The sequence below is a fragment of the Manacus vitellinus genome, unplaced genomic scaffold (genome assembly GCF_001715985.3).
Source record: "Manacus vitellinus isolate BGI_N305 unplaced genomic scaffold, ASM171598v3 scaffold_49_pilon, whole genome shotgun sequence".
Lineage (NCBI taxonomy): Eukaryota > Metazoa > Chordata > Aves > Passeriformes > Pipridae > Manacus > Manacus vitellinus.
Window position 1 is genome coordinate 4640361 of NW_021940603.1, and position 72089 is coordinate 4712449.

At 41.0% G+C, this 72089-nt stretch overlaps 2 protein-coding genes across 3 annotated transcripts; one reads left to right on the plus strand and one right to left on the minus strand.

Annotated features, from left to right (window-relative positions):
* Positions 1-1700: 1700 nt before the first annotated feature.
* On the minus strand, positions 1701-36690 carry FARSB (phenylalanyl-tRNA synthetase subunit beta; the record flags this gene model as incomplete). Its single annotated transcript, XM_029962654.1, has 17 exons — positions 1701-1972; positions 15692-15844; positions 21109-21226; positions 22458-22550; positions 24946-25026; positions 25451-25658; positions 26061-26122; positions 27667-27718; positions 27800-27861; positions 29181-29251; positions 31480-31588; positions 32780-32930; positions 33374-33489; positions 33961-34033; positions 34544-34698; positions 35630-35685; positions 36642-36690. Coding segments are annotated over 17 exons (1761 nt in total), but the record flags the coding sequence as incomplete, so codon positions are not given.
* Positions 36691-37964: 1274 nt separating this feature from the next.
* On the plus strand, positions 37965-59143 carry MOGAT1 (monoacylglycerol O-acyltransferase 1). 2 transcript variants are annotated; one of them, XM_008931216.2, is made up of 6 exons: positions 37965-38085; positions 48096-48274; positions 48689-48890; positions 51466-51640; positions 54886-55085; positions 58130-59143. In XM_008931216.2, exons 1-6 carry the CDS (start codon positions 37992-37994, stop codon positions 58282-58284), a joined length of 1005 nt encoding a protein of 334 aa, XP_008929464.1. In that variant the 5' UTR covers positions 37965-37991; the 3' UTR covers positions 58285-59143. The 2 variants fall into 2 exon arrangements, with proteins under 2 accessions (XP_008929464.1, XP_017935482.1); XM_018079993.1 differs by having other exon boundaries at positions 37975-38085; positions 48689-48788.
* Positions 59144-72089: the final 12946 nt, after the last annotated feature.

The following is a 72089-nucleotide window of genomic DNA, read 5'->3' on the forward strand; positions in this document are numbered from 1 at the left end:
TAATCCCCGTGCATGACACACCAATAAACAGGGGGGGTTAATACTTACCATCTGCGTTACAGATTGCTTCCCACACTGCGAGCTTGCTTGGTTACAGTTGTGTAGGCACCACGGAGAGATATATCCTGCAAACGGCAAGCTGGCTAATCCCTTGGGAGAGTTAAAATGTGAGCTGCAGTTTTCTCACTCTCCGTGGGCACTGGAGCCAGTCGTGCAACGTATGGCAATAGCTATATTCTCATTTCACGTCTGTCATGCAGAGATAATTAAAATCTACACTTCCATCTGAGGGGGAACCGTAGGGTTTCCAGATGAGTAACTGTAGTGCATTTTTCATACTGGATTAGCACTCATACCAAAAAGCCTTGCCTGTTGCCCTCCCACCTGTTAAGATTATTGACGGGGCTGCCATTGAAAAGCCCTCGTGGGTCTAGTGATATGGGTGTGTGCAGGCATGCAGCTCGTAAAACTGTGAGCTTACCTCACCATTGCATATCCCTCTGCTCAGTGAGGCAGTCATTGTAACACCCTTCTCCAGCATCTCCCAGATGCCCACTTTTGGACAGTCCCCTCCTGGGATCAGGGGCTATCTGGCTCTCTCAGTGGAAAAGAGCCACAGTGTACAGACCTAACATAAAATACTGGCTATTGTTAGCCTGCAACCATTAGCAATGGTTATAACATTGCATAGGAGGGACAGCCAACTTCACAAGCCAGAGAGTAAAGAGTTGCCTCAACATACTGAGCTGACCACCCACTTAGTGACATTCCCACAGAAAGGCTGGATTGGGCATCGGTGCTGGATGGAGCTTCTCATTTTCCCAGAGAGCCGAGGCACAATGCGCCAGGCTGCGGCATAACTGCTGCCAGAAAGCCACCTAGAAGGAAAAGCCTGACCCATGAGAGGTTCTCATGTATTGGCAGGGGCAAAACTTCAAGGGAAGTAATCCTATCCCAAAGCTGCGTGGTCCCCGTGCAGCTGGGGGCCAGAAAGCCACCGGCGGGGTGTGAGTGCAGCGGGCCCACGCTGACTTCTGCAGACAAACATGCCAGCCCCAGAAGGACAAAGGCTTTGATAGTGCTCTGCTCCTCATGCAAAAGATCACGGGCATATGCTCTTAAATGCACTTCCCCAGTTTGGTTTGGCGCTTCAAAAATCGCTCGGCTTACATCAACCATGAAAAAATTTAATTCCACCCCCTCTCCTTTCTGAATTTAGAATGATAAAGGATCAACAGTTATGTCTGGAGTAGGGGAGCAGATATTACACACATCTTGCTTACAAAATAGCTCTGGTTTTCATGAAACAAGTTTATTTTCCTCCCCCAGCCATTGATGAGCACATGACAACCGTACAGAATAAAAGCTCAACTCCTTAGTTCTGCTCACATTCACTCAACATTTGCTCTAATCAATTATCTTATTTCATGCAATAAGAAAAGAATGAGATTCCTGTTATGCAGCCATAATCAGTTACAGTATGAAGCTGTGTCTGTGGAACATTTCTGATTTTGAAAACTAATCATGTGCTCTGCCATTACATTTCTCTTGAAAAACACTGGGCTTTGACCCAACTTGTTTCTTCCCCCCTGCCCTTTAAAAACATTGATGGCACAGCCTAGTCCGAGATGCCACATTCTTTCCCTGCAGAAGCCAGCCAGATTGACTGTAAGGAACACATTTACTCAGGGAGACAGGGGCTGTTTTTCTAGTTTATTGGAACATAAAAGCACCAGCCGATGTCCCCCGGGGGGGAGACAAAAGACCAGAGGGTGCTGCATGTGACAGTGGACAGCTGTCGGAGGATAAAAGTCATATCTTCACACGAAGGGCTCAATATTGATCTCCAGGGCAGAGCATGGCATGGTGAGCTCAAACTTGGTGATAACATCAGGGTGTAGAACTCCAAGTTTCCCAATGCTTTGACCTTTGGCAAAGACCTCAGCACAGCGACCAGGAAAGAAAGCAGAGCCTGTAAAGAAAGTGAGAGAAAAATCAATGTTTCTTTGGGCCAGAGAAGTCAATAGGCATTTAACGTGCAGAACAAAGCTCTCAGTATTAAACTGTTCTCTGTGCCGAGATGCTAAGAAGGGGCTCTCACTTTCTTGCATTAACAGTTGTCATGATTGATAGAGAATGAGAAAACACTGAGTTAAAAATAAAATGTGAAGCCCAAAGCGTGGGCATTTTTCACACTCCAGTTGTTTTGACTAAGTTGCTCCTGCAACAGAAATTAGCACAGTTAAGTCAAGTCAGAGGGTTACTGAAATAAGGAACTTTTGCAGCCTTTGGGCTATTTAACACCTGAATGTTTCCCACCTTAGTCTGTTTAAGGAAATAAAGCTTGCTGTCATTTAAAGGGTAAGTAGGCATGTCATCCTTGATTATATGTCACATAATTAGAAACAACCTACATTCCTCATCTGGAGAAGAGCTTTTAGGCAGTTTCCTATACACTGTAAAACTGTGAAACAATGAACAACTCCAAGGAAGTCAAAGATCACCTTCCTCTTACCTCAACCCAAGTCCCAGGTTTTCAGTGTTAGTTAGAAGTTTTAAAAAAATAGTAGTTGAATTTGCCATGAAGAACTTGGAGGAGCTGTGCAGACTTTTTCATGGAAAGCCTTCCCACATGGGAACTTCCCTCTGCGTGGTGCCTATACCAGCAACGTGTTCAAGCTTGTCTAGAGCAGCTACACTTGCATTTTTGGTCTGAGCTGAGAGGCATTTTCACCTGATAGCCCTTCAAAAGACAAACCCAAACCAAACCAGCAAGTTGCTCCTTCTGAAACGACCTCTTCCAGAACAAGTGTGTGGAAGCAAGGCACAGGGTGTGAGATATCCAGTGAGTAGTGCTGCAGCTGATGCTGTGATCTCAAAGGAGGAAAGGAGAGAGGATGAAACAAGGCCACTGCATCCTACAGATCCTCCTCAGAAAGCTGCCTCCACCATGTTTTTAATGCTGCTGCCCTTGCAGAGAGGAAGGCCTCTTTACTGGATTTCCACTCAGAAGTTAAACAAGTCAGCAGGGTCAGCACTGGGGACCAGTCAGCTTCCCTGCCCCCACCCTGTGCTCTGCACCTTTAGCTAAAACCCAACAAAGCATCTTCTACCAGAAGGAGACAGTTATTGGGGGTGTGTGGGGTTGCATCAGTGGGGATGCTGTACTTGCTTCTGTGCCAGTGTGAAGACAAGAACTGAGGAGCTGCTCCCACTCCTGCTCCCTGCCCTTCAGCATCCTCTACCTCCTGAAAAAAGGTCACAAGAACTTCCTAACAGCAACTTACTCTCTGGTTGTTCCAAATACTACTTAAGGTTCAGGATAAGCCCAGGACACTTTACTATGTGAAAAAGGAGATAATTAAAAGGCAATAAAGGTCCAAATGAATCTCAAACCTCAGGAACACTTCTGTGACACTCTGATCACTAGTGGTCAAGTCTAGAGATATATTCTTCGTTAGCTCTCCAATGGAAATAATTCATTTAAGAAGTATCTCCTGTGAGGTTTGTAGTTGTAACCTGCAGCTACAAGAACAGCAATTGGGTCTTTTTCTTGCCCAAGCTGCTGCAAGAGCAAATTAACTTAAATATCTTACGTCAGTTTTGGCTACCTTGTGAAATCTGATGGCAGTAGCAAATGACCACAGTAACATTACTTAAAGGCTGTTTTAAAAAATATTCATCTTTTAAATGATCCAATTCCAGTCTTAGCTACAAGCAATACCTACTACCTACACTGGACATACAACAGTGAAATTATCTCACCCTGGATGTTACTGGCACATGACTCCAGCCAAACAGACACTTGAACTGCCAAACTGCACTATTCAAAACAAGTGTTAAAATAAAACTTGATGAAACAAATTTAGAAAAGAGACAAATGCCATACAGATCACTCTGCAGATTGTGGGTGAAAACACAACCTAAAAATAAAGTCCCCTTTTAGTCAGTGGCAAAGGCTTTCCTATTTGTGAATAAAGCCAGTATTGTCCCAAAGATGTGAGCAGCATACAGTGACATTCTTTTAGAAACTGGACTGTAAGATTAAACTCGTACAAGAGCAAGAACCAAGCACAAGTTAATAAGGTTGGCATGGTACCCCACTATAAATTTATAGGAAAAAAGATCTCTGACAGTATGGTCAGTTAAAAAGCTATGAGTCTGACTTGTCTGTTCTTCTGAGCTGCCTTGTCTGTAGTCTTGGGAAAGTTATTTTATCTTCTTGCACATCTAGACCCAACTATATCATGAGACTCAACTGTTTTTAAACTTATAGACATCTGATGGGGTCTCAAATAATACTGCACTCAGTCAATCTGTCAAGGGCAGTTTCCCAGATCTGTAGCACTTCCCATTGTGTGAAACGCTGTCAAGTTTTCAGGCACAAGAAATGCTCTGCTATCCAGGCATCACCAGTTGTTGGTCTCCCAGTCAGAAGTCAGGCAGTAGCTGAACAAGTGGTGGGGGGACTTGAAGCCTTATCCAACCCTCACATCCACCACTACTGACCTTCCCTAGAATGTTAACTTCAGGAGAAGTTTCCTTGCATTTAACTAAATAACATGCATTTGTGATAAATTTTGAAACCTGAAAGCAATTCATGCCATTGCACCAAAAACTATGAAATGGCTTAGTGATTATGGCATAAAGTGAAGACTATGTTAGCTGGAATCTCAACACTGATAAAATTTATCCCTTCTCCCCATGAGCTTACAGCACAGCTCCGTGGCACAAGGGACCTGAATCACTACTGCCAGAAGGAGGTGGTGACTGGCTCCACACCTGGAGGGGGAAGGAGTGTGGGACAAGCTGTTGATTTGGCTGAAGGCCTTTGCTGTGAAACCAAACATTCAGTGTGCTCCAAACACGGTGCTCCAGGCTACAGGTTAGACATTCAGCAGTATTTTTCCATCTCATGCAGCAACTTATGCTGGACCATGATGTTACTTTTCTTTGCACTTCCTTGCAGTGAAGAGGGAAATAGATAGTTAATATGAAGGGGGAACATTTTGGTCCCCAAAGAGCAGGCAACAGGACCTTCAAACTACCTTTCCATTTCTGGTTAAGCTAACCCTGAAATGTTGGCTACTTCACAGGGCAGTCACCATTGTGCCTGATGCTTTGCAGACATGGCAGTTGCAGGGCATAATTCTGTGACTGGAAAAGATCAGACAATAAGCAAATAAAAATGAAAGAACCTGTTAAAAGCTTTAGAGCCCCCATCTGCCCAGCTAACACTTGGCTTTTGCACCAAAGAAACATGAGCTGAGGAACAGGTTTACAGAGAGTTTATGAACTCTGGTTAATAATGGAACTATTATTATGATAATTGGCTGCACTACAGAATGCTTCAAAGTATATTCCTGCCTGCCAAAAGGACCTCCAGACTGCATCCCACATGGGGGAATCTAAAGCCTTCCTCATCTTAGGAACTCTTCCTTTGACCACACAGGTGGAGAGAGAAGGAGGTTGTCTCAGGCACTGGACTGGGTAATGTTGGTTGCCAAGGCACCGGAATTTGGAGCAAATGTAAATTTCAGATTAAAAAATTCAGACAGTGAAAGGGATGCACATAAAGAAGGAAAAAATCTCAGAAGAAACAGGAAACACCTGAGCAAAAAGCAGGGGGGGAAAAAGGAACAATCATTTTGCAGCTGGGGGGGGAGGGCTTTGATTGAGGGACCAACCACTACCACAAAAGGAGACCTGAGCTGGAGGAACCTGTGCTGAGGACAGGCTGCAGGAGGGCTTGAACAACCCATGGAGCAGGGCAGCAAACCTGAGGGTACATCAAAATAACCAGGAAACAAAGGTAAGGATGTTTTTTATCCTAATTTGTGTGTTTCTTGTGTTATCAAGTAAATAGCAATGGTGGTTTAGATTTCTAGCAAAGCTTGTGTTTTGTACTAGACAGTGTTATGTGACTTCAACTTCTGAAGTAAACTAAAAACTTTATAGAGTGAGAGTCCAGGCTGTGTGAAAGACAGGTGCTGATGCTACTTGCATATATGGGGAGTCCATAAAAAAATGCAGTGTTACCTTGTTTGAATAAATCACACCATAAGGTGAAGCCCAGTGCTCTAAGGCTTCAATAAAGCATTGATGCCAAAAGGAGCCTTCCCAGAATCATTAGCAGCTGTGACCTGCAGCTTTTGAGCAGGAGTTCATCATAGAGTTTGTCTTATCTGTCTAGGCAGTGCCATCAAGAACAGTATGGTTGTGAAGAGTATGGTCTTCCTGAAGGAAGCTTTCATTAGTCAGGTAGCCACTAAAGCACTCCTGGAGGCCCCACTCTTGGTAGGTGTGCAAGGAAGGCACTGTGTTTGCTGCTAGTGCAGTCATACTGAAAGGCTGCTCTTGTAGGTCTGTCTGGTTGTTTGTGGAGAGTCAAAATTAATTTAAAAATTGTAGTTTGTTATACCTTCTGTTTTGAGGATAACAGATTTATCATTCTTGATATGTAAATCCTTTCTGCTCTGCACAGTAGTAGTACTTCATAAACTTCACCTTGAAATTTAGTCAGATTGTATTGTCCTTGCTGACTGAGACCTAGACAATGCCAGAGGAAGCCTGAAGGTCTAGCAATGGAAATCCACCTCTTAATATGTCGGGTCTATAATTGGTAGTTAGGAGAAGGGGTGGGGTGAAATACAATATGTGTTCCTAAAGAAGAGATGCCAAAGCCAGCCGTGTCTTATGCTGACATACTACACGCCAGTAAAAGACAAAAGCTACTTCTCATGGCTGCAAGTAAGAATTTAATTTCCAATGTTCAGTGATGTAGAAATAATACCTTTAATTAAAGCTTCTGTAGCATGTCCTCAAAATCCGTAATTGCCTTTCTGTATTCAGGCAACAGGGCCACTTTGATTGCTCTGGGGTAATTCTTTGGCCAATAATCCAACAGAGCATGTAGTCTTTAGCACATTTTCTGGCTAATTGACCCTCAAAGAGCTCTGAGTTCCCTGCACTCTCTGTTGTCAAACACCTTGCACAGTTTCTTTTCTCTACCTTACTCTCCCTTCCTTTCAAAAAGAAATAGATTAAAGTAGTATTATAGGCCTACAGTTGCACTAAGCCTTCAGACCCACTTGTTTGTTCCTGTAATTTGAAGGAACACTGGAAGCTGAAGCTTAAGAAGGTAACAGAGCAGAGCTCATCTGGCCTCAGTAGTCTTTCATCTTAATTCTCTTCCCCTTTAGTTGTCCAGCTGCCCTTTCACTACCTCATCCTGACTCACCTGGTGAAGTATTTTGCCTGTGCTGGACTGGGTGGAATTTAGTTTTGTGAGGTTAGATGTTGGGTTTAGGATCAGGTTCTTCACACTTTCGACCAATTCTTTCTTTTGGCAGATAATACAAATCAAATGCAGAGTCAGAGGACACTATCAGACTGGGCAGTGTTTTAAAAGGCACCTTTTCTTGCCCATGCACACAGTGCAGCCAAGCTCCCAGAACCTTATGCAAAACAGCAACCTAAAAATCATATCTCTGTGGGATAATTTACCTTCAGCTAATTTTTTAAAATCACAGACATCTCAAATCTGGCATGATTTTTGGAACACATTGAGACCAATTGTTCTTTTAAGTTGCACACTGTCTGCAGTTCTTCCCCCTTATATCCTCATGCCCAGAAAAACCATACTTTGGGAACAGTGGAATATTTATTACTTTAGTCCCTTGGTTTGTAAATCCTGACTACAGCTGTGCCACAACAACTGCCACTCCCCAGATCACACCTAACTGTAATGACATATCAGGAAATTCAAATTAGTACAATCAAATTTCAGGTATGTGCCTTAATTCTCCCCCTCAGGAAAATAATTAACACCTGACAAAAATGACAGAAGAAATATCTTTATGATGGGAATGAATATGTCCTTGTCTAAAGGACATTTTTCATTCTGACAATCTCCTTTTTCAAAAGCCTCCTCATACAGGGCATAACAGAAGAGGGTAAAGTGACAGTCAATTATTTACCTGGACTGGTACACTGGATATCCAAAAATAGAGCTGAATATTAGAGTCCTTGTGCAGACAATGAGACTAGGGAACATGGAGAATCATCCACAAATCTGCAGTGGTCAGTCAATTAATCATCATCTCGTATTACAACTAAGTCAATGGCTGTGTTTTTATTAATTTGTATCTCAGGGAGGATGTGAGAAAAATTAACTCTTCTATCTCATACTACAACCCTATAAGCCTGACTTATTTTTCATTATTGCTCTAGAAACAGAGGGTGTTTGGTGTTGCTGGATGTCAGGAAGTGGTTTAAGAATGCAATAGGTTTGGAGAACCTCTTTATCTGCCCATGTTATCCTCAGGATTACAGCAGTCTCAGATACTTAAGCTGTATCACTGTGTTCCTGCCTTTCCTAATGGAGAGTAATACTTGGGTGGATGCTGAGGCTAAAGGAACACAGACATTTTGGGTCACTGATTTGGGTAACAGTGTTTCTCTTATTCAGTGCTGGAGTCCCAGTGTGGTTGTTCAAATACTGCGTACAGGAAAAACTACAGCAGGAAACCTAGAAAGAAATCTGTCAAATTCCATGTGTTTTTCTAGAAATCAGTGTTTGTGTCTAAAGCTCAAAAACTTTGCATTTGTGGGGCAGTTGTGAGAAACAGCAGTTCTACACTGGAGTTTAGTTGCACTGCACAGTTACCATTACACAGCTAATCTCTGCTTTTAGGCCTGTTTTATCTGATTTATCCAGATTTATCTGAAATATTATACCTTGTCTTTTCTAAAAGTCACAAATCTAAGCTGGTATTGTGTCACAGCTATTGTATTGCTAAAAATAGGGAATTCCTAATCCCAGATAAAGCTCACTCTTCTTTTTTCTTTTTTTTTTTTTTAGATGTCTTGCTATTTCACTTGAGTCAGAGAACACAAAGCTTTCAGTATTAAAAAACTTAATTTCTTTCTGTTCCATGACTGTTTTTTATCTCTCTTTGCATATCTAAAGGAATAATTCATCCTTGCAAACATCACAGTCTGTCAGAAACTAGGAAACAATAAACCATATTCCTTATGGTAGGGGGTAGAACTTTATGTACTCGCAGTAAGGCAGCAGTTTTAGCTTTTAGGCTCTGCTTTCACACAAGCATTAGAGAATAACGAGAACCAGCACTAAGTCAGTCTGCAAGTCTACTTTAGTATGTCATACTTAGTTTGTATGTTGTTTAATCACCTCATGTCTCAGATGGAGCTGCCCTCCCCTCCCAGTGACCTGACATCACTTGCTGAGATAACTAACAGCCACCTGATGTTGGCTTTCACAGCTACCACATTTCATGCCCTTCAGGAAATGACTTGACAAACTAGCATGGAATAATACATAATGAAAAGATGAACTCCAGCAGTCAGTGGAACTGTTAATCACTCAAGTTTTAGCAGATAGGGTTTCTGTTGCAAACCAAGGCCTCGTGGCTGGAGCACCACGGCTGCTCCACCAGGAACAGAAACACCTGAACTGGCTGAGTGTGAGCTCACCCAAGACCAGGGCCTGACACAAATATGGCTGTTCTGCTTCAGGTCCCAAACCAGGAGGGTCTGTGCCCAGCACAGGTACTGGGCTCAGCCTGACCTAGCTCAGCATTTCTTTGTTTATCTACTGTTTTCTAACATATAAACCATGAGCCACGATAAAGTCAGTTCCTCCACCACGGGCAAGAGAAGTCTTTGGAACCTGAATTTGCATTGATCTAAAACTTTGAGCCAATATCTTGCAAATTCTTGTTTAAAATGTAATTGCAGACACTAAAAAAAAAAAAAAAGTAAGATTAAATTTGAAGCACTGCCCCTCTGCTCCCATATCACAGTTGAAAAATCCCACCAGACTGGAGAAACTGCTTAACTATAAAGCATAAAATTGACATGTTCACATTTGCTAGCATTAATATTAATATAGTAGTGAAAATGAAAGCATATGCACACTTAGTTTGCCTCTAGCTATAGCAGGTGTGCAGGTGAAAATGGAATTGAAGGATCAAACACCCTGACCCTCAGTGCTTAGATCACTGCCCCTGTTCACTGAGAAAGGAGATGTGCTATTGCTGCTATTTCTGCTACTGGCTTGGATGAATCATTTCTTTTCTAGAGAAGGCTTTGCAACATGAAAAATATAGTTTATGATTAAGAAGTAATTTTCTATTTAAAAATGTAAGGAAACAGACAGAAAACATGGAAATGACCTAAATCTACAATTATATAAAGTAAAGCTGTGCCAGACATTTAAAACTCTTGATGCAAGAAATATTTTTATCTGTTAGACTTGTTATGATGTTTTCATTTGCTAACAAGACTGGTTTAACTTTTCATGAGATAGAAATGTATTAGGTTTTTAATAAATATTTCTTTTCACCAGGCAGGGGGGGAAAGGTATTCTTGAATATGAAAAAAAAAATTAAGAATATGTCTGGTTACATCTACCAGGATTAGGATGTTTCTGAGACACTAGGAGTCTTAGGTGTCAGAATTATGGTACAGTTCTCAAAGCAAATATCCTGCCTGCTGCTGTTAACTTACAGTAACAATACTGGGAATTCAGTAGTACTAGAAAAACATTAATGTAGTGCCAATATTCCAAGGTGGATGATCTAGATTGATCCTGGGTGACAAAAAAATAAATCTTAGGAATTGGCAAATGTGAAATGAAGAGGACTTGAATATATTGAATTACCAGCTGATATGTTTTTGTTGAGAACAGATGTTTTCAAAGAAACCTGATTATCTACCAAACTTGTAATCTGAAATACTATAAATACAATTACAAGGATGCAATAGCACCTATAAAGTATCTATTTCTGAATGCCAGTTAAATGAATTAAGAATTGTTTGGCATCTCCTAGTATGTCAGAAATGATATCTGGAGGCTTCATAGTAAAATTGGCTTATGTCCTTTAGTTATCTGTGAGTAAATAGACAATTGTTGACATCTGTGAGCAATGCAGTGGCTGCCAAGACAGGCAGCTGAAAGGCCAGGATTGCCATTAAAAGCCATCAAGCTACGATTTCTTAAAATAAACCAGGCATCAATAATGCCAAGTTCAACATGGGCATTAAACATCTGTACAGATTGTAGTCTCCCAGTTTAAACTGATCACTAGAGATAGATGCTGTGGTTCCATTCTATCCACCTAACTTGGAATTAGTCCCAGATTTCCCTCCTCTTGTCTTGTGAATTGAGGTTCACGGTCTAAATCTTCTTTTAAAGTTGTTTATTGTATAATTATTATTATAAAAGCAAATGTTTACTGATGTTCTTAGTTATGGAGACAACTATTACACCTCTAATTTCACAGCTAAACCTTACTAAATGAGAAGCTATTACTATGATTTACTGTGGAATTAAAATTTTCTACACTTTACCACACCTTTCATTTAATTAAATAAGGGCAATAAAAAGAAGGGAGTGCAGTTTCTCTTTTTTTTTTTTAAAAGACAATTGTCAGTTACTGAATGAAGCAAGAGTTAGTATGCATTTATTATGCACATGTTTATGCTGAACACAAACAGACTGACCTCCCAGCTTTGCTAAGCTGATGATTACCCTAAAAGAATGAATGGCATGAACATTTAGTTAAAAAAAATATTAATAAATCCAAGAGTTAGCTGAGATCCATAAGAATCAATCATGTACAAAAAAGTAGCTCATGTCACAAGCTGACACTATTCAGGGATTGCTTGTTTTCACATGAATGAATGCTACTTCAGTTTTACCATGGAAGGCAGTGGGGGAGACAGTGAAGCAGTATCCATGCATATATATATATAGGTTTTTTCTTTATATATAGATTTTTCACTTTTTGTGAACCTGTCAAATTGCTTCTTTTTTATAAAACAGGGATACTGTTTTCCCTTTTAAAACAGTTTGTGCCCAATTACATTCCATTTGCAAAGTAGGGAGGCGCTTCAAAGGTACTGTAAAACGAGGGGCTTCTTCTTAAATAAGGGACAGTCGTTCTAAATGTTACATTAAGAGTGAGGATAATTACACCTTAGACTTCACACCACTCCTTTGAAGGCTGTGATATATAATCTGCTGTCAGTATTTACTAAGCCCTTCTTTATTCTTCTTAGCCTAAGTGAGACTTTACTATGGACCCAAATCCCATGATTAACAGCACCTCCTGTGATCATTGTCCTGAATTCTGGAAGAAAATAGTCATCTCAGATGGTCATCCAGAAGCACAGGATCACTAAAATGTTGCAGAAAACATACTCATTCCTGAAGAGATTAAAACTTGAAATTAGGAATACCTTCCAATACAATAATCAGAATGCCTCCAGTTTTCAATTCAAGGGAACTGAAACCCATGAAAGTGAACTAAAAATTTAATGATGTTATGAAATTACCTGACAACATATGACCATATTTGTTGTCTTTTTCTACCCATATTTTTATATTTTAAAAAGTTTGATTCTATTTGTTTACCTCCTAATCATACACATTCACACTGATCTTTACATTTTATTAATGGTATGGAACTGGCTAAAATCTCAAAAGTTTTATGCAAAAATTTTTTATTATGGAGCACAAACAAATTTGAGGATTGATTCAATGATTGTACTCTTTTCAATCTATGTTTGATTATGGGTGCCTATGCCATAAAACAAAGAGAAAAACCAAAATGCTTTTCTTGGCCAGTAGGATTCACTACCACATCAAAAAGTTAATTCTGTGCATTTTAAAACAATGGGTAGTATTTCAGAATTCTGCCTTTAAAACTTTAATTTTGTGTGTTTAGAGGCAATAAGAAAAAAACCCAAAAGGTTTCATTAGTAGCTTTTAAGAAACTGAAAGGCACTGAGTGCCAAATGTATGTTGAAATCCTTGAATTCAGTCACTCAAAACCCTCTGTTCCTTAAGGCTGCTCTAAACAGCTCTTCTCCATTTATCACCTAGCTCAGATTACACGAAACCCTAGTGCAAAGGCCAGGGGAACATCACAATTTCACCCATATTTTCTAGCATCTGTACTTTTTTCACAGGTGTTGCTACGAAGGCAAAAAGACTCTGACCTTAAGGTCAAATCACAGGGCACTTAGGTGTTGGTGGAACAGAAGGAGCTTAAATAACCATGATTTGCACATATGGACCAAACAGGACTACAGTACAGGCATTTCATTTTTCAAAGTGAATTTGGGAAAAGTGACAAACATGTCCCCAATATATCTCTGTCTATTCTCAGTTGTTCCCCAAATCTTTGTTCATGAAGCCTAGCCATGATTCTCAGTTGTTCGTTCAGAGTAATATTTTATTCCCTGTAATGTTTTTCAATAATCACTGGAACTATTTTAATCAGTTACACAAGGAATAAAAACAACTGGACTAAAACTCTACTTTTACACTCTGTTGCTCGCTAGTCTCAAGTTTTGCTTAAAATTACATACAGAGAAAGTACCTCTAAATCTCTCTAAATCAGGGAATAAACCAGTCACAGGATAAACCCATTTCTCACTGTATAAATTTTAAATTTGGCACAGGCAATAAAAAAGCAGGCTCCATAGAGATGCATCTAAAAATCCCTGCCATGTGTAATGTCCTGATTTTAAAACCTCTGAAGTAACTTGCAGTGTTCTCATGAATTATTTCAGTATCCTGCAGTCTCTTAAGATGTTAAAGGATATCTTTTTTTTTCATTCAGCAATTGACCTTACTCTATCATCTGCTGACATTTTCACTCTGGCACATGCTCAATTGACAGATTGTGAAGCAAGTTTAAAAGAACCCAAAAATAATCAACAAACGAACAACAAAAAGCCCCACACAAAATTCCCCAACTACTTTGACTTCCAACCATCTCTGCAGTGAAGGTCTTTGAAGATAAGTTGGTGCAGTGACACTGCATTTGCTATGGCATTGGAGTATCAGCCATCTGCATTGTTACCAAGGTTAAATTCCAATGTCAGGAGAACTGCAAGGAATCTATGTGCCATCCCACGAGAGTTTCTGAATCACTGATGAAACAGAAAGTAGTAGACACTTTTTTCTGGCTATAGCCAACAGCCACAAACTGCTTGTAATATATTGCACATGACAAGGCATAATCCACCCTTTACACTAAATGCATTGTGGAGTAATGTCATGAGAATGCAGGGATTTTGAATGAGCATTACAAATCTCACAGCATCAGGAATACTGAGCAGCACTAATATCTAGAAATAACTTCTTCCTTGTGTTAGGATTATTTTTGAGATCTTTTTCCTGTTTCTTGCAGCCAGCTGAAATGTTACAATACAGAATATAAAACCACCTGCAAATATTTTTCAGTATTAAAGCAAACTCTTGATATGTCTATTCAAAAAGCAGCTACAGAAGAATTTTAATAGGCGTACAGCAGTTTGGTTTAACTTCAATGACAGCTGAGTACCCAGCTCCCAGAGGCTCTTCTAACTCCCCACTACCACTACCCCCTTTCCAAATATGAAGCTTTGCTATTACCCATTTGGTGCTTGGTAGAATTAGAATAAGAAGTATAATTGTATTAAACATTCCTGTGGTCAACCTGGGAATCCTATTAGCAATATTCTACTAAACCCTTTGAGAGTCTGTCTAAATAATACTGAGCAAAACAGTACTTTCTTAAAAAAAGGAGAGGGAAGATGCGTCAGTACATATGAGAGAAGTGTGCACTGAAGTGCCAGAAGACTGCTTAGCTCAAGTGTGATGTTGGCTTCTTGGCAGCACACTGCAGAACAGGGATATATCTGACAATCTCCATTAAAGGTCTGTGAACAGGCGAGCTCGGTCAGGCTGTCAGGGACCCTGTGCCTCTGCCCCAGGAAGTGCAGAATGGAGGCACTTCTGCAAGCTGAGTCAGTGTCTCCTATCTCTGGACACCAGTGCATGACATGTAGGAAGAATCATAGTTGCCATCCCTGCAGTCTTGCTTTTCTATTTTGTATTTTCTATGCTGTTATTTTAGGCAGCAGAATAGATGAGTGCTGGTGCTTGCTCTCTTCCATCAGCCTATGCTCTCTCAATGAAGTAATCAGGTCAACCTGCTTGCTTTCTCTCTTACATGCACAGGCACATAGACAGAGGAGATTCTGCACTTAAGGATGTTATTTTTAATTCATATGCAGCTCACCCTGTATGGAGAAGGAAGAGGGCTGTTATAAAACTGTCTAAGCAGGAGGGTCAGTCTCAAAGACTGAATAAAAGATATATAAGGCATATACCTTCACATGAATGTATAAATAAAGCGTACCTATAGGAAAAAAAGCTATGGATAAAGTTCTAAACTAAAAGATAAGGTGTAAGAAGTTGTCTTTTCCAGCCTCTGTTATCCAAGGAGCATACAGTGGGTGTCTGGCATATTCATCAGTTCAGTGAATTCCTACATACCCTTGCCATCAGCAGATTAATTCATTATAAACAGTCCAGGATGCTCATGGCATTTGCTTTACTGTATGTCTCCTTAAAAGGCTGTCAACTCACAAACTACATAAAACTACTCAGAATAGCTCACAGAAATACAGCAATCCCATCTTACAATCAGTGAATGCCATTAATGCCTTTTCACTATCATTTCATCATGCCTCAAAATGACAGCATATATAATGATATTAATCTTCAGTGTCTACTGCTGAGAACAACCAAAAATTCACCTCAGACTGCAGAGGAACATTTGAGCTCCAGAACAACCTCTGCTGTACACTTTAGTTCTGTCTTCCTTACCTTCAGTTGCCTTGATTGTGTAGCCATTCTCTTCATTTGGTGGTACTTCCAGAACCTGCATGATCCTGTCCAGCAAACCATGGATAATCTCAAAGCCCGGGCTTTTGTTGTAGTAAATGGCACATAAATGTCTGTAGTTTCTTGCACCGACATCTGAAGGAGGAGGAAACAATTACTCTATCTGGGAACTTTATCACACTTTCAACCTTGCCTTTTGCATCAGTTTTCTTCTGCTGTACTGTGAGGCACTTGTGGCTGAAAGGAGAAATAAATACGTAAAATGGCTTCTCTGACACACTTGTCATGTAATCTGAGGAAATAATGGTATTTCTTTAACCCACTGGACTCTCACAGTCAGAAATGTAAAAAAAGATTTAAAGTATCCTATTCCTTGGGCAGGAAAGAGGGTTGTTACATAGGAGTATCTTCTGTGCAGTAACAGGTACCAAGCATATAGTTAAGTGTTAAAGAAATTTAAAATGGACTAGCCAAAATGCAAATACTCAGTAAGCATAGAGAAACCTGTGATGCTGGGGGGAAAGCTAAATATTTATAGAACTTGGCTGCAGAACAACTACCACTACAAAAAAACCCAGCCCACAACCTGACATGAGTAATAACATTAGTGTGGTGATCTGTGAAAAGATCTAAATTCACAGAGGGTTTCAAATCACAACTGATGGTTTTTGTGATCATCCTGGATATCCCTGAAACCAAGTGATTATGAAAATTGTGCTACACTGCACAAACTCAAGACAGTGACTGACACAAGTATCTCCCACTTGTGACAGTTCCTTAAGCAAGAACCCTGCCCTATTCCTTCTTACATTATTGATTTCAGCAAAATAGGTCTCCCTTTTTTTAAATTTTCAAAATTAGTATGTGGTAGTATGTTGTTATACTTGTACCTTGAGGCTACTTCATTGCACTACACACTTTTTAGGACTACTGTGGTCTACTTTTGAGGGGGTTTCAGCATTTTCATTAAAGTAAAGAGGAACCAAACCCAAAGCAAGAAACAAGAAAAGGACTGGGTTCTTCAGGCAGCATAGAGTGAAGTAGTGGAACTTCTCTGCAACAGGATTTTGTGGGTACCAGGAGCTTACACAGCTCTGAGGAGGCAGATGAAGTTCATAGCAGATAAATCTACTACTTCTTAGCACAAAGAACCGTGTTATGCTGGGAAGTCCCTGAGCTACTTGTGGCCAGACAACAGGGAGCTCTCTGAAAGAATTACTTCTGTGTGCTTGCTCTCATGCTTCTCCCCTAACAAGCACTTTTAGCAGGAGTTACAGGCAGGGCACTGGGCTAAATGAGCTTTGGTCTGACTCCCCATAGCCAATCTTCGTGCATGACACAGGGTGAGCTGAAATAGCAGCAGAAACTTTCACGCTCATGAGTATTTCCTGAACTCATGTTATTACCTACCACATAAGAAATTAGAGAGTAAATGAAATTTACACTTTGTTTATTTGCTCCAACTAAACAGTTAGTAACAAAAAATCTGTCAGAAACTAAACAGGAAAACATTTAACAAATGACTAGAAATACAGGTTAAAAAGTACAGGAAAACACAGGAGCAGAGCCTCCATACAAGATGAAAGCTCAGCCTTTTTGAGCCAGAAGTCATTCAAAGCTTCCAGTGCAGCAACTTGGTAACACAGCTGCAACTTCTCTAATCAGTCACTGAAAGCTGAACTTACTGTGACAGTAAGTCTGTATTTTGTCACTCAGGATATTTTTCCTATCATGATAATAATGTTCAGTGTTAAATAACGCTGGAGAATCCAGTCTTGAAGTTAAAATGGCAACGCAAAAAAGTAAAGGCTACAGAGAAAGTATGAATAAATGCAGCATCTGATTTTGGCTCTCAGCATACTGGCTGTTCAGCCCCATAACATGTGTCTCTGTTTCCCAGCTCTACTAAGATACCAATCAGTAATGCAGTCATGGATGGTCGATAATTTATTTTCATGTTGTATGGAACAACAGAATAGAAAAAAAGGTTTTTTTCCTTCCCTAAGAAAGCACATTCTTTGGGCTAGACAGTCAGTAAAATTATTTCCTTTTTTTTCCTGTGAGTCATTATGCTAGCAGATTTTGTGACAACTATCTGAATTTCAGTTTCATTATGATTAAGATAGTCAATGGTGTCTTCAGATCAGAATTGTTAAATAAAGCATCATAAATAAACATGCAGAACATTTTTTTTATGCCTTATGTTTTCAACTTAAGAAATCTTTGGTAAAGGATGCTTTTTCAAGCACTCAAAAAAGCTGTGTTATAAATCTCACTCCTTTACAGAGTTATATTACAACACAGGAAGTTCTTTACAGGCAATAGGAAGAAAAAAGAAACTATTACGAATTGTAGGCAAAAGCTGGCAGATGTTAGAAATGCTTCAGTTCTTTATAACTCACTTAAGAGATCTCTTGTGTCATGCCATGAAACGCTGCTATTTTTCAAATGAGCCTGCCAAGTATGTCAACCTAAATTATAAATACATATATATATATATATGTATATATTTCTGAGACTTCAAAGCACTTCCTGGGGATGCTGCTGAAAAACAATCTAAAGGATGGGCAGCTGCTCAGGAACATGTGAGCCAAAAGAGTACAGAGGAAGATAAAGCAGTGTTGTGTGCTGTTCACTTCCAAACTAGAGATGCTTCAGAAAAATGACCTGGTGATCTGAAAGGAGACACCTGCTCATTTAAACCTGTCTTTTCACCTTCCAAACTATTTTCTGCATATAACTAACACTTCCAGACAGTTTGGAAAAATGCTTCAAAATGTGGCAGCAGCTGTACTCACAAATGATGTAAATTGTGCCAAATGTGTGCTACCATAAGCTTGTCAGATTCTCCAAGATCACTAGTCAGAGGTGATTTTTTTAATGGATTAATTTCTTTTGTTGTGGTGAAAGGGTATTCTCTGTCAGGCTTGGTGGTAAAAATGATGATTTATGCCCTGAACTAGTGTAACTATCCTAACCGAAGAGACTGTCTGGTGTTACAAGCTAACCACACAAATATTGTGCAACATATTCAAAATCAGCACATTTCCTCCTGCCCTGAGAAGAAACATTTTTGCTCAGATTTGGTTCCATTTAGTTACATTAAATCTGGCACACATTTTGCTAATTTAATACATCAAACCTTTCCTCCAGATATGTCTGAAGAGAGATGTGTTCTGTTCACCTTGGTAAGCACAAGTTCTGTGTAAGAAGGTATTTTATTAAAAACCAGTGTGTTTAAAAGAGACTGGTTCATTCACACATGAATGACTACAGGATGCCATTTCAAACACAGTTAATGTCAGTACTCTCTTGACCCATACTTTTGAAATTATTAATTGGAAATTCTGCATGCCAAAATCATGAAATAATAAAATTAAATTACTCAGTCTGATGACATAAGCCTTGTGAAGGAAATCTCATTCCATATGTGAGAGGACAATCCCATATTTCTCAGTGTTTGCAGAGTTACCTTTCTTCCCACCCCCCCCTTTCAAACTGTTTATTAGGCCAAGTTTAATTTTGGAAGTAAATTTGGGAAAGACAGTAGTAATTATTTTAAACACAACTTTAAAACCAATCAGACACTGCTCAGACTCTGTAAGTGCTCAGTCCATGAGAGGGCTGCCCACCAGCACAAAGCTGCTGCCTCAAAAGTCTTTTATCTGTTGCGATGATTCCCATCAAAACGAAGCACACCACAAAATCAGTCTTCATAGAACTGTTAAACAGCCATCCACATAAATGAAACCCTTCAAGAGCTACACTTGACACACACGAAATAAAAGTAACAATTTAACCTGCAAATGTTACAATGCCAGAGTAAATGTTCTCCTTAGTCCAAGATAAACAGCCCCACTCTCGGTCCTGAAGAATGCTGATGCTATTCTGCCATCTGTACCACGTTTTTTGCATTGTAGCTAACTGCATGCCCAACAAGGAATGAGCTGCACCACCAAACTGTCTGTATTTAATAAAAAAAAGTCGATATGGCTTACTAAAACTGCTTATTTTGCTTGGCAAAGCTCCTTTTTTTTCTTTAAAAAAAAAAAAGGTAATCTACAAATTAAATTCATCACCAAAGCAATTTACTTGCCATTTTGTTTATGCCTTATATAAACCTTTGTTTTGCAGATCCCAGATACTTTAAACACAACCACTAAAATCTGAAACCAGATAATGAAACAACAGAACCAATTCTACTGCTGAATTTAAAGTAATGTCAGCCTTTTTCACTGAGAGGCAAAACTCCATTCAGACTTGTAACTCTTCCCAAAAGCTGTAGCTTGTGCCCTCCTTTTCCCTCAATATACCATAAAAAAAGAAATTAATCAGTAAAATTTTTAACACTTAAAAATCTATTTTTACACTTCATTTTCCTGTGATACATTTTTCCAGACAAAGGCAATTTGAAATTTTGATCATGTACAGTGAAATCAGTGCAAAGAGGCCCAAACTACAGGGCAGCCACACTTTCTTAGCATAGTTGGATGAAGTGGAAAGATAAGGAAAATATTTTTATTGATGAGAGGGGAAGTTCTGTACTGTGGAGCTTTTCTATTTATTGATACAGTTTTATACAGACTTGCTCCACTCTCTACCCTGTATCTCTGCTACCAATCTCATTCTTCATATCTGTTGTCAGATTCCCAGAAGATAATTATGGAAAACAAATACAAGCAATCCTGTTTAAAGATGATGGAAAAGGGATTCATGTTGAGACACACTGACCCCAAAATTTTCCTCTGAATCACTGCCCTCCAGGACAGAATCTGTCTGCAAATACAACCTGCTATTCCCAGGCTCAAGACATTCTGCTCTACAGCTGGCAGAGCACTGCACATCTGCAAAGGTTCAGGGCTCTAGGACTGTAACAGCAGCATGGCTTCAGTATTTACTACTTTACATCATTTGTGCCACTTGAAAACATTACCAGCAGGTAGCTTCTGAGTTACATCTCTGATAAGAATATCAATTACATACCTGATGAGAATCCAAAGGAGCCCTAGATTAAGAGCAAGTAAAAATAGGTGCATCAACACAAGCATTTTAGAGCAGGTTCTTTCTTGGTGCAAAATTGCCTTGTGTTTACCCTTGCAGTTTTTCTGTTTTCTTGACAGATTTTAAGTGATATTTAGATACCCATAAATTTACAATCTACCTAACTTGTACTTTTGAGAGAACATCTAAAATGAACCATGTTTCTAGCCACTTTTAAAATCCAGCCTGGTCCACCAAGCTCTCTTGTCCTGTGCACATAAATAAAACCCCCAACGTAGTACGTAATAACTATTATTATTGAAATTACTACTTTTAAGGAAATACAGATTTACTTACTATTGCCTTTTGGTATGTAGGCATGTTTCCACTATCAAAGATTCTGAGGAACCTTCTCTTACCTGTATTAGGATCTTTTACTACGATGTCAGAAATCTCAAAGAGTTTCAGAGGCAAGGGCATCTTTCTGTTGGCAGCAATAGTTTTCAGCAGCCCAGGAAGGAGGGTTGTACGTGCCACCTGCAGGACAAACATGATGCTGCAAGTCAAATACCTTCCAAAATAGCTCTTGTTCGTTTTCTTCACTTTTTTTTTCTCATTTGTAACAAGAGTTTAAAAGTAGTCAGGTGCAAATACTGTACTTATCTCTTATGTTTAAGCGTCTTTGATTTAGAATGACTGAACATGAAAATGTACATTCTCTGCATGTTCTTTATACTGCATTTTCTCAAAGAGCTTATATGTGACCTTAAGAACGGGTACCATTTTACAGGTGCTTGAGCTGCAGTGCAGGGTAGAAAAATAACACATAAAGTGCAAAAAATTCCCAGAAATTTACTCTCACCTATGCAAAAGGCAAATCCTAAGTGTTATTTTGGAAATATTAAGTGCAATCAAAACTACTATTTTTATACCTCCTGATACCAATCAGTGATATAGGAATACACTAAGTAACAGAAATGGATATATTCTGGCAGGGACAACCTGAAATCCATGAAAAAAGTATGCAAAGAACCAACCAAGAGACAGTCGTACCTGTGAATTTATCTGTAGGAACAGTAACATTTCCTGTGTTCTCCATTCAAATAGTTCCTTAGAAGTGCAGCTTTTTCATTTTTACTTGTCAAACCAGAAGAGTCTAATTCAGTAAATCTAACAGAAGAGGGATGGGAGTGACTGTCTGCTCCTCGACTGCAGGTCAAGTTACCATGTGCTCAGCCACAGTTACTTATCCTTGGTCTGCAGCATTTCTGCCTATTTATCCTACTTTTCATAACCAATGAGGAGTTCTAGCTGCACACTCAGTTGGAGTGTGCAACCCCAACACAGCAGTAAAAATGGTTAATAATTAAAAAAATACCCAAATGTTTCCTATCCAGAGCTGAGGAAGTTTAGGGATTGCCAGGTGTGATAGTTCCTTTTATGTTGAATAGTTTTTTCTAAATGCAGGAGTTGATCAACCATCTGGAATTTTCTGCAGTCAGACTGCTCAGTTTTGCCATATTCTGTACACAGAGCATGGTATTTTACTTTACTGAAAAGCTAATAGTATTTTGCACCAGAAAAGGTGTTTCTCAGTGAAGGAGTAACAGAAGACGGCTGCTAGCAAGTTCAGCACGTAAAAAAACACAACCTCTTTAATGTAGGAAAAGTAGCTCTAGTCTATAAATTTTACTTTCTGTTGGTTCCTTTCTCTCCTCTTTAAATACAGAATCTGTGACAATACTGCTCCCCATGTCCATGACCTCACCTGAAATTCGGCGGTTTTGGGGTTTGCTATGCGCACGGCGTTTGTTGCAGACATATCCATGCCAAGTTTATCTGCTATATCTTCTTGAGAACACTGAAAACGAGACAAAACCCCACCAAGGTCAAGTGGTTAAAACAGACAGCAAGCCAGTGATGGAATCTGATATCAAGAATGAACAGTGCAATGGTAGCACTGGCTCTGAGGCCCCATAATATATATGCTCTCATGTGCAACAATTACTCATAATAAAAATTAAGCCCTGGTCCTAAGATTAAGGAGGCAAACTGGTTTATTTACAAATGTTAATTACTAAGCAAAATAAATCTGGTTTAAAAAAAAAAGTGTTTATTTCAGCTTCTGTCATGGATTGTTGTCGTCTGTTTTAAAAACAGAGGCTCAGATTGTGCCCCCTGACTTGCAGTGGGTGAAGTATTTTATTTTATTCTGAAAATAACACTTGTAAAGGGACTGTACCTGAGCTTTCTCATGAGAACAATCCTTTGGGGGAAACTTGGAGCAAGTAGGGTACTGTCTATGAAAAACAGGTCCTATGGCCAAGACTTCAATCTTCAGAGCTGCATAGGACTCTTGTAATTTGTTCTTTTCAATTTTTTGAGTGTTGGAGTGTTTTTAATGCCCTTATTCTAGAGTGTATTTTCATGCTGGTCAGTAAAACAATATGCATTCACTTTATCAGGCTCAGACACTGTCTGTGCACATACAGCAATAGATGCTACTGATAAGATCCACACTTCAGATTTCCAGAATTTATAGCTTTATTAATGTATTAAAGAAACCAATAGCAGACTAGGCATGTAATTGAGGATTTGCTTGTATACTGCAGTCTCCCAGAAGTGCTCCCTTTGCACTGGCAGCACTCTGAAAAGTGTGTTGATAGACCAAATGTGAGAAAAATGAGCAGATGATACCATCTGAAAAAATGGATGACTGAATAACAAAAATCCCCAAGCAACACAAGGAATGCTGAACTCAGGAGAAGAAAACTGTGTTAAACAGTTTTCAGATGTGTATCTAAACTACAGCATGTTACTGTGATTTAACCAAATGCATTCTGGCTAAATTGGAGCTTCTCACAGAAGGCAATGTTATTGTGTACAAGTATAATTTATCTAACCAAAGGAACAGATTGAGTGCATAAATACATAAGCACTGTTTATCATATAACACTGGGCTACAGAATGTTATAGCATAAATTATAGTTATCATAGTCATGGGCCTCACACTGGTGTTTTAATAGTGTTGGTGACACAGCAGACTGTGGGTTTCATCCTGCCACAGCAGAAATACAAATATGTAATGTGATAACATGATATACTGCATGACCTTCAAAAATTCTGCTGTTGCAGTTCATAAAAGGTTTTCAGTTGTAGCGATATAATACATTAAATGTTTTAAATGTATTACCTATTCAATGCTGAAAAAAAATTAACTATATTTATTAATGAGTAAGAAAAACTATAAAAGCTTGACCATGTAATATGTCAGGTTTCCCCAACACAGTACTACCACAGGTCTGAATACCAGCACTGCAGGAAGTAATAATAGTTATTGTTCTGGTTACTTAAATGTTAATAACAAATATTAAAACTGGAATATATTTTTTAGAATTAGGCCAAATTTTGCTTTTGAAGCTCTGTGAAACCTGAAGGTGTTAAAATTTTATTTAATACATTCAAATTACCAAATTTGATTGCAATACCTGAATTTTTCAAATACTGGAAGTGTTTTAGGAGCCTGCACTGGTGCATCTTGCTGTTGCAGAGTCCTAATTCTTGGTCAAAGACTACTGGCATGGCTTGTAGCCAATAATATGAATAATATCTACAACCAGTGCTAACAATAGCTCTATTTTTATTTCTTCTTTCACACAGAAAACCCCCCTCTATCTGTGGTGAAATTTACAGGGGATTTTGTGTCCCTTTAGTGTGCATTGTAACTTTTTAAAGGGTATTCTTAAAATAAGAATAAAAATATGCTGACTGAATAATTATATACCAGCTTGGTATCTATTGCAAGGAATCAGGGGCAAGTAACAATACTGAAGAGAAATACAGAAACAGGGTAATCCATAAACTGTAGTAGTATCCACCAGAATGTATAAATGTTTGCCTTCCAGATTATAGAACTGTGATGAATTTCACTGGTGACCAAAGTCTCAAGAGAGACTTGCTATCTTACAATTTCATCCTATCAAGTTAAACTCAAACTAGTACTAGCAGCTATTTTCCCCTCTATACTTAAAACTCCATGCCACATTAACAGTGATTCATTCAATTTCTCTGACCTACAAACTCACAAAATATATTTTACTATAAATCCAAAGCACTAGTAAACAATCAGCTGCCAAAACAGTACTGGATAATACTGGTACATTTATACAACATATATTTACACCGTCCTCTGCAGTTCTGACTGCACTGCTGTTCCAACATGCAACTAAGAAAAGTATGAAATCAATGTAATATACCAGGGCAAAAGTGAGTGCTTCAGTGAATCCAGCAGCTGCCAGGTCCAGTCTCAGAAGTTCTGAGAGCTTATTCAGAGGGAGCTAAAATGAAACAAAACAGTTTTCAGCTTCCATCTAAAAGCATTTTGCTATTTTTCCCCAAGGTGATTCTGCCTGTTACATGATGGTGAATTCACTAGGGAAGGACTATGCTTGTGTGCTTAAAATTTTAGAAAGCATCAGCCAGCTGCCTTTAGGCTTGCCTGAGGAAATGAATCTCCCAGTTAGAGATTTAATACAGGCTCCCTACTTAAGCCCTGTCTTTTTTCAAGTACCAGCAACCACTGGTCTTGGACTTATTCAAATCAGCGGGGCATCTGTTTTGTATCCCATCCATGGTAAATACTTCTCAAGGCAAAGCATGTCAAAATATTTAATTCCTAGGTTCTGTTTTCCCCAAAGCCCTTCTGGCATGCACCAGTCATTTACTGACAACAGAGCAGTTCATTTGAAGGGGCAATCTTACTTGATTAGCTATGGTGTACGTTTTCGGAATAACCATCTGAATGTTGTTATAACCATAAGCTATTGCTGCATCTTCTATGATATCACATGCATGGATAATGTCTGCCCTGGTAGGAGGGATTTCAACCTCTAGATGGTTCCCATTCCCTATGACGTGCGACTTCAAACACATCCTGGTCAGCAGCTTTGCAAGGCTTGATGGAGTTTCACTGAAACAAAACAAGAGAGTAGTAATTTAGGGATTTTGCACTATATTGACCGGCTTTTTAAAGTAATCAATGTTTCTGCTGCATTGCCTTATGTCCTAAAGAATCTCCAAATGGTTTATGGACTACACATAGACTTAGCATTCAATCAGAACCAGCTCAGATTCTGACTCTTGAGATGGTCATTTTTCTTTACTTCATAGCAGTTGTGTGGGACCATAAAAATCATTCCCTTTCGTTAAGAACAGGGGATAAAGTCTTACAGCGTGATTCAAATTACCCCTGAATTTTTGATAAACTAAAAAAGTCACATAATCTAAACATTTTTAAAACAATGCAATAATCAGTATCTTCTAGTACCTTTTTCATGATCAATGGAAACTGTTTTCATTTGCAATAACACACCTGATTCCTATTTTCTTGTTAATGACTTCGGGCTTCACCTTCTCTTTTCGATAAGCCAGTTCCTAAAAAGAGAAAGCTTTTAAGCATACACAGTGCCTGCCATTTCCACCTAAGAGGATTCAATGCTGACATCTTAGTAATCCAGTTTCTAACTGCCATATTAAAATGACATCCACAGAAGAAAATGTGGAGTATTGGGCTAAACCTAGCATTTTAAAGGTAACAGGAATCTTGAAAACATACTATAGTATGTGATGCAAAAGCTGGTCTTGGTTAAGCTAGAAGGCTGAATGCAGCATGAAATCCTTGTTATTGAAACTTCTGATAATTTCTGACCTATGCAAGTAACAGAGTCACTGAAAGTTTCTGGTCACCAGTTCATCCTAAGTCAAAGCCCTAAAGCACTGAATGCATGAGATCTCATAGTCTAGTACAGATCAAGTGACTTTTTAGGACTTTTCTATTTCCATATTAGCAAAAAATATCTGAGTATCTTACTTAGCAAGTTTGCACCATATTTTAGAAAGTTATTTTGTATGTATTTATGTATTTTGTGTGTTTCTAAACTTCTTGATATACACATCCTTAAAAACCATAGCATCCAAAACTTTGGGGATTTTTTTTTTTGCTGTTTTATCTAGAGAAGCTACTTTGGTGACTGCAGAGATTTCTGTTTGGTTGGATATCTCTTCAGGATTCAAGGTCTTTCCTCTGTTGATTAAAGCTGACATTACAAAAAAGAAAAAGCTAAAATACCACTAGAAAACCTCTCAACAAAAATAACTTTCCCTCTAAACAGTTTGTACTTGCTTGATATATCTGATTTTAGGAACTCAACCAGATCTGTCTTCGGTTACTTTCAGGAAACATGAGGAATTGCTTTCTTTATACTTATTAAGAGAACAAAAATGTAAGACTCTATTACTGCAAAGAGGTCTGTCTGTCTGGGACTCTGAACGCAGGCAACCTGCACTTGAAGTCAACATCCTGCCTTACAGACCTTTATATAGCTGGTGTCTATGAAGTGAAAGACTGAAAAATGCAGTGTTACAAGGTTATTTTAACTGAAGGGCATTAGAGCTTCCAGATCTGATAAGTAAGTTATGCTGAGGCTGATTTCAGCTGTCCATGGGCTTAAGGCTGAAGAACCTCTTCCTGCATTAATTTTTCCTGATTTGGAATACATAGGTTTTAAAGGCTTTAGACATAGATTATGACCTTTGGTTGCAGTTTTTATTTTTTCCTGAAGAAGTTCCTATCACATGCATTCTAAAACATAACAGTAGTTGCCACTTGTAACTTTAAACCCTACTCTTTTTCCTGGAGTACTAAGCTATGTCAGTGAGTCTGTATCTTTAGCTTTATCATAAATTAATGGAGCTACATAATGAGTTTCCTAGATAAGAGGAAGCAAGTTATTTTCTATGGGTTAGAGAAGGCTCTGACTCACTAATACACAGATAGTGCCAAGCTGAGTTTTTACTGCACCTCAGAACCAGCACATGCTGCCACTGCACTAAACAACCCCCAGTGTCACTCTTACCAAACTCTGTGTAAATAAAATCCTTTCCCTAAGGACACAGAGATATCATAATGCAATGCTTACCGGATAGATGTGGGTCTTCCCATTGGGATAAACTACTTCTGCTGCTTCAACACTGAGAGAGACAAAAAAATGGAAGTAAAAATGTTTTTAACACATGGCCCAAATGTCTCTCCAACTGGAGATTTATACTCACGTGAATGGCTTCTCACAATATTCACTAAACATCGTGACTATAATATCAAGAACAATTTTTGCCTACAAAATAAAGAAAATAATCCCACTGAAATCTCTCATCTCCTTGTGTTGAAGTAGACAAAATATCTTAACAAAAAATGGGAGGGGAAATCTTGTGTTACACTCTTTTAATTCTATTCTAATAACTTAAGCAAAATCCTAGCAGTAGAAAACTAGATTCAATTTTAATGGATGTTTTTCTTCTGATGCAAAGACACTGGTACAAAAACTTGAAATCTTTGGTTTTCGAGGTTCTGAAGTAGTGGTTTATCTTTTATTAATTCTGTTCTGAAGATACACAGGGTCTTGATGACCATTTGGAGCTGGGTCTTCCTAACCTTCAGTCTAATTAGTCATTTCACTGAAGTTCAAGTGAGAATGTAGAGGCTGAAGGACTGTGCATTGCTTAGTAATACATTATCAAATAACCTTGTCTGCAAATTTTTTTGTTTTACAGTTAATATTTTAAGAGATCAGTATAGCAGAACATAATCATGAGATTCAGATGAACTTCTCCACCCACAAAGGGGGTTTTTTTGATGCCTGACAGTATAATTTCCTTCATGCAAACAGAATAGCATTATTTTTATTTTTACTGTCAAGGCAAGCAGTAGCAAGAAGCAGTTTATTAGTTTGCTTAGAAGCCACTCTCAATGTGCAGATTTATTTGTGCTGCTAACATATAATTGTGTAGTAGGGTAAGTTAAAAGCAGTTTTGCTCTTAAGGATCAAGTTACACACTTTGGGGAGACTCTCAATGAATGCACAACCTATATTCAAGAATAGGCAATCATAATTGCTAGGCTTTCATGCTTCAGCTTTGAGTTACAGAATTTGCATATGGAAAGACTTGAATCTGGCAACTATTTGCACAACATCCCTGCTTGAAAAAGATAACTATGAAGAAAAATTGCTGCCTTCCTTCCCTCAGCCCAAATTTTCAGTAGGAGACAAAATGATTATTTACAAAGAGTATTCTGCCAAAACAGGCAGTCTTAGTGAATTTTACTCTTTTCAGAGTCTTTCACATTTAAAAAAAATGCTGAACTCGACAAGAACAAACAGTTCCTAATTTACTTAAATTACCTTCTCATACAAGCTGAACACTTACTGTCCACGTAAAGATACAGGAAAATTAAAACTCAGTGAAAACAGAACGCTGTCTATTGAGCAAGCCTAAAACTGTGTCTAGGGAATTCCACAGTCCTACAGCTTCTGAATTGGAAGGTTGGCTCCATGAAGTAATGTCCGGTTATTGTAGGTCTTTGTATTGGAGCCCTATCACCCATAGGGAAAACAATAATCTTAATACACATCAAAAGCAGGAAAGATTAATTTACCTTTGTAATATCTGTGCCTGTACATTCAATAAACACATTTCTGGTGTTCAGGCTTATTTTTGTATGATCCCCTAAAAGATGTGAAGACAAAACCATGTTAAGAATATTACTTTTATTGCAATAACACTGATACTGACTCATTTTGTGATTCAGAAAGATCACTATCATCTTCTGCAGCTTAAAAAAGACACTGTCTACTGCACCAACATTCACAACTGTTGGCAGAATAGCAGCTCTTTTTAATTTATGAATCAAAGAAAGGAAAAAGACAAGACCAGACACACTGACTGGGCCATGACTTTCACTAAAGGACACATGAATCTACAGGCATCTCAGTCCCCAGCTGAAAAAGCCAACTAGCAGGACAGTGGCCATCTGCTGTTAGCACAGGGGTTCTGCACTGCCACAGCATCCCATCGTCCCTGGATTTAGTCTCACATTCGCATCAGATGTGGGAAGTGCATAATTTCCTCAGGCAGGAATAAATGAAATGGTTTTTAAAAAGTGCTTTAGACTAATGGCTGTCAATAGCTAATTTTGTGAATAATCAAGATCCCTAGACACTCTCTGCTGACACACTATAGGATGCTCTACATTAGTGATTTAGGTCCTAGTATGGATCCCTTCTAGGCATGAATTTGCTTTGTCTGTCCTGGGAGCCATGAGGTGTGCACTAAAGCACATCCCTGATGCACTCAAAACTGTTTCTTGTCTGGAAGAAGCACCTAAAGTGTCTCTCTTGCAAACTGGATGCAAACTCCCCCAGCAGCTGGTTCACCAGTGGGGTTGTTAGTAAGCCACACGCAATCCTGGTACTGCCTGTTAGGTACAGATGGGCATTGCACACCTTGAGTGAATTCCATTGCTGGTAACCATGCACCATGGGCACACAGAGTCCTAGAATTGTATGGGATCATGCCAAATCCAACCTCCTTTTCCTTCTTGCCTTTCACTGTACCATTAGCTAAAGCAGATGCACCCCACTGGAGGCAAAGGGAAGCACTTGGATACACATGGGCATTCCTGCTTCCTCTGACCCTGAGCAAGTCATTCAGCTTTTCTGTTTTAGTTTCCTATCTGAGAAACTAAGTCACAGCTAGACTGAAAGTTTGGTGCACTGAAGATCCCAGGACTGAGGGATCTTGTATTCCCTTTAATGCTGTGCTGTATCTCTTTGTAGATGGAATGTATTTGGCATTTCTGGACCCACTTCAAAGCAAACATAACCCTTCACTTCAGTGCTTGTAGATAACCCAAACAACCAATAGTGATGTTGACACTGCATTTAAAAAGTATCTTTAACCTGGAAGCCTCTCTCAGATACTGTTCAACATTTTTTAATTGATAAAATATAAACAATATGTAACACTTATATATGGAAAACACCCAAACTGGAACAAGCCCAACAAAGAAGGAACAGAAACAGTGGTTGCCATCGGCTTCAGTTCACAGCAGTTGTTCTTACCAGTCCCTGTCAGAGAGTTTGTGCTGCTTTTTAAGAAGATTTGGGTTAGCTGGATAAGGTCAATTAGGAAAAATACATCCAAAGAGATTATCACTGCAGATTTACTGGTCAGTGTAGGGAAAGTTACTGATTCTTGACCTGTATTTCAGTATATAGGTATATATAGATATAGACATACTGAAATATCTTTGTTAAAGGAGTAATTAATTCTTGTCTTGCCATTAAATGGCTTCAGTAAGTGTGGTTCTCAAAAATCACCCACTTCTTTTGCCTTCAGAGGAACCCATGTTTAGAAACAATGCAAAAAAAGTCGAGACCAATTTATTATTTTTAAGCCATCAAAGTCTCCTGAAATCACTTGTGAGATAGCAATAGGTATCCATAAAAACTAGTTCACACTACTGATAAATACACTGATCTTATGGCAGAGGTGAAACGTTCTCTGCTGTGACCACATAAAATGGAGTACAAAGTTACAGTTACCAGTTCACAAAATAATTTAGTGCATGCTCCTTTTAGCTAAACAAATGCTTTCCTAACAAAGATTCCTGTCACAAGGAACTTTATTGAGTTGTAGAAGGGTGTGAGAAGCTAAATGCAGAGGTTTGCAGTTGGACTTTTACATCCTCTTGATGAGGATCAGAGGAAGGAACAGTAGCAGCCTAGGGAGGGAGCAAAAGGTTTGGCTGCATCTAAATTGGAAGAAGAAAAGAAGATTATGTGAAACAATGTTAAGAAAGCACAATAATCCCTGTTACACATCAGTGTTTCTGTCAGACACAAACACACACAGAACAGCAGTGACAGCACAAGCCAGTCACAAATTAATCTTACCATTGATGATGGGTGGCATGGACAGAACGACACCGTTGCTGTCATAAATGACAGGATAACGTGGCTTGTTCTCAATTAGGGGCAAATAGTGCCGAAGGTGGCTGTCATTCTGGGGAAACAAAGCACAACCTAAATGTCACTTCAGCTCACACATGAACTTCTGTAGTGCCACAAACCTCTACTGAGGGGGAATTTTGAAAGGAGGAAGGATTGGTCTTAGAGCTACATACTTTACTAGCAAAGGCTGTTTGCTCTCAGCACCAGAAGTTTGAAATGAGAGAACTGGATTTTTGGTTTTTTTCAGAAGTGTTAAAAATTATTACTTTCAGGATTCTCTCAAGCAAGCATAGGCCATGCTGTCCAGAGGATGCCCCTGTTCACCACAGCAGACATTTCACTGCCAAACATCCTTAGTTTATAGGAACTGTCCTTAAAGAGATAAAAATTAGCACTGTAATTCTCTTAATTATAAGTTGCAGCACACTGGCACACTTGAATTTGATTCAGAATTTACATTTATTTCAATGACATAAGTATATGCCGTGCCAAAAACATAATTTCCTTTCATTCTCTCTGATAACCCTTGTTTCCTAGCTCTTACTCATCTTCAGTCAGAGATATTTGAGGATTTGTCTCTATGGCCAGTACATGTGCTCCAGCACAGCTGTATATTGTAACAATAGTGATAACAGTATTATGTTCAAATGCTGGCACTAAAAGTGGACACACAGACATCATAAGTTAGCCCTGACAGAATCTTTTCCTAGCATTTACCTGGTTTCATCAGATGCTGGGCCAAGAGCAGTGCCAGAGCTAACTTGAGCCTTTCACACAGCTATGCTTGCCTGATATGCAGTTGGGTAAACAATCCAACATCTTCCACAAATAAATTGGCCAAATGAAAGTAACATTAAAAAATAATATTTACCCTGAACTTTTCCCAGCTTTTTACACTGTGTATTTTACCAGTGTAGACAGAACCCTTTTACAGCATTACTAAAAGCATCATAAAAAGCAGCCTTTGTGTTGACAAATCAGAGGGTTACTATCAAACCCACTATTCTTAGAGCTGTGCTTAGCCACAGAACACCACAATGTATCCCTCATGGACAATAAAAATAAAGTATTACCATGCATTTCTCATGAAAAAACGTGGACTCTTCACTGTCTGTGAAACTACAGAAAATAACTGTGTTTTATTTGTAAGAACAACTCTCAGTAACAAGTATATTAGAGATGTTAAGCCTTGGAAATTTATCTTCCTGCATTTAGTGCAACAAGCCTGGAAAATCTCACTTACCCTATATAGATCCATAATTTGTGAGGCTGTGTACTCCTGAGATTGATTCAAGGGCTTGAATTTAATTTCTGAAGGTGGTTTGGCTGTAAAAGTAAATGGACCAGAGATGGTGTCCAAGTCATGGGTACCTATTGCTACTAACGCTCTTTTCCTACAAAGAAAAAGAAAACAAAATAATGTTTTTACTAATAATACTTGGAGTTTCTTAGAAATAGTATGTCGTGATGCTCTACACTTCTATGCATTCACAGAACTTACTGAAAAAATAGAATGATAATTCTGAGAAGCCCAGAAATTATTTCACAAATCACATTTTATCAAATGTTAACAACACAACAGTCAAGGTAAATCCAGTGGGAATGTTGTAAAATGCTTCTGTCTCAACTGTTGTATGAGCTGTAACAGCTATTTTTGTTGAACATTATTGATAGAGGGCAGAAACAGGCAAAGAAATGAGAAGGATAAAGACAGCTGCTATAGAAGATTTTTCTGGGTGTAACCATAATGCCTCTCAGCAATAGCGATCTGCAGTCTTAACATGTGATAAAATCTTACACACAGACACTATATACTACTTTAAGTTTAAGCACTAACCTGCAAATATTTTGGTGTAGCTTTTCCTGGAGGTCAATGAAACTCTCATAACGTTCCTTGGTAAAAGTTATATTACGGAGGACGGCAGCTACAGCGTGAGGACGGATCTGGACAGTCTGCAGTTTACAGCAGCAACATGCATATTTCAAGTACACAGAAAATACAAAATTCCAACTGATTAAATGTGCACTCTTTGTCATAAAATCCCCTTTTGTAAAGTAGGAAAATTCATGGAAAGACATTTGAATCCCAAAGGGGAAAAAAACCAAATAAACCCAATCCAGGTCAGTAGAGACCAGGAGGTTTGCAATATACTGTGTAATGGCCCAGAAGGTCAATGGAATGTGAGCACCTGAAACTTTGATTTGATCTGCTATTAGGTTCACCCAAAATAATTTGTCTGTTGTTCCTCCCCATCCACTTCACTAAAAATTAATCGCAGTGAGTAGAGATATTTTAATTTCCTTAGCTCTTGTTCTGCAAATAAGATTTCCAGTCTCACTGCTCTTACAAAATTGGCACTGATATAGATCTTGCTGCTTCAGCACCTCTCAATATATTTACAAAGGTGCAGTAAACACTTTTACCTGTTCAGTGATAATCAGCTTCTGACCTTCACCCTCAGCTGGTATTATCTTTTCATATCTAGGGACATTTATCCTAAAACAAAACCAGAAGTAAGTTTGTAAGTGAAAAAAAAAAAAAGCTCCCCAAGGGCAGGAAACTTTAGAAATGTAGCAGCAATGATATGTACAAAACTTCCTTAGTAACGTTTCTTGACATGTAATTAGCTAACTGTTCAAAACTTCTTTTCTATGGGATGGTAAACAGATTACTGAGCTAGAAAGGAAGGACTCAAGAAGATAAAGTGGAATAAATTCTTTGTTTTGGTATTTATTACAAAGGATCATAAGGAAGTTTTGCTGCAGGAGTTCTTTACAGAGGATAAGTCTCAATGGAACAGCAGCTGAAAAATTTTTAGAACAGATCCAAAAGCCCGTTAACAGTGTAGTCTTTTTAAGTTATACAGTAGATCCTGTCCAGAGGAACATCTGGTGAATCTCATCATATGCATAATCCAAGCAAGTAGAAAGTTCATTTACTGATCAGAAATGGACTTGTATGTCAACAAATAACCAACCACACCAAAATCTCACAACTCTGCCTTACCTTTCTTTAAAGACCTGCAGTCCTCGGACCAGCCCTTCCAGGCAAAGAAGATCATAACGGTTGGCAGGAACATCAATTTTGTAGAGAACGACATCAGATGCACCCTTTGCCTTTTCTTCGCCTTTTTCTTTACTTATAATGTCTTTCTCAGATGTCTGAAATGAAGAAAAACGTGTTTTGGACCTGAAATAACTTATCACTGACAGGAATGTGACAGTGATATAACACAGTAAGAAAAGACTGTATTAATTAGAAGTTAAACAGTGTAATTGGGATTTATACAACAAGTGGACACACCAAATATGAGGAGCTACACACCATCTTTCTCAGACTAAGAGACTATTTTAAAAATAGAAATTTTAGAAGCAGGAGTCTCCAGGCTGCCAGATCCCAGTAGATAACTGAGACATTTTTGGCAATAGATCGGCAAATGACTTGTTATAATCAAGTCTATTCTGAAATAAAGCATAACACATGATGTTCAGATGTCTTTTGACATATGTCATTAAAAGATCAATAAATTAAAATTAAAAATCAAAACCAAAATAGGTCTACTTGAAAAAGTTTTACTTGAAAAAGATTTACATGTATACATTTATCAGGGCTAGCAAATTTTCACAAGTACAGAATCTAAATCAAAACTTTAAATATGAATTAATTACAACTTAGGTAACAATGTACAGGACAAATATACTTTTTGTGGATATTGCACAAAAGAATGCATACAAAACAAAGCCAAACAAATCTTGTAAAGTAGAATCAATATATGGTCTGTGGCCATATTTATGCTGCTAAATAAAATGGGGCCAGAGACTGAAGAATAAGTGTCACAGAGTGCTGACCTCCAGAATGTCCAGCAATATGCCACCTTGGAGTCTCTTGCTTCCAAGGTAATAATTTTTGTATACCAGGGGATTTTTTTCAGATTCAGAACACCACTGTTAATACAACATTGCATTACAACATCCATTACAATACTGTACCACAGGATACACTGGAAATAATGCAGTAAAAACTCTTACCAAATATAAACACTGTCAACACGCTACCTCTACCAAAAAAGCAACAAATAAAAACATTACTTACAATTTCATCGAGCTCCAAACCAAACTCAAAGCAAAGTTCATCAAATTCTTCATCCGCTGTGAAGGAAGGTGAACTTTGGTTAATAAGCAGATCTCAGACTTAATTTTTTTGTGTGTTTGTTTTCAATGTTTTCAAACAAGGTAACGAATGATATTTTGAAAAAAAAAAAAGGTAGTAGTAATTTAAAGAATTTTGCTTGTATTTGCATCTGAGTGGCAGCTTCTTTAGTATATGTACATTTAGTGACATGGTATTCTTACAGTCACAGCAAGGGCTTCTGAGCCTTGGAGCTTAGCTCCTCAGACAAGCTTGTCAGAGCAACTCCGGCCTGAACAGATAATGAAAAGAGGAGTGAATAATTGGGCAGCTTCTGCCAACTGCTCCTGCCAACTGCTCCTGTCAGCTTGCTATACAGAGGTTGCATCAACTGCGTCGTAGCACACACAGCCCTGATCTGGCCATGGAGATTTGTCTGAAGAGCCACGGCCCCTGCGTGTATGGCCCTGAATGCTCCTTCAGCCCAAGAGTCACGTTTCTAAAGAGCCGGGAAAGGAGAACTGAATAAAACCACGGTATTCACCCCTTGCTTTGACCACTCCCGCCTCTTCTCTCTCCTTTTTGATTTAACCAGTTCCTAAAACAGCCAGTGGAACTCCCAGACAGAACCCGCGATCTGGAAGCGCCTAGTTCTGATGCCCCAAGAGATCTGGGCTCACACAGCGCCCACGTGGGCCAGGCCGTGCCTGGCGTGCCGGTGGTGCCGAGGAGCAGCCAGCTGGGCTCGGGGGCACCCGTGATGCGCCACCACAACCCGGGCTCCCCCGGGGGTCCCAGCTCAGCCCCCGGACACGGGACACACCCCGCGGAGGGCGAGGCCGGCGGGGCTTGTGCCCAACCCAGGGGCTCGCCGTTTCCGGCCATCCGCAGCCCGGCCGGCCGCGTTTGCGGCCGGGGACGGTTTCGGACCGCAAGCCGCCCCCGCGGCCGGGCCGGTTCCCGGGGGACACTCACTTGTAGGTCCTGCCCAGCGCCCTGGAACAGAAGCAGATCCCCGCTTCACCTCACGGTCGGGCCATGGCGCCCCGCTCGCCCCCCGCCTTGGCGCCGGGCCCGGCGCGGCCAGGCCCCCGCCGCGCTGCCCGCGGTTCGGCCCCCGGCCGACCCCCGGGGTCGGACCCACCGCCCGACCACCGAAGGGGGACGCCGGCGCACGGAAACGGGCGCCGTTTGGAGGGTCCGGCCCGTGCCCTGCGCCCGGGACGGAGAGGGGCGGCCGCGCCGGGCCCGGCAGCGCGGCGGGCAGGCCTACGGCGTGACATCCCCCGCGGCCGGGACCGGGCTGGCGGCGGCGCTGGGCGGAGGGCCGGCGGGGAGCGGGACACCGCCTGCGGGATGGGGCGGTTCCCGGTTACTTGCCGCTGTGCCGGCGCGTTGTCCCTGTGTCCCGCCCCCACTGGCCACCGCCAGTCCCGCGCTGTTCCTTCCCATGTCCCCTATTACGGGACCCCAGTCCCGGGCGCTGTTTCCATCCCATTAACACCATCCTCCCGGCGCTGTCCCTGGCCCTTACACTGACCGGAGTCCCGGGCGCTGCCGCCGTCCCCGCGGGGAAGCGGGTTCAGCCGGGGCAGCGCTGTGCAAGTTTCGGGAGTGTGTTTTCTTTATCACTTTTCATTTTTGTTTGGGACGGTCCCCGTCACGGAGGAGCTGTGCGTGTGCCGGTTTAATCAGAAACGAAAGGCTTGACCCCGAACGCTGCAGGAACTCTTAAGTTCTGGGTCAGCTGCATAAGCTCTTTAATGGCAAGAGCCTTAAGCGCGCCCAGGAGCGCTCCGGCCGCTGCGAGAGGAAACGCCGGCCCGGACCGTCAGGGCAGCGCAGGTGCCGGGGGTGCGGACACACCTGGCTCCGCGGGTGCCGGGGGTGCGGACACACCTGGCTCCGCGGGCCCGGGGCTCGCTCCGAATAAAGGCCGCGGGTGCCCCGCCCCGCTGCCGTTCAGGACCGGGAGCAGCCGCGGTGTTCCCGGGCCGTGAGAGCCCGTCCCTGAGGAGGGGGCGTAGCAGAACCCAGCCCCGCAGCCCCGGGCCCCGGGCTCCGTCCCACTCTCGCTCCATGGATCGGGTTTCCGACGGCCGGGCGGGCGGTGCCGCCTCTCCGTGGGGCAGCGCCGGCGGCGGGGAGGGGCGCGTCCTCGGCCGGGGCCGCGGCAGAGCGGGCGGAGTGGGCAGGTGCGGCGGGCGGCTGGGCTTGGCGCCTGGAGCTGGGGGCTGCGCCTGGAGGCTGGGGCGCTGCGCCTGAGCCGCGCTGGAACCGGAGCCGGCAGGTCCGCGCCTCCCCGCGCTGCTCTCCGCCCGTCAGCATGAAGGTCGAGTTTGCCCCCATCAACATCCCCCTAAAGAGGAGGATCCAGACAGTCGCCGTGCTCCAGTGGATCTTCTCCTTCCTCCTGCTGGGTAACAGCCTTCCTCCTTCCTACCCTTGCCCCAGAGGGAAAAGGGCTAAGAATCGGCTTTTTCCGTGGCCAGCGTTACCTGTGCGCGTCGCTCTGTGCCACCCGTGTCTCCACGTGGGTGCAGAGGCTGCGGCCGGAGGCGAGCAGCTCCCCGGCGATCCCTGGGCGGGGAAGAGCATCGCACTTCTTTCTTCTCTTAAAGCTTTGGATGGATGGCTTTCCCTCTTTTTTGGGTCTATTTCTTTCTATGGGTTCTTTTATAAATATGATCCTAAAAAGCTAGTGACTGTGTCTTCACGTTGAGGTGCTGTCTAGGTTTCTGACAGCAACTTTTTACTGAACATGAGCATAAAGGCTTGTACATGACTAATGCTGTTTTCATTAGTAATTGTGTTAAATAACTTTATATACTGCAGTTCAATAAAATTCTCATTTAACTAGGTGATGAAAATTAATAGGGATCATCAAGGAACTGGCTCAAACCATTTCTGTAAATGTCCTCACTTGCTTTAAGGAAGTGTTTGTAACAATTCTACTTGATAAACTTTTTGCACTGATTGTTCCTCTATAATTAATGTTCATAATGTCTTAATAGACACCTATCACTGAACACCTATTCACAGCAGCAAATCTTATTCACATGGGTAGTTATCTTGAACTCAGTGGAATGGGTCACTTGATAAGGAAAGATAAGCCTTAGCTCTCTCAGACTAAAGCCATGGATTGTGTAAATTGGGAAGTGGTTATCAAATAATCTGTTCTGAGGTACAGAGCAACTGATTACCTGTGCCTTACTGGAAATGTTGGAATGCTTTGCTACCGTCTGTGCTTGAGGACTTACAAGGAGAAAAGGAATTGTGTGCATATCTTCCTTGTGTGTCTTACAAATATATTATCCTTCAGATGGTCTCATGTCTTTCAGATGATTTCTTTTTTTAGGCTGTTAGCCCACACATGAAAGATATGCGTATGTGGGAGAAGCATGGAGGGTATGAAGCATCTTCATAGATTTATCCCTACCATCTGGCTGTTTTCTTACCTCTAAATTATATGTAGTTGGAGTATGAACGGTTTGTGTTTGTGTCTACATGGTAAATAGTCTGTACTTCTAATTTTCTGTTATTGAATTAGATCTTGGCAGCTGCCATTTTTCCAGTCTCATAATGCAGTGGAAGTTCAGTAGCAGTGGAAGAAAGCAATTTTTTATCCTAAAGTAGCAATGCTGCTGCAGAAAAACACATCCTTCTGAGCTTACTAGAAGTGATTGGGATGCAGAAAATCCACTCTTGCTGTAGTTCAGCAGAAGTAGGCAGCTGTCATCTGCAGCTGGTGGTGTTTGGGAATAAATGTCAAGGAAAATCAATAAGGAAGTGGTCTTATGGCTGGTTATGTTTGGTATAGGGAGTACATGTGACCACGAAAAAGCAGTTTGCAAGAATGTTTGGTGAACAAATTGATTTTAATAATGGTTATCTGCTTGTGCTTCATGGGGATGCTTATCTTTAGGGCTATCCAAGGTGAGCTTTTAATTTCATAGATGTAAGCTTTCAGTCATAGTGATCTGGCCAAAACGTTTCATTTAGCTGCAGGAAAATTCAGGTGGCTGAATCCTAAATGACTTAAAGCAGTGAAAAAAGGGCTGGTTTCTGAAGTTCTGAATTGTTTCTATGTCTGGATTTTCTGTCCTTTTTTTTTTCCCTGCTGTGCAGATAAAATAGGGTAGCATTATCTGTTTGTAAGCTCTTGAACTCAGAAGTGACACTTTCAAATCATGGAGGGGGTGTCCCAGTACAACTGAAATACCGTGTGAGCTGATTGCAGGAGACATTTGAGATTTAGGTGTTGTTTGGGGGGTTGTATGTGGCTGCAACTAGTTTATGGCAAGCAAGATCTTATGTAGATTCAGTCTGTCTTGTGTTAAATATCTACATGTGAAAACATGAACAGGTAACACCCAATGATAACTAATGATTCATATTATAGATAGAGGTATTATGTTTAGAGCAGTGAATAACCAGGGGACTGGCCTAGCTCCCAAAGTTGTCCATCTAGGTATGTGGTAAGGTGCCTTAACTTAGTAAAATGAACAGTAGGACTAACAGATAAAGATAACTCTGAAAATTAGTGCCCTGAATGACAAAAGCTTAATCGGTTAATGATGTCCTTTAAATCTGGGGAGTGACATGTGAAAATGTGATTTGGCACACTGAATAAGCTGTAAGGGGTATGTGAGCCTATTATTTCAAATTGGAATTTGTAATGTGGCTTGGATAGAAGACTCAGAAAATCAAGCATTGGTTTTATCTCCCTGGCTGAGAAATGTAAAAATCCCTTTCTCTCCAGGCTTGCTTTCTCGTAATGCTGCATGGTTTTCTGAGACTGTGGAATTGATGACTAAAAATGCCCTCTTGCTTGTGTGACTAAAGGCTATGCACAAGTTGATCTGAAATACAGACATGCAATAGTTGGTGAAGACTGAATCTTATCCCCACTGTAGAAAGAGCGAATCAGTCAAAAAATACTGAAAAAATAGCTGCAGCAGAATGGTACAAGCAAAGTTGTGCTTCTTCATGCAGCATACCAACTTAGGCTGGGTCTGCACTACAGATACATTACTTCTGCTGTGCAGAAGCGTAGGCAGAGTAAACATGCCCCTGCCTCAGAAAAGCTGTACAGATGTGCACAGAATTTCATTACACACAAAAGGAACCTCTTTAAAATTCTGGCTGTAAGTTCCTGTGCTTCCTTGTTCTGTGCTGCAAGCTGCCAGAGTTCACCCTCAAAGGGAAAAGACAAGTTTTCATTGTAACAGTGATTTGTCTGTTCGTTATCCAAGGGCATGACACCAGAAGCCAAAATAAGTTCTGAAATACTGGATTAGATGAGAGAAATGTCCATTCACAGATTCCCACCCTATGCTGGCTGAAACTGCCATATGGTTTCCTATCTTATGTTCTCTAAATGCAGCAGGCCAAAAAAGTTTAGTTATAAGTTCCATGAAAAGGTGTTTTAAATGGGCTTCCCTCTTTTGAAAGAAAAGTGTTATGGTTAGTCTGGAGTCCAGAAAACTAAACCTATGAAAACTAAAAATGAGGAAATGCTGAAATGATACTGTTACTTGCACTATTAGGCAGGTATCCAAAAGATCTTCAGGCTGAATCATAATGTCAAGCGATTAGTGTTATACTGCTGAAACAGCAAATACATAAAGTTTTGCAATTTCATAGCACCTACCTTGGAAAAAAGCCGAAACAGACCATTTTGATAGGTAGTTTTATGGATGTAATTACTGTTATTAGAGATTCATCATCTTGGCCAGGGACTGACAGTCCTGGGGCTGGTCTGGCCCCATTCCAAGCTCATGCAGCACCCACATCATGTCTCACTGTGGAGCTGTCTGCTCTTGATCACTCTGTGCCATTGTGCAGCCCAACCCCAATCAGAAAGGCACCTGGAGAAATTAAATCTCCGAGCCTGTAAGTGCTGCTGGACCAACAAAACAAAGAGGTCACATCACTCACGTTTTTGTGCCATAGGTTTCATGGTACACACACACACAGAAGGAATTGTCGCTGTCAATGAATGCAATGGATGTCCCCAGTGTTTAATACAAAAGCTTTGTTTTTAAGCTTGGAAATATTTTTCTCAAGAACTTTGAATTAATTGTATGTGTTTACCACTTTGTCCAATATCCTCCTGTTAGGAACAGGTTTTCTGTTTCTTGCACAGTAACTGGGCAGTGATTTATCCTTTGTGTGTGAGCTGTGTGCCTCAGTACTGCACATCTGTCAGTGAGGTTCAGTTTGTATCAGGACATGAGCAGTATCTAGCCAGGAGGTAGATCAAAGGGTTCATTTAAAGGCAAAACCATTTAAGCAAAAAACCAAAACAACAAACTAAAACAAAAAAAAAAACCAAAACAAAAAACCCAACCAAACAAAAACCGACAAACTAATCAGATTTGACTGAAGTGCTGCTTGGCAGGTGCTTTAGCCTTTTGTTTTCCTTCCTTTCTTATGTGCACAAATCAGATGACAGCATTTTGGAGAAAATAAAGCTAGAAGATGGGTTGGTGAGCTTCTCTCCTGCTAGCTTCTGTGCAAGTGATGTGAAAAGGGACAGTGGAGTTTGAGCACGTACAAAATCAAATGCATAACTAGGTAACTTGGGTGGAGTGGTGGTGTCTTGGATGATGATGAGGGAGGAAAATGAGAGTTTAACCCTATGACAGAGGTACCAGTGTTTTGCTCTGAGACAAGATGGTGGTAGGGGATGCATCCTCTAAGGCTCACTTTTGAGGTCCAGCTGGTCTTCTTCTTGCTGGGGATTTAGGAAGTGACTGTTGTGCAGGCACCCCTGTGTTTACTAGCAAAATACATACAAAATGAGTATGTAATATAAGGTATACTTTAATCTGCATGAAGCCACAAAATAATATGTTGAAGACGTTGTTATATATTAAAGTACATCCTGTTTTCTAGTGATTAAACTTCTGTGCATGTAGGATGAAATAGTCTGTTAATTGAACTTGCTGGAGATAGTTTGGGGTTGTGGATCTGGCTTCCCCAAAAGAGTAGAAATGATGAAAAATTTGCCACAGGGTGAGATATTGCTGCTGGATTAATACGTGATTTCTGTGTTGAGAAAGCAGGTAATGTGCTAAAGCAAATAATAACTTTTTCCCAAAACATGCCATGGTTTCTTGTTATCTGTTGTTGATTTAATTCATCAGCGATAGCTGGCAAACTAATATGGTCTTGTTCTTCCAAAAACCTTTTTTAAAAAAACTCTTTTAATAATTAAGAAAGGCTCATGGAGCTTAGCTGAGTTATCTTAGCAAGCAGGCTGGTATTGCTACATGGTTTTGTCAGTCAGAACTCATCTATCCATAAAATTTATTGCTGGCCCGTGGCAAGTGACTGAAGTGTGATCACAGAGAATAACAGGGTACTTACTGATGCCTGACTGACTAGTATTTCTAGGAATGCTGCCTCTGTTACCTTTGTCTTAGGGAGGGAATTTCACCATATATCTGTGTATATTTGTTTGTATCTCTCAAGAATAAGAAGAGAAAATGACTGTGCTGTGTCAGGCCAGAGATGCTGGCCTGGCAACCTGTGTGTGAACATAACTGACAGTGGATGCCTAAGGAGAAATAAAAGAAACAGGAAATATGTAGACTAAATCTGGCAAGCTGTTTTGGGATTTGGTAATTAGTAACTGAGGGATCTATGGTATCCAGACCACACTATCTGCAAGTCAGTAGTGTTTAATGCTCTGTATCTGTAGTTTATCAGTATTTGCCAGTGCAAGGTCTTGGGAACTGCAACCAAATAAACAAACCTTCAAACCTTGCATCTTAGGGTGGTTTGTATTCATTATCACACCACTGTTGAGATACAGCTCCCTTGGTAGGAATGCTCAAATATCCTTCTGACTGGGGCTCCCATTTGTAACCAATAACCTGACAAAGGCCCTCCACTACAGGAGACTGACACCACGTATTCAACGAATGCTGGCCACCTGACCACCTCAGTCCTGGAGGAGAATACCAAATACCTGTGGGCTTCAACAACTTCCCAGTGCAGTTAGTTTAAATAAATTCCCAGCTTTTTCTTTGCCATAATTAAAAAGTGACAGCAGGTTCCTGTACTCCTGGTGGAAATTTGTAAATTGACAGAATTGCACAGACTAGTAGGCTTTAAACAGGATAGTACTAACATTATGACTCTATTTTTTTTAAAAAGAGACTTTCTATGTAAAAGCTGCAGAGGCATGACACTGTTGCCCTAGCAGGTTGCCTCCTTTCAGGTGTTACCTATTGTCTCAGGTCTTACTTTGATGGGACTGTAGGAGTCTGTTTGTGGTATTCGTTAATTCATTTAAATTTCAATCACTTTCTTTATGATTTATAAATAATACAGAAAGTATTTCCAGAAATTAAAGCTGATTTTTTTTTTCTTTTCCAGCGTGAAAGAATCCACTAAGCAGGGAAAGTAATTTTTTTAATGCCAAAATCAACTTATCAATGGTATCTTGAGGGATAATAGAGAAGAGCATTAGGGATGAAAGCATCACTGTGGAATTCTCTTTATGTGTTCCCTCCAATGTTTTGTTCCTAACCCAGCTCAGAGTCTGAGATCTGAAAACTAAAGGTGTTCCATTGTAGATACATCAACATGGTTATTGAAGGATATGCCATCTTTTGTTTTGTTGTTTGTTTTTTTTTCCCCCCTCTGTGTCCAGAGGTGTAAAAAATGAGCTTTTCACCTTGCTTTGTGTATTGGTATGCACATGTACTCATAAAGCCCAGAGAAGTACAGTATTAAAAATCACATCTCTGCCTGTGTATTCAGTAGAATGCTAGCAGAAAAAAGATGTTTTGTTTATCATGTCCTTGGTGCTGAACTCTGAAAGTCTTCATCTCATTTAAGGCATAGCAACATAATGTGTTTACTAATGGCATGTGGGAAACAGCAGGAACTGGCTGGTAGTTCAGAGCTGTCAGGCTGTGTGGAGGTTTTGGAGTGAGCTGCTTTGCATAGGTTTTTGGGGCACTACTGAGAGCCTGTAGTGCTGTTTGGATTGGGACAAGCACCCTTGGCACCTAGGACACACTTGCACTGTCTGGGCATGGTTTGTGACTGCTCTGAGAGTAATGAGAGGCTTTTCTTCTAGTGGGCATTTGGTGGCCATCACATTAGATATTACTCAAACATTTTTGACTCCTTAATAACTACAAATGCATTTCGATCTTCCAATTGCAGGCATCACCTGTATTTTGTCCCCCAATATGCTGTTTTCCTACTTCCTACCTCTGTGGTATTTTAACTATTTTATGAATTTGGTGCCCACAGCTGCAAACTCAGAGCCTGTTCAATGATTAAAGCATCAGGGGTTCAAATATCATTGGGCAGGATGGCTTCCAGTGCTGCTAACACTACATCCGTTGGTTGCAACAGATGAATATCCACAAGTTGTAAATGGGGAAATGGAGGAAAAGGGACTCGCCAACATTGGCTGGAAAACCCTATGTTCAGAGTCCCATGGCAGTGATTTTTCTTTTAATCTATATTTCCTTTTCCCTCCACTATTCCAATACACCATAGAGATATTTTTCAAAGCTTTAATTCAAGTTCTACCAAAAAATTATTCTTACAGCATACATTGGATTACATCCCCGGATGTAGAGTAGAACGATGAATTCCAAGTTATACACCTTTTGCTTGGAATTTGTTTATGAATTTGGGTAAAATGATTGTCATTTGTTTACTCACTGTCTTGTCTGAAGGAGAAAACACCCGGTTTGTGTTTATAGGCTCATTGGTTTTGAGTCATCACTGTTTAACTCACCTTGCAGGCTGCTAATGCATTGAAATAATGAGGAGGTATGGTAAAAGGAATTTGCCACGTGTCTCACAGGGAATGCAGTAATCGACTTTGTCCTACAAGATGCTGAGCTCTCCTTAGGAAGTGCTAACAGCACACTTATCTCCCCATACCTTGCATGCACTCAGGAATGTGTTCTACCTAAAGCAAAGCATTGAGCTTGTTGATCTCGTGTATGTTTGTCTGCATAGGATTAAGTGTTGCTATCGGGGCCTTCTCACTGCTGATTTAATTAGGTCTCACAGCAAGGATGCTTTGATTAAAAAACACCTTTCAGCTATTTGGCTTGGAAACTGATACCAAAAACCTATGTGATTCTGCATGGAGCCAAAGGTGCTTCTGCAAGGAAGGCTAGCAAATATAAATCCTTGACAATTTTTGCATTAACAACTTGAAACTAATAGATTTATGGTGATTTAAAAAACTTCTCATTCAAACTTAAACTGTGAAATTTAGCATCCTGTCCAGATTAGCATTCCTAGAAATTCCTGTAGTTTCAGAATCTCTTCTTCAAAGAACAGGTAGTGACTTTTCCTCAAAAGACTTCTGTGCCCTATTTTGAAGTGATGTTGTTGTGGGATTCCCAATGATTTCTTCATCCGGAGCAGTGGAATTGAGTGTCATCTTTCACCTGTGTTACTTGTCCTGCATTAGTGACGTTCCTTAGAACTTGTTGCAACTCTTGTGAGTTTTCCACATTGACTTTGGAGGTCTCTGGGTCTCAATTAGCAGTTGTATTTTTCAAGAGCTCTCACTGAAGTGCTTTTCTGTGCAAAACTGGGGTTGCCTGTTTGAGCAGGGAGCGGTGAGCTTCTGTACTGAGGAATGGACTATCCTTCAAAATGGTAGATCTGATCCAGCTCTTGGTTTTGTTTATGGTTGTTTCCCTATTGCTTCCTCAGAGCAAGTGAAATTCCTTATTTTTCTGCTCATATCCCTGCCATAAATGTGAATGTTCATCCCTTTCTTTTCTACTCAATCTAACCAGCAACTTTGCTTTCTCTGTCTGCTTCTGGATTCTGTGGTAGTTCTCAGTGACCCCATGACAAGATATTAATTTCTGTTCCGAAGGCACAGTCAAACTAGGCAGAAGAACAAGTTGGCTGAAGTTCAGAAAAAGTAAGTTGAAGGAAACGAAAGGGTGTCGTCAGGCCAAGTTAAGCTCTGAATTTCAGCAGTTTGAAACCTGCTTAGTCTGGGAAATCTGCTGTGAGTTTTCAATGCCCAAGTAATATCTCTTGAATGAAGGTGATCTAAACTAGGATGAGTGGGTTTTACTGTTGGTCCATCTGCTTATTTCAAAGTTTTCAGTTCTGGTGATATTTACTTAGTGTTAGCCAAATTATTGCCTGAAGTACTTCTGTTTTTTGTAGCAGGATGTACTTATGGATGTATCAGGACTTAAAACTGCTGTTGTGTTTCCATAGCAGTAGTGAACTTCCACTTAGAGTGACATGTTTAGTGGCTGAAGTGGAACCTCTTGATGTTTTGATGTGCTGGTTTAAAGGTAAACCAGCAGGGGAAATGAACTCAACTCAAAAGAGAGATTATAAATCAGAATAACAATTTAATAAAATAATACAATAAGTACGGTTATACAGACAAACAGTTGGTTTTAACCCACAAAACCCAAATGTATAACCCAGCACCCTGGGGCATGAACAGAGTGGTGTTCTTTGGGCCCCCTGAGTCCAAAGTAAAAGGAGAGGGGAAAACCTGTTGGTGAGAGTGCTGTTGCAGTCTGGTCAAGAGTGGTGATTGCAGTCCGGTCGAGAGTGGTGGTCTGCAGTCTTCCTCTGGATCCCACGAGTGTTTTCCAAAGTTCCAAGACTCCAAGATTATATATTCTCCAGTTCAGGCAGGAATGCTCAGTACTTCCCTCAGGGAGGGGAGTTCCACAAAAGAGTGTGAGGACATGGGAGGCACCCTCCTATCTCACAGGCCTCTTAACACCTAGTTTATAGCCTGAGGAGTCAGGCTGCTCTGGGCAGAAGGTGTAAGTAGTCTATTGATACCAGTTTCTGGGAAATGGCATGGAAGGCTATAGAATACACAGTTTTGGGTTACACCCATACAGTGATGAACTGGTCCCAGCTGTTCTAACTAGGACATTTGATCTTGTCTATTGTGTCTCCTTGACCACTGACAGCACTTTTGACTGGGATTAGAACTACCAGTCCCATGTTATAGGTAGAGAAACTAAGAAACAATGGAAAAATGATTGCCCAACACTGCTCTCATTAGAAAAGAGATGATGCTGTGGTCCCCTTTCTGTTCTTTCCTTCCACAGCTCTCCTTTCTTCTCACTCCCTGGAGCTTCACATCCTTGTTAGCTCCTGCTATGTCCTTTTATTCTGCCTTAGGTAAACCAGATGCTCTCTACCAAACATTAGTTACCAAATATCCTGTTGTGCAGTAGAAGGAGAAATAATAGACTGAGGTGATATACCCATGAGATGTTTCACCATCAGGGTAACAATGCAATGTGGAGTAAGTTGAGTTCAGTTTGTGTGCCTTGTGAGTAACATCCATAATAAAAATATCAGGGCTGGACATTCAGGGTCTTAAAAGGAGACAAGTGTGATTAATGCTTGCTGTGGTTTCCCTTTTCGTATCTTGCAGGACAGTTTTGCTGTGGATTCTTTGTGATCCTGATCCTGGGCAACTTCTGGTTCCTTGCTGTTCTGTATCTGCTGTGGCTCTACCTCGACTGGGAAACACCATGTGCTGGAGGCAGACGGTCCCAATGGGTCAGAAGCTGGACTGTTTGGAAGTACTTTAGGGAATACTTTCCCATTCATGTGAGTAAGAGGTTTCTCACAGAACTGTAAACATTGGAACAGAGGCAGCTTGAATAGCCATGAGCATGGACAACTGTCTAAGACTCATCTTTGGTAAAAATATAATACTCCAGGGTGAACTTAACTTCTTTTTAGAACATGGGAAATCTGAGATATAGTGACAAAAAGGGACAGGGCCCGGTTTTCTGCTTGGACTGTTGGGTCACCAGGTAGTGCCTCAGCACAGTAAATGCTAGACATGATATCTTGAGACACGTCTATTTAAACTCCGTTCATCTGTAAAATGGGACAATAGTTTAAAGTGCTCAGAAGAGATGAATTGTCATCGGTTCTGTGTCCTGTCAATGTGCAATCTCCGTACTTGTTGTTTTTGAGGTAAGTATTATAATGTCCTCCACTGACTCTATTTTTCAGCTTATAAAAACTTCAGATCTGAACCCAAATCACAACTACTTACTTGGCTTTCACCCTCATGGGGTCCTGGTAGCTGGAGCCTTCGGAAACTTTTGCACCGGTACAAGTTTCAAAAATTTATTTCCTGGGCTTACTCCATATCTTCATATCATGCCCATCTGGTTTGGCTGTCCCTTCTTCAGAGAATACGTAATGAGTGCTGGTAGGTAAAAGCAGAATGTCTCAGCTGTTCCTCCATATTGTAGCTTCTGCTTCAAATGTAGGGTCTATTCCTCTACTTATAAAGGTAAGTAATTTCACTTCAGGAGGATCAGTGTTGATGCTAAATTTAACCTGTATTTTATGATGAAATTTAACAAAACAATTTGGAAGGTTTTAGTAATAGTTTTGTTAAATTATACCACTGAGCTTTTTTTTCCTTTCTGAAAAAAAATTGCTGGTTATCTCTTGAACTGTGAGACAGCAGTACTGAGTACTCATTTTATGCAAGAAGAGAAGGGCATAATCATTTATAATGTTATTTAGTCATGGAGCAGGCACTTGTGAAACAAATTCAGGCTAATCTCTTACCTGAGGGAGCTTAAAGTTTTACTCATTACAAATATCTTTCTAGTCAGATCTTAATTACTTGCTTCTGACTGAGGTCCCATATTGCAAATTTGTGTACTTTTAATTGAGATGTAAACTCTAAAAACAGGATCCTTTTTTCTCTGTTCCTAGCAGCACTTGTCATAAAGGGGTGATATTCATGACTGGTACTGCAGTAATAAAAAATAAGCAATAAAGTTGGGGGAAGAGTAGAATGAGTCATGAAATCAGGACTAGCATTCCCCCACAGTGGTTTAATACAGGAGTTATTTTACTTAAATTCACTCAACTAGAGTATTTGAGTATGGTCTGATACACAAGACTAGGTTTGGGAGATAGAGGTGTAACTTTATTCCTGACTGTAACACAGGTGGTGTGATCTCAATAAGCTGTTCAGCTGCTCCATTCGTAGAAACAGATCTAGGGGGTTGTTCAGATTAATGTCAGAATTACATATCTACATATACATCAACATAGCAGAGAATGCCTTACCAGGCAAATGTTATTTCTGAGGGGATTCTTTGAGGCTTGCAAAGTGAAGGATTGGCAGTGGTAGAATATGACAGTTTTAAATACTGTCTTTTAAACCCTGTTAAACTTCCTAGGCTGGAAGTCAGCTTTACATGTTTTTGGCATCTTGACCCCGAGGAACAAATATTTACCTGCAGGATAAGAAACAACTGCAGTAAAAAGCATGGTCAAGAATAGTCAGCATTGGAGCTCGGTTTTCACGGGTATGCAGCTGGTAAACCAGAGAGGACCTTCAGTGTCATACAGGTTATCAGTCAAGTCATGGAACACAAAATCTTCTGTGTACTGGAAGCCATGCTCCTAGCACATTGTTTCATCTCCCAGTGTTGTTCTGCCTGTCTCCAAAGCCTACCAGGCTGGAGTTGTCATTGCAGAGCTGTGCTCTGAGCGAGCAGGGAGCAGTGCCTGCATGCAGGCTGACTTCTCAGCCTCAGCAGTGGGACACATTTGTCCTGGGGAAAGACAGTGGCCCTTGCTTTCCTTTCTAGAGAAGATGCAAGCTGATGTGTGAACGAGCATCACTTGAATTATTTGTGAGTCTCAGGTCAGCTGCATTTTTCAGAGTAAAAGTAACTGTGAAAACCTATATGGCAAATGGAAGTAACTTTTTACTGAGGTCTGAACTTGCTCCAGTAGCAAGCTATTCCTCTTGGTGGCCAGCTCTCAAAATGAGGTGACAGTCATTTTTCCTTTTTTATGAAATTTTTATGATCCACATTGTAATGTCCCTGAGAGAAAAACACCCAAGCGAGTACCAGGACATCCAAAAGAGTGCATTTTAATACCAGCTCTGTAAAACCAACTACAACATCAATTAGACTTGATCTCTAAATTATCATTTGGATTATATTAATTCAGCACAGTGTATTTAAACACGGCTTCTGGGTAAATGGTACTACTATGAGCCTTTGAAGTAAAAATTAGGGTGCAAAGGAACTCTGGAAGGGTTGGGTGCATATCTGTTAGAAAGGGGATTTTTCAAAGCACCAAGTCCAGAGCAAGATCTAAACCATTGATAAAGGCTCATACAGCAGCGTGCCTCTGATTAGAAGTACCAGTGGGAGTACCACAAAAGCTTCATGTAGTCTGCTGTTTTAGCCTGAATAGGTTGGTGAGTGCTGGGGCCTGGTTACTCGAGAAAGAGCTGTTGCAATCACTGGGAATGGTACAAGTTCTGCTGCTTCTAATGTTGTCGGGCCATCGCCTTAAATGGAGCTGCTGCTTTATAGCTTTGAAAAGAATGAAGGGGATCAGCTTGGCACTGTAGCTCCATTGAGTTAACAAGTCCTCTATTCATATTCTTTTAACCCCTCTGTGCCTGTGTTTATATGCACCTGCTGTATGGCTTTAGCTGCTGCCTCTCAGCAGTATCTGCTGCCATTCAACTCCTCTGTTCCCAGGCACAGAGTCTCTCTGAGGGGGAGTTAACGTGGCAGAGGAGCACACTGGAGAACTCAAAACTCTTGCAGTAGTCAACAGCATTTAGCTCATGAGTGTGAATCAAAGGACTTGCCTAAGACCAAATTTGTTGCAGAGTTGAACTCTGTCCTCTGTTGTTATAATTTTGAAACACAATGATATTTAAAAATATTTCTTAAATTCCATTGTACTTGCATATGAAGATCCAGTGGTCACTCTTGAAATGTTTTCTCCTGAAGGAATGGTTTCTGCATCCAAGGAGAGTGTCTCGTATGTGCTGAATAACGAAGGAGGTGGCCATGCGTCCGTCATTGTGATCGGAGGAGCAGAGGAGTCTCTGAATGCACATCCTGGAAGTCTAACACTGAACATCCTCAAGAGGAAGGGCTTTATTAAAATGGCCCTGAAACATGGGTAGGTTTCCCATTTAGGCTGATATAGTAAGCATGCTTTGAATGCAGATTGATTCTTAAATATAGTTCATATTATATAAACTTAGAGACTTTGAAAGTTACTTGTCTAAGAACATGCAGATATCTGGCACAGGAGTGAGCCTGTCCACCTAGATCCTATCTGGGAGTGTTGAAAACTCCCTTTGACTTTCATAATTTGTAAACAGTAGGTGTTATTAGCATACATTTTGTTTCATTTGTTTCTTGCACTAGCAAAGTGTAAGAATTATGAAACAATATTAGTAAACCTTGGCTGGTTTTGCTGAGTAGAACAAACATTCTGTTGTCTGGTCTGTAAATGAAAGTTACATTAAGATAGACTTTTCTTATCAATTTAAGCAAACAAACAAATTGAAAAGCCAGGCCCTGTTTTACTAAATCTCTGAAAATCTGTGGTCGAGGAAGATCTGCTTTCACCGTTATTCTAAAGACTTCCTTTTGAAGATTGTTATTTGAAAAAGTAAGTTCCTGGGAATTTTTAGTGAAAAACTAGCTTACTTTTTATTATCAAGCAGCCATCAGTGTGTAACTAAACAGAGATGGTATTATCTTTTGAGTGATTTACATATTAGAAGCTATTGTGTTTGTTCTGGACTGGTCTAGATGGCTTGTATATTAGAAATATTGGAACCAATGACTTGTACCCGATAAGCTTTCTGAAAAGTTCCCAGGATTATATATTAACATGTGAAGCAATGAGAAAGAAATACTAGTCTTGAGAAATCTGTAACAGCTTTTTAAGCTATTAACTGGAAAAAGGTGGTCTACAAGAAGAGCTCTCTGTTTTCACACAGGATGCTAAGGTCTGTTCTAGAAACTGTTCTGTGTCAAAATTCCAAGAGAGTTTCTTATACATATGACTAGGAGACTCATAAAGGACCTGTTTGCCAATAGAAAGTAACATTTTAGTCTAATTTGCACCCAGAAACACCTCTTGTGTATTTGAATTAGAACTTTAGCACCTAAATGAGTCTTTATTCATTTTCTGCTCAGCTGCTGATTAATTCAGTGGGATCCTCAACACTCTCAGTAGCTTTTACTTGTTTTAACCATAAAATTTAGAAGAATAGTTAGGTGCCCTTTTTTTCTCTTTTTTTTTTTTGGCATGTTGATAAATGTCTGGTCTGTCAAATCACAAAGGCTGGTCATTATCTCTCATCTAAATTGATTTGGATTGAGAAATCAGATACACCTGGGCCTGTCGTGGCCTTGATTTCAAAAGCATCTCTAACACATAACAGGAAGATCAGGACACTTACAAAACAGAGGAATGGCTGCTGTGGGACAATATGACTCTAACAGAGCTCTTGCCCAAAGATTCTGCATCCATTAATTGCTTCGAGTTTTAATGTTTTGTTTCTAAAAAGTAACAAAATGTGAAGAAAGCTTCCAACTAATGTGGCAGTGAAAGGGTAAGGGAGGCTTGTGGGACATGGATGAGAAGAGCCACCTGCCATCAGTTCCTGTACACATTCCTGGTGCTCATGAACTGCAGCATCAAATACCAAGAGAGGAAGGGGCAATGCAGAAAGCTGTCCTCTCTGCCCCTGGCTTCTGTGCTGCCAGCACAGAGAAGCTGTGTTCCTCAGCTAGGAACTTGTCAAAAGTGGTCTGAATATGTCAGCAGAAGTCCTGCACTTCTGCAAAAGATATTGTGGTCCAAGGTAGTACAAATATCTGATATGAAGTGAAGAAATCTTAAAGACATGAAACAAACGGCGAATCAGCTGACTTATCTTTAGTTTCATAACCATAAGTTACTTATTTCTCTGTCTCAGCCTCCTACATAGCATCTTGCAAAAGCCTTCACCAGATTAAAACAAATCCCACAGTGTCAGGGTACTATTGCACCACACGATATTCCTGTTTGTCTTAGTGTTGGAGTAGAAAGTGGAGTTTTTACATGGCCACAGTAAGTACCAGGCTTTATAATATTTCCTTTACAGGTGGATGCTGATATGTGCTCCACTGGAGAAAGAAACTTCAAGCAGACACCAGTCAGAATAGTAGGTGGGAATGATAGTCTGTGTGAGTCCTCAGGCTAAAGAAGCTGTTGAAGCAGTTGATTTTTTTCTGTACTGGTGGGTTTTGATTGTCCACAGCATTTTCCTACCAGCTCTGTCCTCAGTGCATCCTCCATCCTCCTCAGGCATTCAGAGCCATGCAGAAATTCATCCTGACAATATTATAGCAATGCTGCTATTTTACACTAAGGTTTTCCTCAAAGATAACATGGACTGCATGGAGCTAAAATATAGAAGCTAAGACTTAAGTAAAGCAAATAAAACATCTATGAATCCTTCAGAGACTGCTTAGGATTACCCTGCTCTTTTTTTTCTCTAAACTCTGTAGAATATTTAATGAAACTAAGCATTATTCAAAAAGCATACTGCAGTCAAGGTTTTCAATATGATGGTGGGTTTACCTGCTGGAGACAACTGCACCGATTCCATCTACCCAAGTAGTTTGTCCTGGAGTCAGTGCCTTTCCTGCCAAGCCAATTCATGAACTGAATGAGAATTCATTAGGCTGTACAAGAGCCAAAGCGAGTTCATGTAATTTCTGTGGGTAGGATTTGACCTCTGGTAATAATGGATTAAGGCTGGTGTTTTCAAAGTCTGGAAGAAGCAGGATTTCACTGGGAACTGGACAGCAGAGGAGAACTTTGGCATTGCAGTCATGTCTGTGAGGATGTCTGTTTTTTATCATGGCTTTTAAGCTGAAATCAAGGGCATGCATTATGCCAGTCAAAAGACAAAGGCAAGCCAAGATCTGGTTTTGATGCCACCCAGCTGGGAGCATTATAAGGTTAGAAATGAGGCTTCTTTGCTTCCCAATGGAGAAAATGTAGTGCAGCAAGTGTGGACTTGCTGAAACAGAAGTGGATAAACTCGTACTTATGATATATACAATTACTCACTTTTATGATTACGAACAGTCATAACAAGTTGCAATAGGTACCAACCAAACACTGCCAAAAACTAGTTGCTAGTTGTATGCCTATCATTTTTTTTTTTAAACACAAACCACCCAAGGCATCAAAAAGCAGCTGCACATCAGAAGAGTTGAATGCCTGTTGCTGATGAAATCTAAAGCTGCTGAAGCTTTCTGTGCTGGGTATTGTGAAACTGTTTCCATGCTGCTGATGTGAACTGCAGTGTGAGTGCAGGCTGATGTGGGGTTCTCAGTGCCCTCTTTGTTTTACAGAGCTCATCTGGTTCCGGTGTTTTCCTTTGGGGAAAATGAACTATTCAAACAAGTTGCAAACCCCAAAGGCTCGTGGCTCAGAAACATACAGGAGAAGCTGCAAAAGATAATGGGCTTTGCTTTACCCCTGTTTCATGCTAGAGGAGTATTTCAATACAGTTTTGGCATAATACCTTACAGGCAACCTATTCATACTGTTGGTAAGTTCCCTGTGCCTTTTCTAATGTTTTTGCAAATGTTTAGAAATTCATCAGTGTGCTGCTTTATAAATTTGTTATAATAGAAAGAATTGATTATTGTGCATCTAAAACCAGTATGTGAGATTTAAACTATTTTTTTTTTTAATTGCTATCCTTCCCAGTTAAAAGGGGAGGTTTTCTTCTCCCTTTCCCCTTTCTGCCCTAGGCCATATCATACTCTTCATTCTCAGTTACTCCCAGGCTTCTATCCTTAGCAATCCACAAAGAAATGCAAGGGTTGTCCAGTCCATACCAGAGGGATGCCACGGCTCTCCAGCTGTTGCTGTGGATTCTGGATGCTGCAGTTATTATGTTAGAAGCCCAGAGCCTTAATTTCTTAGCTCTGCAGAGAAGTAACAGTTGGGTGATGCCACCACAGCAGTGCTCTGGGGCAAGGCTACTGGAAGGAACTTGTGTGGTCCTGACCTGGTGTTCATCAGGACAGAGGGAAAGATGGAGGAGGAAAGGGAGAGGGCACCTTGCAGCACCTCTGCCACAGCCCTTGGGCTTTGCAGGTCTTTAGGATGTTTCCTTCCCTTTTGGTTTTTTCCCCATGGGAAGATCCAGTCATGTTTACTTGTGAGTGTTCATGCCAAAACAGGCAGTTTGGAAGAGTGTTTTTCCCCAAAAGTTTTCATTACTGGTCATCTATTCTCACTGGAGTGAGGAACTGAATATATTTTTAATGGCTTTAACTAGTGCTATTGACAACCACACTTTTTTTAAAAAAAATTGATGCTGGGCATCATGCAAAAGCAATACTTCTCTGTCTTTATACTTTTTGACAAATAATGTTTTGCCAGATTCTGACTGGAGTGAGCTAATGAAGCCTTTTTCCAAAGAAAAGTAAATCAAGCTTTTCTGGTGTTCCACAAGGGACATTTAATGTGGCCCTCCCTTTAATGGAGGGATGATTTGATTTTAGTATGAAGCAAATAAAAACGTTTAAGACAAAAATGTATCTCTTATGTTAAATTTCATGCAGATCTGTGTTTTATCACTTCATGCAGTTAAATATTTTGAAAAGATTTAATTTTTAAAGCCCGCATTGTTCACAGGTAGGCTAAAAATGTCACTTATTTTAAAGCCAGAGAGTTAAGAAAGCATTGGAATGAGATGTATTGGACGACCTAAAATGTATTTTCTGCAATTTTTCCTTTGGCTGATGACATTGAGACTGTTCTGGAGCTTAAAATGTCTTAGTCTGAGTCAAATCATCATTGTAATATTTATTGCAAGTGCAGAGGTGGTCCCTGGCAAGAGCACAGGAGTGCTACAAATCAGCAAGACCAGAGTCTTGCAACAGAACCCATAAGATCTGATGAAATCCTTTACCTTTATCTTTCCTCATGTTTGAGAACTGTCACGATGTCCTTGTGTCCTTGGAGGTGTGTGGGTTATTCTTGGTATGGCTCAACATGGCTTGGAAAGCATTGGCTCTGCTCCTTAGAGCTGCAGAGTCACAGTGAGCTCTACCTGAGCCAGGTTCACAGATTGCAGAGTATGCTGAGTTGGAAGGGACCCACAAGGATCACCAGTTAGCTGTGTTGACAGCGTTTTACTCCTGGTTCAGAAGTCATGGATCCTAAAGCCATTCAGCTAAGCCAAGGTTTGTGCAGTCTGAGTGTTTTGGGCTTGAACAGTACTTGTGTTTTTCCTGAAAATTATTACTGCTTTTCAGAAATAGAAACAACTCTCAAATATCAAATTAAGCAGGTTTCTTAAAGCTGCACATTAAATTAGGGAGATGAGTGTAGTTTCTAATTCCACAAGAAATCTCCACTCTTGGGAGAAGAGGCTGTTGCAGAAGGGCTTGGGGTTTGTTTGCTGTTTCCAGTCTTGCTTCTGGAAATCCTGTATTGTATGTATATTGATTTCATACCCCCTAAGGTATTGCTCAATCCGGGGCTGGGTTCCCAGTCCTATCCACGTAAAGTCTGAATTTCAGCACCACACAGGGCCTGAGAGCTGTTGGCAGCTGAAGCTGCAGCAGGAAAATGCAGACTCAGCCTCTCTGTGGTTCTGGCTAGGCTTCCCTATAGTCAACACCATTCAATTTGAAGTGGCAACATCTCTTGAAAGGGATTTTCAGGTGCCTCTGGAAAAGCTCCTGGGGGTGCTTTTAACTCTCTGCTTTTCTACAGATTTTCTTTGTAATCCAGGTTTGGGTCTTGGTGCCTCCAGTGCCAGAACAGCTGTCAAAATCTGCAGTGATTGAACAACACAGGGAAGACTGAGATCATGGGAAGCTTCTCTTAGCACATCACAGGCTTTTTAACAATAGCTTTTTGTAGAGGAGGAGACTGCCCTCCGGACTTCCATGTTCCCTCTTGCTCTCGCTCGGATGGAGCAAGTAGCAGGCTTTGCAGTGCCTGGAGAACATTTTGGTTGCAATTACATTTGTGGGCAATGGATGGTTCAAAGACACCTTAGAGGGTCTGGGAGTTTACATGCTACCGTAGGCTGAGGTCACTGACAACATTTCTGGTGCAGTGATACCCATTCTGAAAAAAACTGGAAGGTAACTGTGTTTCCTGCAGTCCTGTTTTGTGACTGTGTGGTTGAGGGCACCACTGTTGTCTTAGGCATGTCCCACACACTGAATAGCTTTAGTATTCCCATCAGAACAGAAGACTGTGAGAAAGTACATTTTTTAAATACTATGTTGAACTTGTGGACAGCACATAACCCATGGGATTGTATCTTGAAGTGTAAACTGCTCCTTCAAGTTAGAACTAAATCCCCTTCTCACCTGCTCTTTTGCTGCCATACTGAAATGGTGGGGGTTTTAATTCATTTTACCTGAACTTCAGCAAAAGCAAGTGAAAAACAAGACCCAGGACTCAGGTTTGTGAAAGGCAGGATCAGGCCCCACGGCAAGAGAATTGTGCTGTGATTCTGCCATCTCCCTGGGAGCTGTGTAGCATCTGTTACAAGAGGAACAGTAATTCTAATTTAAAAGGGATATCAATGAAGCTAATGCTGCTGTTGTGTTTGATTTGCAGTGGGAAGCCCCATCCCTGTGAAACGGAACTTGAACCCCACCACTGAAGAGATTGATGAGCTACATGCATTGTATCTACAGAAACTAAGGCAATTGTTTGAAGAACACAAAAGAAATTATGGGATCCCTGAGCATAAATCTCTCATCTTCGAATAGCAAATTACAATTTGAAATTCCAAATCTCATGGAAAGAAACAGTATCTGCTGAAAGATATCTTTGTTACAATCCATATTTTGCAATCTGTAATTATCCTTATGCAAGGAATACTTTTAAGAAGGGATTATTAGATGATTTTTTGATTTTTATCTTATCCTTGGGGGGGGGGAAATCTTTGGGATATAAGCCTCGAAGCCAGTGCTGTTTTGAGTTGTCCTTTTAGGTTTATCTATACCAGAAATGCAAGTGAGACATCTCACACAGATCTTCTTACCACCATGGTACCTACCCATAGCTTGAGCACAGGAAATTGCCCCAGCATGAGATCATGAGCAGGAAAACTATAAACCCAAGAAGTCTTTGATTAGAAGTTAAGAGACTTTCCAGCATTTATCAAATGTGGCATCAGGTTGTTCTCTGAATCCCAGAAACCCCTGCTGCTCTTCCACAGAAACGAAGGTGTGTGTTTTCAGCAGATGGGTATTGTAAACCATTTACATGAGAATTCAAGAATAAATAGGAGCTTTCAGCCCTGAATGGGATATTGGCAAAGGTGGTTTGTCCGAGTTAGGAAGCAAAGCAAACCTTCTGTTTGGAGGAGAACAGTGTGTTGAGCTTTTGTGTGCGTGTGTGTGCTGAGTGGTGGGAAGCACTGAATGATGTGACTTTTCGGGACAATCTGTGTTTTGAATCATCTGTTTGATAGCTCCAGCTTCAGAGGAGATGGCAGGCACAGGACAGGAGAAGTGAGGGAATCATGTGAACTTTACGCCTTGTGCAAAGTAAAAATGATCTTATGTCAAGTGCTTGCACAGAAGGAAGGGGAGCCCCGTTTGCTCAGTCTAGTTCTGAATCTTCACCAAGGAAAATGTACTTGATAATGCCTTTTTCTTCCCCTCTGACAGATGTGGGGAAGTATGTGTAAAGCTGCTCTGCAGTGTGACACAGCTGCAATGCCAAGGCAGTGTGAGCACAGCTGTAGGGTGCAGCAGGTTAAGAGGAGGTTTTGTGTATAAACCAAGTACCTTAAGTTGTATCCTAAATGTGGATATCCATTTCAGAAAAAAGGAAAAAAATCCTAGCCAAACTGTTTTTCAGTTAAAATGCCTAGGTCTTGGAGATTACGGCGTGTGGAGAGAATTGTACTATATTACTGAACTTTTTATGAGATAAATTCTTGTGTTTGTACATACTTTCTATCTGCATGTGGACTTTGCAGATCTGATATTAATGAACAGTTTGTTTTGCTTTAAGCAGTTTTGGTGCCTGAATATGACATCGATTAGGTGCTCTGGCAAGTTGTGCACAGGGTTGTCAGGCAGCCTGGGGCATCTGCAGATGGTTCAGTTCAGCACTGGGATGCTCCAGGAATAGCAGGACTGGGCACATTGTGTACTTGCTGGGCTGGAGGCTTCTTAGAAGAAACACAGTTGGGACTTTGGGAACAAGGTAGAACTCTGTAAAGAAAGTATCTTAGCAAGATGAAAGTGTTTAAAGGAAAGAGTGGAAAGATCTCAACTCTGTTACAGAGTGAACTCCTAATGAACCAAAGCTCCAAAGCCAAACAAGTATTTGCCAGACAGAGCAGATGTATGTGTTCCAAAACCCCCCCCAGCAACACGTTGGTTTCCTTAGGAGAGCTCTTCCTTTTAGTGTATGGATGTAGGCAACAATGCGCCAGCGAATCCCGCTCTCATTTTCTCTTGGACAATAGAATCTTTCTGGGAACCAGGGCTGGAATTTGCACTGCCTGAAGAAGCCTCTCTTCCCTGACAGACTGCTGTAAATGTGCCCATAATTCACCTCTACTTGAGCTTTCTTGCTGCCATAAGTGTTTGCCCTCCCTTCCCATGCCTTTGCTGCCTGATGATCACTGTGGTGTAGGCATCTTACTTCCTCACTCTCTGTCCATCTTTCCCTGGGTTGAGATCTCTGGACTGTCTGTGCATACAAAATACTGAGTGGTGTCTTCTCATTCAGCAGAAATGGGTTTTAGGAACAGGGTTTGAGAAGAGGAAGCACTGTGACTGTACAGGTTTGACAGGAGTTTAAGATCAGGATTGTTTCAGCACTTGGAAGGACATGTTTCTGCGGAGGTGAAACACAGCAGGTTTTTCCTGGGTAGAGATCTGTAGGGTCCTAAGCATGGTACTAAGTGATGAGCCCTGAGCAGTCATTTTTCCTTAACCAGCTGTGTGAAATTTCCTTTGGATCTGTTTCTTTGCTGCCTGCCCTGATGAGTAGTGCTGATTATTCATGAAAGAAGAATTTGAAGTCCATGTCAGCCTGTTCTCTCCTAGATCATCTGCTCTAATGAGATGTTTCCTCTCATTCTCTGTTTGTTCTTTTTACATTACTTTATGATATAGAAGCTCAGGCTGTATGTAAATTTAAAAACATTAATGTTGAGGTTGAGGATGGGAAGTAACAATGGATTTTTGTTGATCAAATTAACCAAAACTTCTAGGGAATATGCATTATTTATTATTATTATTATAGTGATTTGGGGGCAATATCTGGTCCAGAGAGTACCTTAAAAACAGGCTTACCTGTGTTTTCCCTGAGAAAATTATCTGTGGGCTCTGAGTACCATCCATAACTGGCATAGGTAGAACAAGTAGGGACTGTGTTACTATGACTACTGATATTGTCATTGCTTTGTAACAGGGAGATGGAAAAAAGAAAAAAGGAAAACAAGATTTCCAAGCTACTTAAAAGTTTATTGTTGCTCAATAACTGCTGCCTATAGTTTATAATGGTCCTTCCAAAGTATCTTTTATTAACCATTTGTCTATAGGACTATTTTAAAATAGGATTTCCATCTCTAAACCTGTTAGACATGGCATCATCTAAAAATTTTACTGTGTTAGTGTGTGGATTTGTAAAGCAGACTCACAATACTGAGCTTAAAGGCCAGAGTCCTGGAAGCCAGAGACTCATTTTGGCCAGTGAAGGCACCAATCCCACCACTGCTGCAGCCACGAGGAGGCTGCCCATGTTTGTTGGAGTAACACAGTCTTCAGTTGCAGTTCGTGCTGGACAAAGCAAGAGCCAGTAGGAATGGTGACACCCCCTCCCCAGCTGTGACTAGAAGAATTGGGTAGTGCTTAGATTTCTGATGGGATGACCACACTGACTGGGGTCTGCTTCGTGGTGTGTTTCTCTTTGTGCCTTTTGATGCCATAGGTAATCCCAGGGAAGGGATTTTAATGCCACAGGTAATCCCATTGACAGAGATGCTCTGCCTCTATACCACGCAAACGCTGCTTCCCCAACGTGCTCAGGATAACAGTACCTGCCTGTTCCCTTGTGTGTGAACATCTCTGTGCCAAATTTTGTTTACAGAAAGTCAGTCCTCAAGTATTTTTACTTTGTGAACTACAAAGCATATTTTACACTTTGTAACTTTTTATGGTGCCTGTAAAATATGAACATCAATTGTTTCAATGATAGCTGTGGCAAGATGTGAGATAATAAAGGTTTGTATCAAAGTGGGCTTGTGTTGACTGAAATTCAGATATGTACCACTGCTCCTCAGGGGGTCTTATGTGCTCATAGCATGCTGAGAAATCAGGGGGGCAGGGAAGGTGGATGGATTGCTTGCTGCAGTCTCCTGAAGGATCACCAGAAACCAGGTTCCTGCTGGGGTTCCAAAGGATCTGAGGAACAAGTGACCCACAGCAGGGAAGGGCTGGGCTGCAGCAGCCCACAACCAGGAGCTCAATGCCAAAAGGGCACAACAGGGAAGCTAGAGCATGGGAAGGTGGGCAATCCCCTGAGGAGCTGGTGAAATAATAGTTTTTGGAGTTGAATTCAACTTCAGTTTTAAGACAAGTTTGAATTTTACATGAAACTTGCATCAAGGAGTCCAAATCTTAGTAACTGTACCCTAGAAAGAAGAACAAACCCTGCAGAGGCTCTGCTTAACTCTAGGAACTGGAGAACTAAATAGCTGTTGGAGTAAAAAATGTGTCTCATTTGTCTTTTGGGAAGAGGAAAACCACTCATAACAGTGATGTACTTGATGTTTGGGTTTTTTTAAGTAGGGCAATGTTACACAGCACTAACAGCTGCAGTGACAAGTGTGAATTCCAAAGCCTAGGAAAAGCTAATTGTATTTTGTTACTATTTTAGTACTTTCTTTGTGCAATGATCCCATCTTGCATCTCAGTATACTGTAAAGAGGAAAAATGGATAAAAAGTGGCATTGGATTGCTTTGAAGTAGTCCCATTATGTGTGTGCATGTGTAAATTGGAGGTGTGGCATGGTTCATCAATGGATCAAGATCACATCCTGGTTTTGCTGAAATACTAGAAAGAAGCATATTATACCTGTAAAGCAAGAAATGCAGAAAAACAAGGAATGGAGAGGAACTGGACATTCATGCTTCTCAAGGTGCTGCAGCAACACAAATCCTGATCTCAACTGCTTGTGACAGGTAAGTGATACAGTGATATTAAGATGGTTTTTCAACTGATGTTGCTTAAGCGTGGTATCACTTTCCTGTCAGCTGAACTGCTGGAGCAGTGCCTATAGTGCAGATCCCAGGAGAGCCTTGTTTTTTTCCAGTTTAACAGATAGAGTAGAGCTGCAGAAAAAGAAGAGAAGAAGACAAAAGAGAGGAAATTAATTTACTTAATGTAGTCACATGCTGGAGAAATACATCCATCTAAAAAAGTAGCTAAAAGAAGGTGAGGAACCATATCCTTTTTGGTTGCCTTCCATACAATAAGTTTCACAAATAGAGCAAGCTTGGGAAAAGCCTTTTGTGGTGCAAAGATGGAGAGCTTCCCTTAAAGCATGCTGGGATCAAGAGATACTTGTTACCCAGTTGGGCAGGCATCTAACCTGGATCCTTTTCCATCTTGGGCAGTACTAACAATTACAACTGTTAGGCAAGGGACATTTTCTGTTTGTGCAATTTATTTTCAGTTAAATTTCCTTCTGGCATGAATGGAGCCCCATTGCTTTTGGAATGGCTATGCTGAAATTTAATGAACAGACCAGGAACCTGGCATGTTGACTGTGAGCTTTTTTTTTTGGCTAACATGAGTTACTAGTGGTCTCATCTTTCCCTTCTGCAGTCAGCAAGCAGTATTTAATCGCAGAGAATAAGTGTGTTGAGTGGAAAATTCTCATTCTCCCTATTTGCAGAGCACAGATTGTCCTCTAGAGACACGAACTACAGTGTTTTCCTGGGGAAATTGCTTACGACTAAGCACGTAATAATATGGACATCTGTGTGCTTTAAAATGCGCTGGAAGTCCGCGTTAAAACAGAAGCCAGGTGGTTTATTTGTTGCTAAAATCTGTGCCGCTTCTCGTTTCGGTGGCAGTTTCTGTAAGTGCCTTTTAAGTTCGGGAAGGGCAGGAGGGGCTGGGCCGGGATGAGCCGTGCGGGCTCACGGAGCCCCATCGCCGCCAGGTGACGCCCGCGGCGCGTTGCGGGAGCGGCTCCGCACCCTCCGGGACCGGGATGCGGGGAGGAACCGGCAACCGGTCCTCATCTCCAGGGACAGGAGAGGGTGGGATGGATGCCCTTGAAATTCTGTCCCTGGATACCACGATTTAGGCATGTGCTCTCTCGCGCTTCTGGAGCGAGAGGGATGGAAGCGTGCCCTGTGCGCTCCGCGGTGCCGTGACTCCCTGCTCTGCTCGCTTCCAGAGCAGGAAGCCGGCGCAGGTGGGATGAGAGGCAACAGCGGGGGAGATGAGTTTGTCTTACTTCTCCTGCCTGCGGGAGTTGTGGGGCTGGCGGTTTGCTCAAGCTCTATGGAGCTAAAACACGCAGACTCTGCCTCCGGACTGCCCGGCTTTGGCGCGTTTGTTTTCTGCTCCGAGGAAGGTGCTGCTGCTCGAATGCCTTCGTTCCCTGGCTGTTTTCCTTCCGGTTCAGTGTTTCACCTGAAAAAAATTCTAGGTATGACTCTGAAGCTCGACATTTTAATTCCTGAAGCTGGGAGGAGGAAGGAAGGCACAGAAACGGTAACACAACTGCTGCTGCTCTGGAAGCCACTGAAATAGATAATTCCTTTTTGATCTTCAGCAAAAAGAAAAAAAGACCCTATGAAAAAATGTTTAATATTCTCAAATTGGAAGCCTGTTTACATTGTACCAGAGTTTATTTTTCAGTGTATTCCTCCTTTTGAGCGACTTTCTCTACCCACTCTGCTCCTCTGTACTTGCCACGTTTCCCTGTGGATACTTTTGCCTTCCTCATTTGCAGTATCCTGTCCCACTGCTGTGTGAAGTGAGTGGCTTTGCTGATGATTGGCCAAGATGTTTTGTCTGCCATCTCCTACACAGTCACAGGTAACCCCCCTCCTTGGATACCCACTGCCCTTGGGGTTGAGCAGAGAGGAGTGGGGTGTCTGGTACCTGAGCTGCTGCAGGTCTTGCCATGGTGGCTGAGATGGCACCTCTGCTCCCTTCCCCACCTCCCTGATGGACGTCAGCACTCCTGAAGGAGAGCTGGTAGGACAAGATGCGTGTCCACATCTCAGCCTGGCATCTTGCCTCAAGCCTTCATTGAAACTCAGGCTGGCAGCGACTGGCAGAGGCATGAGGAAGAGGCAGGTGTGGGCAGGAACATCTCTGGCTGTTGCCAAGACTCAATGCACTCACCTGTGAGCATCATCCCAGGAGAGCATCGCTGTGGTGCTGCACACGGGAGTGCTGGCAGGCAGATTTTAAGGAAGTCAGATTCAGCTTGAGGTAGATGGCTGCAAGTTTAATGTCCATGCTCAGGCATTGAGGCTGAAGCATGCTGAGTGCAATAATAAACATCTCTAGACACTTGGTTCGTCTTTTAATCTCTTATCTCTTTTGCTTGCAAAATCTAATTTTTTAGAATATAAATGACTTAGATTTCTAATGTAAAAGAGGTATTAATGTGATTTATAATTAATTATACTCTTTTTAAAATAATGATTAAATTTTACTGCATCTGTAAGTCACATAGAATAAAAAGGTCTTTTAACAATGTGGAAGTTTAGTGTCCCATGCCTTGAGTCTCAGCCAGTGATAGACAACCTTATCACATATTCTGTCATTATTACCTCCATCAATCAAAGTGTTATCAGCCATGAACCAGAAAGAGATAAGTCTGTCATTTGATCGTAAAATCTGCTGAGGTGGAAAATATTTGCTTAACTGTAATATAATGCATGGGTGGAGGAAATTGGCATTATTACTGTAGCTGGGTTACCAATGGTGTCATATGAAATGCTGTAGTCCTGGCTACCATTTACAAATCAAGATAACCCATATTTTTTAACACTTTAGAATAGGAAAAGCAGTGCTGGAAATTCTGAAATACTACATGTCAATAATTTTTTGAATGAGCCATCTGAACACACTGTATTTGCACTCCTTCAGGGAATAAGCAGGCCCTATGTAAACACACCTGCTGCCAAAGGACATTTTACCTGAGTAATGACTGTAAATTAATCCTATTAGATTGGACTCAAGTTGTGACAAGTAGAAGTTCCCAGGAAGCGCTCCACCTTTCTACCTTCTCCTGCCTGACAGATGATGTGCCTTTCGAACTGGACAGCTTTCTGTGACCTCTCGTTTTTAGGACTTTGATATACAAATAGTGTCTAGTGGCTTGACTTCACCATGGCTCGTGTCTTGGTGTAAGGATGTCTTTCTTTTGTGGATCTCTTTGCTGGAATTTTTCATCTGAAGGTGCAGAAGTGGGGCACGGGGTCAAAGCTGACAATTCTCTTTTGAAATGAGGGGTGCAATACCCTCTTTAAACCTGCCTGTTTTTCATATGTAGCTTTTGTATCCAACTCCTCCATCCTGACAGCAACGAGGGAACAGTGCGACAGGTTTCTGTTCCCAGCACTGGTCAGCATCTCCTCACTCCAAGTGACTGTGCTGCTCCTGAGGAGAGCGGTTTCCCTGCTGACTGCCCAGCCCGTAACATCAAGTGCTCTCCGAACAGTAGCTGACAGCGCTAATCTGCATTACATAGGATTAAACAGGCACAGTAATTAACTTGCATAAGCGCTTTAGCAACTTTTGGCCTTTGAATTGCAGTGTGTCCTGTATATTGTGGGGCAGTCTCTGTAAGCTGGGGGTCAGCACGGGGCGGGAAGGGGAGGGGGGATGGAAGTTGGGGAGAAGAAAACAGAAGCTGAAATTCCATCCGCCAACAGTGAGCTGGAGAGAGAAAGCACGGGGTCAAGCTGAAATAGCTTTTGTCATTTTTTTCAGGGGTCGAGGTGTGCTGAGTATCATACAGGTGTGTTGAAAAGGCAGTATGGGCACTGGTATCCACAGCTCTCACTGAATCCACTCAACTATGGAAGGAAGGGTTTAATTTCTAGTCCGATGTTAAGTGTTATTCCCAGGTGAGAAATGAAGCTGTATCCAGGAATTTAGTTCTTCAGTTTTATAGTGTTTAGTCATCACAAAGCATACCTTCAACTAATTCTGAACTGCTGTGCTTGGAAGATTTGGTTCAAATGAGCAACCCCAAGCTGAACTAAAATGTGGATATGTCAATAAACTCCCTCAGCCACTATCCTCATGTGCTGGATTCTGCTCTGTGACCAAATGTCTGTAGACTTTAAGGCATTCATTCCAAGAAGCACTACAGAAATAAGTCCAAAGCACTGTATCTTTTCACTGGTGTATGGCAACTCTTAAATATATCTGATGCAGCTTATTCAGATCTGCTTTGAATCAGAAGAACAGCAGGGAAGGTTAAAATGCATTTGCTTGTAGCAGTTTCTCTTTCTTTGAAAACATATGGTTCCAGGGGAAAGGTCTCAAAGTCAGCAGGAAAACTTGAGAAGATTTCACTTCCCCACTATACAGCATGTTATCCTGGGTCTTATGTGTGAAGCTTGTTTCAATTTTATATGAGGCAAAAGCGAGAAGTCACCAGCAGGTGAGCTGAAATTTCTATACCTTGAGAAAAAAGTCTTGATCCAGTCTGACTTGTAGACAGTGTGAGTTTCTTGTTTGTTTAACTTTCAACTCAGGATCCTCTTGCAAGCCTCACAGGAATGTGTTGTCAAGACCTTTTTGCCGTTCTGGAAGTGTTGTCTTTGGACATTTCAGAGCAAAACACTGAAAGTTTTCTCATCACCCAGATAGTCCCATAGCAGTCCACGTGTCTGGGGAGCCACTGAGAAAATACATACAACTGAAGTAAACAGAACCCTTAGGTATGATGGACCTCAGTACAAAGCCACAAACCCTGCGGGAATGAAGCACTTCAGAGACACATTTCAGTCTTAAAAACCTGCAGTAACCTTGGGAGAAATTACTCACACCAACAGATAATCAGCTCAAGAGGATTTCACTTACAGGTAATGATGGTGCAACAACTTGCCTGTGCAAAAGCAAATACAAAAGGGGAAATTGTTCTCAATCCTTTTAACCAGGTAACAGTGGGTCTGGTCCAGTAGCCTGAATGTGGTCCAGAAGTCAGGACAGTGGATTGGCAAACAGGGAGCAGGTTCACAAAGGACTAACCATTTTGTAATAAACAAATCAGAGTTCATTAACTGATTGCCTTGGGATTCAGAATAGGCCCTCATCCTCTGTGCCTCGGTTTACCTCTTTGGCCAGAGCATAATTAATGCTTCCCAAGTATCTGCTGCTGCAAATTGCTGGAAGTGTAGCTAGATCCCAAAACCTGCTGGCACTCACTGGCAGGTATGGCTCTGTGTGTGACAGGCTGTGTGACAGGCTGCTTCCCTGCAGCACCTGGGACCCCACTTGTAATAACCAGTCTGTACAAACACTGGTGTAAAAAGTGAAGAGAAAAGCTGTTTTAGGGGCCTGATCCCAGTAAATGCTGATTTTTCTTGTATCTCAAAATCCAGTGCTGAAACACTGACCCTCACTGCAAGGTGATCAGCTCTATCTGGAGTATCTTGAGAAGTTCATCCCCCTCTGATGGAAACCACCCATGGGTGTGATTCTTATCTCAGTCTGGGCATGCTGTCAGTGGAGGTAAAACTAGTAAGTGATATTGTCATCAACTTGGATCTTTTTTAAGCATTGAAGTTTACCTTCATAGAAGACAGAGCTCCTAGATTCCTTCCTCAGACAAAAATTTTTGGTTTAAAAGCTGGTATAAACTCCATAATTGACCTTTTCTATAAGAGTTGGAAAAATTAAATGGACATATTATTAATTATTATTATTATTTATCCATTAGTAAAAACCAAAATACGTAAGACAATAATCCACACTTGAAATAACAAAACCAAAAGTATGAATGTAATAACATAAAATGACTTTGAAGTTAAATTAATTGTTTTAGAACTGGAATCCTAAACCCCATGTCTTGTTTCTACAAGAATCTCTTCATTTGATTTTGTAGGATGATAGCCTGGCACTCTGAACCCTTGGGAAAAAGGTAATCTGTTTGGATACCTGCATGGAAATCTGCAGTTCTCAAAGTGTTTATCACACTATTTGTCTACAGTCCTTCATGGTGGCAGCTGGATAATAATGTTGACGTGCTTGATATTTATGTGGCATTATTACAAATTTTGCTAACACGTGTGATGTATCCTTTTCAGTATTGCAAGGATATTCTTCTAATATTGCTTGACTGTATTGCTACGTTTGTCTAAGATTTCACAGTGCAAGATGGTAAGAGCTGGAAAAAATAGAGAAGAGCATGAAATTGACTCTTTCCATGTAAAATTGCCAATCAGTGCCATTGCACATTTTACACAGTTGCATCTAAAGAATCAGATTCTGCTTCCAATGAAGATTTGTATGGCAGGGCCCCTGTGACACCTTCTGATATAAATGCAACTTCTTTGCTTAAGGCAAAGTGGTATTTGTAAAAGGGCATCATTTCAGCTGTGTGCTGAGATTTAAGATGCTCCTCAAAGGCCAGGCTGTGGGGTACAATGTCTTCTGCTTCATTCACAATTCCTGGTCAGTTTGATGCCACTCCTGACCCCATCTACACAACAGGAGGGCTGCTGTGCCCTGTGGTGCTTGAGGAGCAGTCAGGCACAGCCTGCTTAGCTTGGCCTGTCTGCAAAGGCATCTAGATTGCCCTTGCCATGGTAGTGACTCACTGGAGTCACCTGCTGCTCCCATTCAAAGGGTGCAGTGAGAATGGGGCTGAGCCAGGCTCTTGCATCAATGGGAAGTGGTCTCAGAGGGCTACGGAGACTGATTGTCTTTACTTAATCTGTGAGAAAGCAAAACCAGCTGTCATTGGGCAGTGCAGATGGACAGCTGCGCTTTTAATCACTTGCATTAAAAAAAATATGAAAATTAACTGGAGTATAGTGTACAACTGTCCCCAGTCGTGGTTCTGAGGCTCTATCGTGGCCACCTGCTGGCTTGTCCCCTCTCCAGCCCTGGCTGCAGAGGAGGATTTGTTTCCTTCTCTGTTTTAAGCTATACCCTTGATTGCACAGGAAAACCGTGCTCTTGGCCAGGGTCCAGAGTTGTAGCTCTGTTGCCAGAATTTATTAAAACAGCACCAACAGACCCTCTATATCACTTAATCTTTTTTCTGATCATGATTAGTACAGAGGTACCTTTGTAATACACCAGGACAGACGTTTGATGTAATGCCAATGCTGCTAAGGGCTTTCATTATTACTTGGGATAACCTTCAGTTAAATTTTCAATAGAAAAATAGCTTTTTCTTGTGTGTGCACTGACACTATATTCGAGTTTATGAGGTATTGAAATAAACAATATTGTTAAAAAAACCAGTCTGAGCTTAGGTAAAGCTCTACACCACAGTCAGCTAGATCTCCTATTTTAATAATTTATAACCATTTGAAATACAAAGAATTATAACATAATGTCCAGGTTCTGTTAATGTGTGAAAAGGGCTGTGCAGCTACCTCTAAATTTTGGTTAGGGGCTCGCAGCAAAGGAGCTACAATGGATGGGAGATGTAAAAAGTTCATTAATGAGTAAATAAGCAGTTCTACATGCACGTGTGTGCATGTAGGTAATAAAATGGCAGAACTTTCTGTAGCTAATTTCTTATTAGCTCTTAGAAATTTTGAATGATGGCGTTTCTTTTCATGAGCTTTCTTAGTTCTCTCATGAAGCACTGAAGTCTAACCTACTGGAGTATTAAGCAATCTGAGGGTTGTCATTGCTCTACAATAGCCCAGATCAAATTAATATTGAAGGGAAGTTTGGTTTCTTTTGGTTTTTTTTTTAAATGTTCATTTGTTCCATCAGCACTCTCATCATCAGTCCTAGGCTTGTTCCACCTTTTTACATGAAGTGCACACCTGGATTCTCAAGATTATTGCATTTAGTACAGCAATATTGATGAAATTAGGTGAAACCTTTAAAAATGTATATATACACAAAATTCACCTGGATTTCTTTCCTGTTCAGATCCCTCAAAAATGTCCTGATTCATCATCAATTTCAAACAAATCCTTGCAATTGAAGAAATCGGCACAAAGAACTAGAGAGGGGATCTGGATGGAGGTTTTCTGGTTTTAAGTCTGAAGAGTGCAAATCTGACTTCACATATGAAGTCCTAGTGTAGTTAGGGGACCCATGCCATGATTTCAGCAGCAAGTGAATGAGGACTGAACAAATTAATTCGCTGTGGCTGAATCGCAGCCTTAATTACATGCAATGTAAGGCAATGACAGTCTTGGGCTGTGACAGCAGGTTGCTGGTATTCTCACTGCTCACCTGCTGCTCATGCCTCTCCCGCAGGGAGGAAGCTCCATTTTGTTTATTCCCTCAACTGAATCATTTCAGAAATCTGCCTGGGAAGACAGCCATACCCAGAGGAGCTGGAGGAGCTGAGGGGCTGACCAGGGCTGAGGACACAGCAGCTGAGCAGGGCACCAGGGGGTCACCCCTTGCTGGTGGAGCCTGAGCCTTAGATGTGGGCTGGTAATGCTGCAAGGAAGCTGAGAAGCAATGCCATGGATTTCAGTAAGACATGAGAGTCATCCCTGGATCTGCACCCGCCTGAATGCCAGAGGTATTTGGATACAGAGTGAAGTTTTTATCTAACAGATGTTAACAGAAATGCTCTGACTTGTGGGGAAGGGGATTTACTCATGCTGGTTTTTAATTCAGCAGTGAGAAAAGGAGGGCCTAGCTTCACTCTTTGGAACTGGCCATCACTGCCCAGGGATGTCTCTAATTTAAATGTCTGTTGGTGGCCCTGGCTGGTGCTCAGCCCTACAGCCCAGCAAGAGGTTTCCTGAGCTAAGCCTGGCAAAAATAAAGAGATTGGGATTTGGTTGTCTTTTTGTTTTGGTATGTAAATCTTTTCCTTTAATGGGCAATAATATTGTATAGGGAACTAGCGATGGATTAAAAAGAAAAGTAATGAAATAGATTCATAGAAAAAAACATGGATGTGTTAAGAGCATTTTTGTTGTGTTTCCCTTATTGCAAGCCTCTTCATGTTTCTAAGACCTTTTCTGAAATGGGCTCTTAGGCTCTGCTTGGATTATAACAGTGATGCCAAGTGCTGGTGCAGATATGCTGCCACTAAATACACAGTGGCTGGAGCAGCAAATACCCACTGAAAATGCAAAGTACGGAGGGGAGAAGGGAAAGGAGCGTGCATGGGGCAGGCTGTGAAGTGTAGAGTCCAGTGGTAGTTTTTGGTGGAGTGTTTGTTTATTTTTGCTCAGGATATGAGTAAGAGAGGACTCAAATAAAAGCCACCAGAAAGTGAGGTGGTGCCAGGCAGGTGGTACAAGAAATGGTGAGGAGTCACCTGCCCACCCACAGGCAAGGATGTCAGTCATTAGCATGCAGAGAACTGTCTGCAGTGAGGCTGCTGTGGCCCCCTTTGCTGGTATCC

Excerpts from the sequence above, each read along its gene's own strand:
- MOGAT1 (XM_008931216.2), top strand. The coding sequence starts at position 37,992 with ATGAAGGTCGAGTTTGCCCCCATCAACATCCCCCTAAAGAGGAGGATC. Across the intron at positions 38,086-48,095 it reads CTTCTCCTTCCTCCTGCTGG|GACAGTTTTGCTGTGGATTC; the intron begins GTAACAGCCTTC and ends CGTATCTTGCAG. Across the intron at positions 55,086-58,129 it reads GCAACCTATTCATACTGTTG|TGGGAAGCCCCATCCCTGTG; the intron begins GTAAGTTCCCTG and ends TTTGATTTGCAG.